This window comes from Misgurnus anguillicaudatus, chromosome 23 (assembly GCF_027580225.2).
Source record: "Misgurnus anguillicaudatus chromosome 23, ASM2758022v2, whole genome shotgun sequence".
NCBI lineage: Eukaryota > Metazoa > Chordata > Actinopteri > Cypriniformes > Cobitidae > Misgurnus > Misgurnus anguillicaudatus.
Genome location: NC_073359.2, coordinates 31,230,203 through 31,298,242, shown reverse-complemented (window position 1 = coordinate 31,298,242; position 68,040 = coordinate 31,230,203). Strand labels below are relative to the sequence as shown.

Sequence of the window (68,040 nt, the reverse complement as noted above, 5' to 3'; positions counted from 1 at the left end):
TGTACACATATTGAACACATTTGCGTTTCTGTCAGTCTCTCATCTATCTTGTTACTCCTCGTATTCATTTGAAACTTCAGAGAAACATTAAACAACATATTTACTTATTGTGTATGATAGTGAATACACGTTGTTCACTCACTCTGTCTCGTGCAGTGCATTAATCCTCGTGTTCATTCATATAAACTTCAGAGAAACATATTAAACAATATACTTGTATTGATGAAAGTGAACTCCCATTGCTCTCTCTCTCTTTCGTTCGCTCACTCGCTCGCTCTCACTCTCTCTCTCTCACTCTCACTCTCTTGCACTAAGGCAGTGCTTCTCAATTATTTTCTGTCACACCCCCCCTAGGAAGAAGTAAACATTTCGCGCCCACCAACTCTCCGCCGCGACTGTAAATAGTATAATTTGTCTATAAAATGACATATCTGCAAAACATTGTATCCTTATTAACATTAAAGAAAACACAAAAATAAAAATATTGATCAACTTACAACAAAGAATAACTTTATTAACATTGTTTTTTAGTCTGTAACAAAAAAGATTTAAAATGTATCAATTTGCCTGAAAAAAAAAACAATCCTTATTTAAAGTATAATATTTTTGGACCATTTGATACTGAAAAATTTAATTAAATATAATCAATAAATAATAATAAAAACTCAAGCGGCTTGATTGGGGTGTAATGTCTATAAGTGACAGTGCAAAAAAAATCACTTCCTGAAAAAGTATTTTCCCCGGGGTCTCGCGCACCCCCCCTGGTGTCGCTTCGAGCTCCCCCTGGGGGTCCCGCCCCACTATTTGAGAAGCACTGCACTAAGGTAATGTTCTTAAACCTTTAGAAATACCATTAAAACTGCAAGTTATAAGATTGAAGGCTAGTGTTTGTGTTTGAGGGAATACAAACGCGTTGTGCTGTCAGTCATTCTTTCTCTCTGTCTATCGCACACGTGAGGCCGTTCATGGTTGGATAGCGCAGTTGAAGGGGCGGTATCATTATAATAAGATCCCCTTAATTCGTCATGGGGGAGCGAAATCCGAATGACCTCTTTATTCACATGCTTGCAGAGAGAGCCTTACCAAAACAAAGTTACAGGGTTACTATTTTTCATGTCTTCTGGGTTGGTAGAAGCACTGGGGACCTGATTATAGCACTTAAACATGAAAAAAGTCTGATTTTCATGGAATGTCCCCTTTAAACACAGTGTGAAAATCTCCAGTGTAAGTTAATAGTCATAAATCCCTCTTACATCTACAGTATACTGTCAACAGAGTACAGATGATCATAAAATCATTATTACACTGAAACATTTCAGTTACTCACCATAGAGAGACACAATGATACTCTTGAAAAAGGTTTCTCCATCTCTGATGATCTTCAGTCTATAAACTCCATCATGTTTCTCTCTGAAGTCATTGATGGTAAGATCTCCTGTCTGAAGATTCAGAGTCAGTTTATCTTTGAATAGATCATCATCACCATCATATGTACTGAAGATATTGTTGGCAGGATTGATTTCAGCTATGAGAGTTTCTCCAAATCTCCACTCTATCACATCAACTTTCTGTATGTCTCTATCAGTTCCCAGATTAATAGAGCCTCCCTCATCCACTACCAGCATTAAAACTGTAACAGCAGCGAATAGAAAGACAGAAATGAAATCAATTCAGTTAATTTTCATCTATTAAGGTGTCTTATAGTGATTATAAACATCAGCTCATATTCTCATAAATGAATTTCTGTTTATTAACTCAATCTTTCAGATTCTCTATCACTATATAAATAAAAACACAACTATAACATCTAGATCAGGGATGTCAAACTCATTTTAGGCTGAGGGCTGGATGATAAATAACGCCACGACGTGAGGGTCGGATAATTTTTTTAAACCTGAGTGTGCTGATAATTGTGTTAATACTAACTAAATAAACTACAAATTAATTAGCAAGAAAACTAGAGAAACACACAGCTCTGTGAAAACTACATTTCATAAGTTCCCGCGGGTGTTGCCAGATTGGGTGTTGCCGCTACACATTAAGGCCTGTTTACGGTGTGTTTTAGTTGGGTTTTCGCCTGGAAGACTCTATAGAAATCTGGCACCCTATTGAAAGACGTTAAACTGAAAGAGCGTGTCGTTCACAAGCCCCAGAATGAACGAGATCACAGTACGTTCATCAGGCAGTAATACAGTACGTTCAGTTCACGTTCGCCCAAAATATGAACGAGTTCATGAACTTTCGTTCAATTAACTCGTTCAGGCACAACACTGTCAGTAGTGGCACTTCCGGCATCTGGCTCATTTTGAGGCATCTAGTAGTGGCACTTCCGGCATCTGACTTATCTTGTTTGTGGCACCTCCGGCATCTTAAGGCAGTTAATCGTGGCACTTCCGGCATTGGACTCATCTTAGTCTCAGCCTCAGACGTCACGCCCACAAACTGTTGGCTGAACGTCTGATGTTCGTACACTTTTCTGGAAACCCTGTGAGAATGTTAAAGTCGTCTTTGATTGGTTGAAATAAACCGGATTTCCACGAGACGCGAGTGTCGCGATTAGTTTCGGTCCCTGGAAAACAAAGCTATGACGTTCCCTTGAGGAGTCGTGTTCACGTGGATAATAATGACCAGTTAACATGACCAGCTAAACATTGTATTCTCAAAAATATGCAAAGTTCGCTGCATCGACTCTCTAAAAGACGTCCAAGAGTTTTGCTTGAGGCAGTTAGTGGAGTCAAAAAGTTTGGTTCTCCTGAATTGCTTGTATGTTTTAAAAAGTGGAGGTATATGCTTCAAACAGATGTGTAACGGGAGTGTCTCATTGGTGTGGCTGTTGATGAAGTGCACAACGTTGTTCTATGGTGAGTAATGTTGTTTATTTAGATGCTATTCGGTTGCGGCTGGTTATTTCAATAACTGACTTGTTGCCAGCCGGCTCGTGATTGTGGGGAGTCCGAAACGTGAAGCTAGATGAAACAAACTGTGATTGGTTGTTTGACATGTCGGTCAAACAGCTCATGGGCGGCCTTTGCTTTGTCCAGAAAAAGCAGCGAAAAACACCAGACCTTCAGTATTGAAGGTCTGGCTACGCGAGACTAGACTCATCTTGAGGCAGCTACTAGCTAGTGGTGGCACAGTGACTTTTTGAGGCAGCTGACAGTTTTTGTGTCATTTAGGGATGGCACTTCAGCATCATATATTTGTACCAGCTGCTTTACATGGTTTTTGTGCTGTCATAATGTTTGCGTGCTGGCTATCAGTCGGGCATTTCGAGATGACTTGGGAACTAGGTAGGTGCCACCACTCTTGGCACTATGAGGCATTTGCGGCCGTTCATTTAATTCACGCGGGGTGTGTGGGAATGAATGTGCGCACACGCTGGGTGACAGTCCTTTGTATGTGCGGGCATTTTGAGATGCCACGGTAACTCTTGAGATGCCACCACTCTGCCCCCCAGAATAGAAATAACAGAATGAATCACAGAATGAAAGGTGAATCATGGTTATTAGGGTTGCTAGTTATTCTCTGCTGTTTGCTTCTCAGTAGAACTGTACAATACTGGAGTGCAGTTACCGCGACAACCCTAAATCATATGGTTAAAGCCAGTTGTAGCCATTTGTGATTGACAGCTCGTCTCCCCGCACGGGATCGATCACACATCCAGATACAGAAGCCACTTTGATGTTGATAAATGTAAATGTAATAGGGTCCTGATATACTGATGATACGATCTGCCAGATGTGAAAAATGTGTTCGTATGTTAATGCAAATAAACCCTTTGCCTGAACTTCACCGACTTCCCGTTTCGGTGTCACATGACCAATGGAGCGTAATTGATTGGCTGGATGTTGAATGATTTGATACAGGGATCGATTGCTGCTCCTTGCTTCCCCGGATGTTGACTCTGAATATTTTTTGCACTGAATTTTTTGAGACGTTGAATTATTTTGCACTGAATTTTTTGAGACATTGAATTGTTTACACCAAATCTTTTGAAACATTGAATGTTTTTACACTGAATCTTTTAAAACACATTGAATTTTTTTTCATTGAATTTTTTTAGACATTGAATTTTTTTTTACACTGAATTTTTTTTAAAACATTGAAAAAATGTCATAGGCAAAAAAATAGTGCTAGAAATTCGATGGCTTTTAAAATTCAAAGTCTGATTTAGATGCAAAATAAAATTCAGTGTTAAAAATTTTATGTAAAAAAATTCAGTGCTAAGAATTAGAATTCAAAATCCAGTGGCACTGTTTTACTTCGATAGAAGTACCCTAAATGACACAAAAGCTGTAAGCTGCCTCAAAAAGTCACGGTGCCACTACTAGCTGCCTCAAGATGAGTACGATGCCGGAACTGCCACGATTAGCTGCCTTAAGATGCCGGAGGTGCCACAAACAAGATAAGTCAGATGCCTCAAGTGCCACTACTTGCTGCCTCAAAATGAGCCAGATGCCGGAAGTGCCACTACTAGCTGCCACTGCCGCGATTTGAGCTTGCTGTCTCTCAACGGTTGGAGTTAAAAATCTACATTTGTGTTCTACTGAAGAAACAAAGTCACCTACCTCTCGGATGGCCTGAGGGTAAGCTGATAAACATAAAAGTTTTATTTTAAGATGAACTATCGCCATCCATCTTCATGTGTGCGGAAATGTGTTTATGTTGCTGGGACAATGCGATTTTTAACTGTTTCGGGCTCGGGTCGGGCTCGGACATAAATATCTTAATGCCTGTCGGGATACGGTCAGGTTCGGTTACTGCCCTTTCGGACGCGGCCGGGCTCAGACAGAAAAATGCGGCCCGATCCCCACTCTAGTACAGATGTGTTGTGTGTAAAAAGTTGGTTTATCTGCAGTTAAATCAGGTTTAAACAGAAGATAAGTCAGAGTTAAACACAACGTGAAAACCTCCACTGTAAGTTAATAGTCATAAATCACTCTTACATCTACAATATACTGTCAACAGAGTACAGATGATCATAAAATCATTAATATACTGAAACATTTCAGTTACTTACCTCTGAGACAAACATAAAATCCCTTGAATGAAGTTTTTCCTCCTCTGATGATCTTCAGTGTATAATCTCCATCATGTTTCAGTGTGGTGCCATTGATGGTGAGATCTCCAGTCTGACGATTTACCGTCAGTTTATCTTTGAATAGATCATTATCACCATCATATGTATTGAAGATATTGTTGGCAGGATTGATTTCAGCTATGAGAGTTTCTTTAAATCTCCACACTATCAGATCAACTCTCTTTATGTCATTAACGTCAGTCTTCAGATTGACCGATTCTCCCTCAAACACAAACCGTGTAATCACTGTAACAGCAGAAGACAGAAACAGAAATGAAATCAATTCAGGTGATTTTCATATATTAAGTGTCTTATTTACTGATTATAAATATCAGCTCATATTCTCATTAGGGTTGCCACTAATGACTTTTATATCGACTAATCTATCGATTAATTGATTATTGTAATGACTAATTTACCACTGAAAATGGACAAATATGCAATCAAACGTTTCTAAATCCTGATGTTCTTTTAACGTGGCATACTCTTTTTATATTGTATATAAGTAATATTTATTAACAGTAGTATATGTATGTGTGTGTATTTATAATCAGGGCCACTGCTGGCCAAATGGGTGTCCTAACTGTACGTTCACAGCGCCACTGGCGAGAGCGTCAAAGAAAGCTCTGGCTGCCCTGCCAATGACGCTTATAGAAAAATAGTATTGGACGCTCTGATGCTCAAATGCATTCTCTAGAATCCTTTTCCGCCTTCTGATTGGTTATTGCCGAACGTTTCCGCCTTCTGATTGGCAGTGTTGGGCAAGTTACTTCCAAAGTGTAATACATTATATATTTAAGCAATATCGCTCGAGTAGGAGTGTGATATAGCTCTATATCATCACGGCTGTGATTAGGCCAGAGGCACGAGGCCGCAGTAGAACATTTGTGTTCTACTGAAGAAACAAAGTCACCTACCTCTCGGATGGCCTGAGGGTAAGCTGATAAACATAAAAGTTTTATTTTAAGATGAACTATCGCCATCCATCTTCATGTGTGCGGAAATGTGTTTATGTTGCTGGGACAATGCGATTTTTAACTGTTTCGGGCTCGGGTCGGGCTCGGACATAAATATCTTAATGCCTGTCGGGATACGGTCAGGTTCGGTTACTGCCCTTTCGGACGCGGCCGGGCTCAGACAGAAAAATGCGGCCCGATCCCGACAGAAGATAAGTCAGAGTTAAACACAACGTGAAAACCTCCACTGTAAGTTAATAGTCATAAATCACTCTTACATCTACAATATACTGTCAACAGAGTACAGATGATCATAAAATCATTAATATTCAATTCAATTCAATTCAATTTTATTTATATAGCGCTTTTCACAATACTCAATTGTTTCAAAGCAGCTTTACATTAATAGAAGCAGTATAAGCACAGAAAAACGACAGATAGCATAACATAATACACAATAGCATAAGCAGTCAAATTTGCTGCGGCTATGACTCGACATTATGAGCGAGCATATTACTAATGTAACGTCGAGATGAAGAAGCTAAGTTAAGCCCAAGCAGGCTACCTCCCCGGGGTAAAAAACCCCCTAGGAGAAAAAAAACAAAAACCCCGGGTTGTTTAGCCGAGGAAATAAAAATAAAAGTCCTAGGAGGGAAAAACCCTTGGGAGATATACATGTATATACACACATATTAACGGATAAGGAGCTTAAGCGGAGATTAAGCAGAGATTAAGCGGATATTAAGCGGGTCCTGCCGGTGGTCGTTGGTCAGGCATCAGCTGGGCATCACATTGAAGGACGAGTAGATCAGAGGTGTGCCGACTTTCACATCTACCGGAACTGGGTCTGTTTGTCCCATTGTCCTCAGGGTCAATGGGACCCAGGGACGAGACAGGGAGAGAAAAACAAAATCATATTAGCGTAAGGGCCGTTCACATGTAATGCAAGTGTCACACAGTGATGTGGTTTAATCAGCTTAGTTTCAGACAGACTAACTATTGAGGCATAGTTACATCATTCACAGTTGAGGATTTTGCAAATTGGGGGCCCACTGCGACGGTATATATGGTAACTAAGGGTCACCTTCCGATTTTTAAGAGAAAATTAAACCTGTCGACCCGTCTGACTAAGGCCTGTAACCCCACTGTCGTCGTTAATGCAGGTTCAGTGGCAAACGGGTCTATATTGCATGCTATTTACAAGATCACGAAAAAACGCCAACATCGCAACCTGACCATACGTGTCAACCCGTTTGACTAAGGCCGGAAGCCCCACTGTCGTCGTTAATGCAGGTTCAGTGGCAAACGGGTCTGTATGGCATACTATTCACAAGACACAAGAAAGCGCCAAAATCGCAACCCGACCATACGTGCCAACCCGTTTGACTAAGGCCGGAAGCCCCACTGTCGTCGTTAATGCAGGTTCAGTGGCAAACGGGTCTGTATGGCATACTATTCGCAATAGAAAGAAAGCGCCAAAATCACAACCCAACCATACGTGCCAACCCGTTTGACTAAGGCCAAAAGCCCCACTGTCGTTGTTAATGCAGGTTCAGTGGCAAACGGGTCTGTATGGCATACTATTTGCAATACAAAGAAAGCGCCAAAATCACAACCCAACCATACGTGCCAACCCGTTTGACTAAGGCTGGAGGCCCCACTGTCGTCGTTAATGCAGGTTCAGTGGCAAACGGGTTTGTATGGCATACTATTCACAAGAACACGAAAGTTCCAAAATCGCAATATACTGAAACATTTCAGTTACTTACCTCTGAGACAAACATAAAATCCCTTGAATGAAGTTTTTCCATCTCTGATGATCTTCAGATAATAACCTCCATCATGTTTCAGTGTGGTCCCATTGATGTTGAGATCTCCAGTCTGATCATTCAGATTCAGTTTACCTCTGAATAGATCATAATCACCATCATATGTACTGAAGATATTGTTGGCAGGATTTATTTTAGCTATAAGAGTTTCTCCAAATCTCCACTCTATCACATCATCTCTCTGTATGTCAGTAACTTCAGTCTTCAGATCAACAGATTCTCCCTCAAACACAAACCGTGTAATCACTGTAACAGCAGAAGACAGAAACAGAAATGAAATCAATTCAGGTGATTTTCATATATTAAGTGAGTAGTTATAGTGGACCACCTTTCGTCAAACTTTTATGGCCCCCTCCCCCACCCTTTGACAGGTCGTGTTTTATGACCCCCTTTGACAGGTGGAGGGACTATCAATCAAAAGCTGTACAATCTGTCTAGGTTTGAGAATCGTATATCACGGGCTTTAGACAGCGAGTATCCGGACCGTGCGTGTTTTACGATGTGTCAATCAGCTCATTGTTTTTCCTGTGTGTGTGTGTGTGTTTTGTCAAGCGAATGTTTTATTGCTGTCAAAAATAAGTTTATAGTTTTAGACTGTCCAGGTTCTGTCACTTTTTATGACCGCGGTCTCTCTTTTCCCATCCGTACTCACCAGCCCTCAGCCCCCACTGCGTATCTCACAGAGGGGTCCGGTGTTCAGCGGACCTGTGTGCTGATTTAGACGAAAATCTGTATATTTTAAACTAAATAAAATTTTAGCCGCTTCATGAGATCCGTGAGTCTTTTCACGACCCCTGCTCACTATGTTCAGGCGTATTAAAGCTCGATCACCGGTGGTGATAGAGAACGAGCCGAGTGCGCGTTCATATCTGTCGTTTTAAAATAAACGTAATAAATGTAATTCTGTCCGCTGTTGCAAAATAAAGATTTATTTTAGATTTAGGGGTTTCTTGAACCAAGTCTCTGATTAAAACATGTGAATGCGCGCACCGACGGTGACAGAGAACTTACGCTGATGCGCACTTATATCTGACCTTAATAAACTTTTAAATATTTTAATACGTTTTCATCCCATCTTCAGGGTTTGTTTTTATTAATGTCTACTTAAAACCATGTGTGAATATGTGTATATTATACAACGAATCTTATCATGTATGCTCTGACAAAATAAAGCATTATTTTAGATTTTAGGTGGTGCGGACACATATTTATGGCAAATACTGTTGAATATAAACGTTCGTTTTGTCAAAAGTTTCTTTAAAGTCAATAAGGAATCAAACATTTTAGATGTATCTGGTTAAACTTAAATCTGATATTTTCTATTGGTCTATTTCTTTAGTATCTGATCAGACACAATGTTTCAGAAGCTGATTTATGAGGGTCTGTGTGCGTGTGAGATAATTCACAGCAGGGGCGGATTGTAGTTAGAGACTTTTAAAACCGTGATGGTAAAATGTAATACGGTCCACTCTGAAGAAAAGTAAAGTTTTATTTTAGATTTAGGGAATTCTTGAACCAAGTCTCTGATTAAAACTTTTGAGTGTAACATCACAAATATTTAATATATTCCGTATACGTGTATAGTTTAACCATTCCCTTATGCCATAACCTTATAGGCGCCGTCAATACTTCTTTCTTTAGACTAAAGGAAATTTATTTTAACCTAAATAAAAGTTTATTCGCATCAAGAAGTCCGTGAGTCTTTTCTAAAGGTCGATCACCGGCGGTGACAGAGAACGCGTCGGATGTACGTTCATATATTTCGTTAAGAAACTTTTAAACGATTAAAGACATATTCATAGCATCTTCAGGGTTTGTTTTTATTATTGGCTTCTTAAAACCATGTGTGAATATGTGTATATTATAACGAATCTTATATTGTCTGCTCTGACAAAAATAAAGTATTATTTTAGACTTTAAGTGAAGTGGCAGCGCGTATTTTATAGCCTACTGTTTAATATAAACGTTTGTTTTGTCAAAAGTTTCTTTAAAGTCACGCAAAAATCAAATATTTTACATGTATCTGGTTAAACTTAAATCTGCTATTATCTATTTAACTATTTTTCTGATCAGTCAGCTTACAGAAGCTGCTCTTATGATCGTGTGTGTGTGTGTGTGTGTGTGTGTGTGTGTGTGTGTGTGTGTGTGTGTGTGTGTGTGTCAGCGAGGCAATTCACAGCAGGAGAGGGTTGTAAACTAGTGAGTTAGACACTTTTAAAACGTGTTGGTAAAATGTAATATAGACCGCTCTGACAAAAACTAAAGGTTTATTATAGATTTAGCAATTTCTTAAACAAAGTCTCTGATTAAAACATATGCGCGCACCGACAGTGACGGAGAACTTACACTGATGCGCTCTTATATCTGCCGTTAACAACCTTTTAAACGTTTTAAGACATTTAAGTCCCTCTTATGGTTTGAATTCATTAATGTCACCTAACATCCAAGTGTGTACATGTGTATTTACGATAAATGTAACACGGTACGCATTGTCAAAATAAAAGGTTTCTTGAACATGGTATTCCAGTGCGTGTTTTTTGTCTTGCGAGTGCTCGTCATATTTATTGATGTGAAAAAAGTTTGATGTCTAAGGCGTTCAGTTTCTGGACGGTTGGTTTTTACCAGTGGTCTCTCATTCTCACCACCCGCCACCACCCACCCAGCAGCCCCCAATGTGTCTGAACAGCGGTGGTGCCCAGCGGCCCGCACCGTTCCCAAAACTCCGCGTTGGCAAAACAAGTGCAATACAGCCCATCGACAAAAAGCAAAAGGTTTTTTTAGATTTAAGGTGGTCCACCAGCGCCTTTATGGCAAGCACTCAGGTTCTAAAAGTTTGTAACACCAAGAATTTGTTTAATGAAATATACAGTACATGTATAAGCAATGCACCCGAGTCCATAATCTCCGGACGGGTCGCCAATACTATTTTCTTTAGACTAAAGGGTATTTATTTTAACCTAAACAAAAGTTCATCTGCATCACGAACGCAGCGAAACTGCCCATGCACCGCAATCCACCGCCCACGCGCACCAAAGGTCGACCACCGGCGATGACCAGAGAACGAACCGGGTGTGCGTTCATATAAACTTAATAAATGTAATTCTGTCCGCTCTGGCAAAATAAAAGTTTATTTTAGATTTAGCCATTTCTTTAACCAAGTCTCTGATTAAAACAAGTTACTTTTGCTTGGGGCAATAGGCACATGCACACACATATCTGTGGTATTAAAAATAAGATTTTTAAAGTTTAAGAAATTTAAACATTTGAAAAAAATCAAACATTTTAGAGGTGTCTGAGTAAACTTATATCTAATGTCATATGAGCCGTACCGTGTCGCGTTCGTGTCTGTGTGCGTGTCCGTGTCAGTTTATGTATGTGTGTGTTATGCGATCGTAGAGTAGGGCGGAGGATGTGAGAGACTGTGAGGGTGTGTGTGTGTGTGTGTGTGTGTGTGTGGTTATCACGTGGTGGGGGTCCCAAATGATCAATGGCAGGATTTTTATGTGACGGACAGGCCCCTAGGTCAGCCTGTGGGGTTAGATACAACTTAGGTTAACATCTATCAACGCATAATAAGCAAACATGAAATTATATTATACCTATGCATTGTTACTCATGTACACACTTGCATATTTTTCTTAAACAAACTTTTGCTTTTCAAACTTAGTCAGTCTTCAGACTTTTGTCTCTTCACACATTTGTTCAAAGTTTTTCTTCGCTAGTGTCAACCCAGTGTCTGAGATTTTGTAAACTCATGTACATACATGTGTATTTTTCTTAAACTTTTGCTTTTCAAACTTAGACAGTCTTCAGACTTTTGTCTCTTCATACATTTGTTCAAAGTTTTTTTTCGCTAGTGTCAACCCGGGTCTGAGATTTTGTAAACTCATCAGATGTACACACTTGCGTATTTTTCTTAAACAAACTTTTGCTTTTCAAACTTAGTCAGACTTCAGACTTTTGTCTTTTCATACATTTGTTCAAAGTTTTTCTTCACTAGCGTCAAATCCTGTTTGAGATTTTTTGTAAACTCATGTACACACTTGTGTATTTTTCTAAAACTTTTGCTTTTCAAACTTAGTCAGTCTTCAGACTTTTGTCTCTTCACACATGTGTTCAAAGTTTTTTTCTTCGCTAGTGTCAACCCGTGTCTGAGATTTTTTTGTAAACTCATGTACACACTTGCGTATTTTTCTTAAACTTTTGCTTTTCAAACTTAGTCAGTCTTCAGACTCTTGTCACTTCATACATTTGTTCAAAGTTTTTTCTTCGCTAGTGTCAAATCCTGTTTGAGATTTTTTTTTGTAAACTCATGTACATACGTGTGTATTTTTCTTAAACTTTTGCTTTTCAAACATAGTCAGTCTTCAGACTCTTGTCACTTCATACATTTGTTCAAAGTTTTTTTCTTCGCTAGGGCCAAATCCTGTTTGAGATTTTTTTTTGTAAACTCATGTACACACTTGTGTATTTTTCTTAAACTTTTGCTTTTCAAACTTAGTCAGTCTTCAGACTTATGCATACATTTGTTCAAAGTTTTTTCTTTGCTAGGGCCAAATCCTGTTTGAGATTTTTTTTTTTTGTAAACTCATGTACACACTTGCGTATTTTTCTTAAACTTTTGCTTTTCAAACTTAGTCAGTCTTCATACTTTTGCATACATTTGTTCAAAGTTTTTCTTCGCTAGTGTCAACCCGTGTCTGAGATTTTGTAAACTCATCAGATGTACACACTTGCGTATTTTTCTTAAACTTTTGCTTTTCAAACTTAGTCAGTCTTCAGACTTTTGCATACATTTGTTCAAAGTTTTTCTTCGCTAGTGTCAACCCGTGTCTGAGATTTTGTAAACTCATCAGATGTACACACTTGCGTATTTTTCTTAAACTTTTGCTTTACAAACTTAGTCAGTCTTCAGACTTTTGCATACATTTGTTCAAAGTTTTTCTTCGCTAGTGTCAACCCGTGTCTGAGATTTTGTAAACTCATCAGATGTACACACTTGCGTATTTTTCTTAAACTTTTGCTTTACAAACTTAGTCAGTCTTCAGACTTTTGCATACATTTGTTCAAAGTTTTTCTTCGCTAGTGTCAACCCGTGTCTGAGATTTTGTAAACTCATCAGATGTACACACTTGTGTATTTTTCTTAAACTTTTGCTTTTCAAACTTGGGCAGTCTTGTTCTTAGTTCTATCTGCTCAGACAATATTTTGCATTCATCAATCGTCTTGTTTTCTTTGTAAGCGACATCATATATCTGTGATTGTTTTTGTGAATACAGATTGTTTCATTTCTATAGTTTATGCAACATTTTGGCGAACTCTTTAAATTAGTGCTAGATGATTAAAACAACAACGCAAAGTATGTTTTAGATTTACTTACTAAATCTTTCACGACGAAACAGCGATGATAGCATTATGTCTGAATCTGTAAACTTGTAAAACACCAATAGCTCGATGTACATAACGAAGACTGCAAAATATTGTCTGAGCAGATAGAACTAAGAACAAGTCTGAAGACTGCCCAAGTTTGAAAAGCATAAGTTTAAGAAAAATACACAAGTATGTGCATCTGATGAGTTTACAAAAAAAAAATCTCAAACACAATTTGACACTAGCAAAGAAAACTTTGAACAAATGTATGAAGAGACAAAAGTCTGATGAAGACTGACTAAGTTTGAAAAGCAAAAGTTTGTTTAAGAAAAATACGCAAGTGTGTACATGAGTTTACAAAAAAATCTCAAACAGGATTTGGCCCTAGCGAAGAAAAACTTTGAACAAATGTATGCAAAAGTCTGAAGACTGACTAAGTTTGAAAAGCAAAAGTTTAAGAAAAATACACAAGTGTGTACATGAGTTTACAAAAAATCTCAAACAGGATTTGACACTAGCGAAGAAAAACTTTGAACAAATGTGTGCAAAAGTATGAAGACTGACTAAGTTTGAAAAGCAAAAGTTTAAGAAAAATACGCAAGTGTGTACATCTGATGAGTTTACAAAATCTAAGACACGGGTTGACACTAGCGAAGAAAAACTTTGAACAAATGTATGCAAAAGTCTGAAGACTGACTAAGTTTGAAAAGCAAAAGTTTAAGAAAAATACACACGTATGTACATGAGTTTACAAAAAATCTCAAACAGGATTTGGCCCTAGCGAAGAAAAAAACTTTGAACAGATGTGTGAAGAGACAAAAGTATGAAGACTGACTAAGTTTGCAAAGCAATAGTTTAAGAAAAATACGCAAGTGTGTACATGAGTTTACAAAAAAAAAAATCTCAAACAGGATTTGGCCCTAGCAAAGAAAAAACTTTGAACAAATGTATGCATAAGTCTGAAGGCTGACTAAGTTTGAAAAGCAAAAGTTTAAGAAAAATACACAAGTGTGTACATGAGTTTACAAAAAAAAAATCTCAAACAGGATTTGGCCCTAGCGAAGAAAAAAACTTTGAACAAATGTATGAAGTGACAAGAGTCTGAAGACTGACTATGTTTGAAAAGCAAAAGTTTAAGAAAAATACACACGTATGTACATGAGTTTACAAAAAAAAATCTCAAACAGGATTTGACACTAGCGAAGAAAAAACTTTGAACAAATGTATGAAGTGACAAGAGTCTGAAGACTGACTAAGTTTGAAAAGCAAAAGTTTAAGAAAAATACACACGTATGTACATGAGTTTACAAAAAAAAATCTCAAACAGGATTTGACACTAGCGAAGAAAAACTTTGAACAAATGTATGAAGTGACAAAAGTCTGAAGACTGACTAAGTTTGAAAAGCAATAGTTTAAGAAAAATACGCAAGTGTGTACATGAGTTTACAAAAAAAATCTCAGACACGGGTTGACACTAGCGAAGAAAAAAACTTTGAACACATGTGTGAAGAGACAAAAGTCTGAAGACTGACTAAGTTTGAAAAGCAAAAGTTTTAGAAAAATACACAAGTGTGTACATGAGTTTACAAAAAATCTAAAACAGGCTTTGACGCTAGTGAAGAAAAACTTTGAACAAATGTATGAAAAGACAAAAGTCTGAAGTCTGACTAAGTTTGAAAAGCAAAAGTTTGTTTAAGAAAAATACGCAAGTGTGTACATCTGATGAGTTTACAAAATCTCAGACCCGGGTTGACACTAGCGAAGAAAAACTTTGAACAAATGTGTGAAGAGACAAAAGTCTGAAGACTGTCTAAGTTTGAAAAGCAAAAGTTTAAGAAAAATACACATGTATGTACATGAGTTTACAAAATCTCAGACACTGGGTTGACACTAGCGAAGAAAAACTTTGAACAAATGTGTGAAGAGACAAAAGTCTGAAGACTGACTAAGTTTGAAAAGCAAAAGTTTGTTTAAGAAAAATATGCAAGTGTGTACATGAGTAACAATGCATAGGTATAATATAATTTCATGTTTGCTTATTATGCGTTGATAGATGTTAACCTAAGTTGTATCTAACCCCACAGGCTGACCTAGGGGCCTGTCCGTCACATAAAAATCCTGCCATTGATCATTTGGGACCCCCACCACGTGATAACCACACACACACACACACACACACACACACCCTCACAGTCTCTCACATCCTCCGCCCTACTCTACGATCGCATAACACACACATACATAAACTGACACGGACACGCACACAGACACGAACGCGACACGGTACGGCTCATATGACATTAGATATAAGTTTACTCAGACACCTCTAAAATGTTTGATTTTTTTCAAATGTTTAAATTTCTTAAACTTTAAAAATCTTATTTTTAATACCACAGATATGTGTGTGCATGTGCCTATTGCCCCAAGCAAAAGTAACTTGTTTTAATCAGAGACTTGGTTAAAGAAATGGCTAAATCTAAAATAAACTTTTATTTTGCCAGAGCGGACAGAATTACATTTATTAAGTTTATATGAACACACACCCGGTTCGTTCTCTGGTCATCACCGGTGATCGACCTTTAATGCTCGTGAACAATAGATTGCGGTGCATGAACAGTTTCACGGCGTTCGTGATGCAGATAAACTTTTATTTAGGTTAAAATAAATACCCTTTAGTCTAAAGAAAATAGTATTGGCGACCCGTCCGGAGATTATGGACTCGGGTGCATTGCTTATACATGTACTGTATATTTCATTAAACAAATTCTTGGTGTTACAAACTTTTAGAACCTGAGTGCTTGCCATAAAGGCGCTGGTGGACCACCTTAAATCTAAAAAAACCTTTTACTTTTTGTCAATGGGCTGTATTACACTTATTTTACCAACACGGAGTTTTAGGAACAATACGGGCCGCTGAACACCACCGCTGTTCAGACACATTGGGGGCTACTGGGTGGGTGATAACGGGTGGTGAGAATGAGAGACCGCTGGTAAAAACCAACCGTCCAGAAACTGAACGCCTTAGACATCAAACTTTTTTCACATCAATAAATATGACGAGCACTCGCAAGACAAAAAACACGCACTGGAATACCATGTTCAAGAAACCTTTTATTTTGACAATGCGTACCGTGTTACATTTATCGTAAATACACATGTACACACTTGGATGTTAGGTGACATTAATGAATTCAAACCATAAGAGGGACTTAAATGTCTTAAAACGTTTAAAAGGTTGTTAACGGCAGATATAAGAGCGCATCAGTGTAAGTTCTCCGTCACTGTCGGTGCGCGCATATGTTTTAATCAGAGACTTTGTTTAAGAAATTGCTAAATCTATAATAAACCTTTAGTTTTTGTCAGAGCGGTCTATATTACATTTTACCAACACGTTTTAAAAGTGTCTAACTCACTAGTTTACAACCCTCTCCTGCTGTGAATTGCCTCGCTGACACACACACACACACACACACACACACACACACACACACACACACACACACACACACACGATCATAAGAGCAGCTTCTGTAAGCTGACTGATCAGAAAAATAGTTAAATAGATAATAGCAGATTTAAGTTTAACCAGATACATGTAAAATATTTGATTTTTGCGTGACTTTAAAGAAACTTTTGACAAAACAAACGTTTATATTAAACAGTAGGCTATAAAATACGCGCTGCCACTTCACTTAAAGTCTAAAATAATACTTTATTTTTGTCAGAGCAGACAATATAAGATTCGTTATAATATACACATATTCACACATGGTTTTAAGAAGCCAATAATAAAAACAAACCCTGAAGATGCTATGAATATGTCTTTAATCGTTTAAAAGTTTCTTAACGACATATATGAACGTACATCCGACGCGTTCTCTGTCACCGCCGGTGATCGACCTTTAGAAAAGACTCACGGACTTCTTGATGCGAATAAACTTTTATTTAGGTTAAAATAAATTTCCTTTAGTCTAAAGAAAGAAGTATTGACGGCGCCTATAAGGTTATGGCATAAGGGAATGGTTAAACTATACACGTATACGGAATATATTAAATATTTGTGATGTTACACTCAAAAGTTTTAATCAGAGACTTGGTTCAAGAATTCCCTAAATCTAAAATAAAACTTTACTTTTCTTCAGAGTGGACCGTATTACATTTTACCATCACGGTTTTAAAAGTCTCTAACTACAATCCGCCCCTGCTGTGAATTATCTCACACGCACACAGACCCTCATAAATCAGCTTCTGAAACATTGTGTCTGATCAGATACTAAAGAAATAGACCAATAGAAAATATCAGATTTAAGTTTAACCAGATACATCTAAAATGTTTGATTCCTTATTGACTTTAAAGAAACTTTTGACAAAACGAACGTTTATATTCAACAGTATTTGCCATAAATATGTGTCCGCACCACCTAAAATCTAAAATAATGCTTTATTTTGTCAGAGCATACATGATAAGATTCGTTTTATAATATACACATATTCACACATGGTTTTAAGTAGACATTAATAAAAACAAACCCTGAAGATGGGATGAAAACGTATTAAAATATTTAAAAGTTTATTAAGGTCAGATATAAGTGCGCATCAGCGTAAGTTCTCTGTCACCGTCGGTGCGCGCATTCACATGTTTTAATCAGAGACTTGGTTCAAGAAACCCCTAAATCTAAAATAAATCTTTATTTTGCAACAGCGGACAGAATTACATTTATTACGTTTATTTTAAAACGACAGATATGAACGCGCGCTCGGCTCGTTCTCTGTCACCACCGGTGATCGAGCTTTGGTGCGCCTGGACATGGTGAGCAGGGGTCGTGGGGGGACTCGCGGATCTCATGAAGCGGCTAAATTTTTGTTTAGTTTGGAGTATGCAGATTTTCGTCTGGATCAGCACCCGGGTCCGCTGGGCACCGGACCCCTCTGTGGGATGCGCGGTGGGGGCTGGGGGCTGGTGAGTGCGGATGGGAGGGGAGAGACCGCGGTCATAAAAAGTGACAGAACCTGGACAGTCTAAAACTATAAACTTATTTTTGACAGCAATAAAACATTCGCTTGACAAAACACACACACACACACACAGGAAAAACAATGAGCTGATTGACACATCGTAAAACACGCACGGTCCGGATACTCGCTGTCTAAAGCCCGTGATATACGATTCTCAAACCTAGACAGATTGTACAGCTTTTGATTGATAGTCCCTCCACCTGTCAAAGGGGGTCATAAAACACGACCTGTCAAAGGGTGGGGGAGGGGGCCATAAAAGTTTGACGAAAGGTGGTCCACTATAACTACTTAAGTGTCTTATTTACTGATTATAAATATCAGCTCATATTCTCATTAGGGTTGCCACTAATGACTTTTATATCGACTAATCTATCGATTAATTGATTATTGTAATGACTAATTTACCACTGAAAATGGACAAATATGCAATCAAACGTTTCTAAATCCTGATGTTCTTTTAACGTGGCATACTCTTTTTATATTGTATATAAGTAATATTTATTAACAGTAGTATATGTATGTGTGTGTATTTATAATCAGGGCCACTGCTGGCCAAATGGGTGTCCTAACTGTACGTTCACAGCGCCACTGGCGAGAGCGTCAAAGAAAGCTCTGGCTGCCCTGCCAATGACGCTTATAGAAAAATAGTATTGGACGCTCTGATGCTCAAATGCATTCTCTAGAATCCTTTTCCGCCTTCTGATTGGTTATTGCCGAACGTTTCCGCCTTCTGATTGGCAGTGTTGGGCAAGTTACTTCCAAAGTGTAATACATTATATATTTAAGCAATATCGCTCGAGTAGGAGTGTGATATAGCTCTATATCATCACGGCTCTGATTAGGCCAGAGGCACGAGGCCGCAGGCCGAGTGCCGGAGGCAATCACAGCCGTGATGATATAGAGCTATATCACACGACTCCGAGAGCGATATTGCTTTTATACAACAGTTCGACGGCACACGTTTGAAAAACGAAATCTAGAAAACAACAACGGAGTTATTTTAAAAGCCTCTTTGTTTGAGAACTACTTCTTCCGCCACGGATTTGAGGGCGGCCAGAATGACAGGTAAAACTTTCGGCTGCTTTGAAGCTCATAACAACTCAATGGACGGAAAAGCCGTTTCTTTATATTACCGTTTCTTGGTCACAAAGTGTAATTTTAAGATTAGTTCAGTCGAGAATGTATCTGTATTATATTTAAATCTGCAGTCGATTAGTAAAGATAGCGCCTGTTTGAACGTTTGCTTAGTGAGATTCGGTACAAATGAGAACCAAAGCATGAGCGGACATCAGTGTTCACTCGCCCCGCTGACCACCGCCCTCTCTGGGCTACATTTCTGAAAGGAATACCCTGGCTCTTCTGTTGGCCTTGTTTGTTTATGATCGTCAAAATGAGATCAAATCAGCAGTATTTGGTGTCATGATCAAACTATTACTTGTTTTTTAATTCATATTTAGTGTCTTTTGTGTTGTTATTGTTTTGGCGCGAGGTAAAAGTTAATAAAACTACATGTATAACGTTACTATTGCTTTCTCATTTATTCTTAACGTGATACGAGCACTCGATTATTATTATTAAACTTTGTTCTTGTCAGTACTATACAAAACGGTTTTTTATAAGTGTCAGAGAGATGTTTTTGCATGCTGCTTATAAATATACCAGTGGCGATATCTCATAACATGTTTTAATAGTCACGTCACGATAAAGTAAATGATCAATGTCCACATTTAAAAGCTGCGGGGCTTACCTGCAGTTCCACGGTGTTTTCGCGTTCTGATAAGAGATATAGCTCCAGAAAAAGTGTGTTTATATTCCTCTTTCCAAGTGTTAATCGTCCAAACGATGTGACAAGACATTTCTCCCATTAACTTTACCGTAACATTAAAGAGCGCTGATCTTTGACGGAATAATACTTCTGATTGGGGATTCACAGACTGATTTATGAGCTAGTAAACTAATGAGACAAACGGAGAGTGATTCAAAACAGGGCGTCTGTGTTTTTCCATTCAGAGATGAGCCTGCTTAGGACCTCCATTCACTAGGTGGCGGAATAATACGAAAGGTGAAGCGGTTACAGTGCCGATATCAGTACAATATCGTATAGCTCTTAGCCAATCAGATTCGAGAACCAGAAAGAACTGTTGTATAATACAAATTACTGTCATTTGAAAGTAATTAGTTACATTACAATATTACAGACTCTGAACTGTAATGAGTTACACTACTTTTGCGTTACCTTTGAGTTACTTTCATCAAAATAACAGAAGTATGACTAGGCATTATAAAATGTTAAAATGTAGTTTATCGATGCTTATAAATCTAGAAGTTATGCGTTGGCCCTCGAGCTTTGAATAGGCACTGAGAATACTTATGGCAAAATACAATAACAATCACTGTCAGAATCATAAACATAGACACATGATCTGGTAAAAGTCTGGTAAATTATGGTACACATACCAAACACAATAGATCTAGAGCCCACTATAATGCAACCTATAGCCTAATAACATGGCAAGACACGCAACCTCTTTTCGTTTCTATTCTTCACTTTTAATTCAGATTCACAGCACAAACCTGGCATGCACTGGGTTGACACATCTTATCAAAAAGTGTTATTGGAGGATCAGGCATGGAATACAGCTCATTTCAGTACAAAATAAGGATTACATGTAGACTAACATATAAAAGTAACAGACAAACAGAGGAACACTGCTTTTTGCCAAACAATAAATATAGGTTCCCATACAAAGACTGGTAAAAACTTTAAACAGTGATGTTTAAATGTACTATTTAGATAACCATGTTTAAGTCTACACTAATGTTACGTTGTAGTTTTGGTTGCTGTTTGTAATAAAACTGTAGATAGCATAGTAATAGCCTAGCAATCTATTATGTATATGGACTGTAACCATAGCAACGTTAACTTACCTTGTCATTGCTGGTGTGATATGGATTTTACTGGCAAGATTTCTAAAAGTCTCTTTACTTCTGAGGTTCAAGCAGCTCAGGAGACCGATAGAAACTTTCTGTTGCTTTTACTTAGTGCTCTCATTCGCAGTATTATGCGTGTGTGACGCTACCGGACCTGATTGCGACCACTTTAGTCAATGCTTATACAGCCGCGGACTTCCCAGATTCGGCTCTTTAAGAAACGGGTCTATATTTAACGCGCACCGCATCAAAATCGCATTTTAAATACAAAATTAAAGTAAAAATGAACATGCTGCATACAGCACCTGGAAACGGCCATACGCTGCGTCCCAAACCGCCTACTTCCATTCTATATAGTAGGCAAAGAGTACGAGAAGTAGTGCTTTTCGCCTACTATATAGTATGGAAGTACACTGAAAAAAACAACTAGTAAAATTTACTTAAAAAAATCCTCGTAACAATTTGCACGAACTTTTTTTAAGTAAAATTTATTGCTTTTTTATAAGTAAAACTTACCTACTAAAATCAAATAAAATTTACTTAAAATTGCATGATAAAACATATGTTAAATAATTAATTAAATGTTACTTAATTATTTTATTTAGAAGTTAGATTTATTTTAATCGTTTAGGTAAAGTCTATTAGGTTTTTTTTTAAATTGAAGCATTGCTGTCCTAATAATATTAAATAAATCGTATTTTCTGTTTGTTATTTTCTTTAACATATTAATATGGACATAGTTCTTTTAAGTGTTATAAATGGCATTATAACACACAATTCATGACTGACAACAAGTCAGTCATTGAATAAACTTGATTCGGAACAGAAACGCACACAAACTGTGTTTCTGACATGCATTATCAGCACTGTGGAAAGAATTACAATACACTGTTCTGAACAGGGTTCATGTAAAGAAACACTGATCACCTGAACGGTGACTTCACAAAATTATTATTTACAACAAAACAACATCAATAATATAAGAGCTTAAACCTTTATGACATTTTGCTAACAAATATTTAAGTAGTTAAAGTTCTTATCAGTTCTTATTCTGTGATAAAGCTTAAAGGCGGAGTCCACGATGTTTGAAAAACGCGTTGGAAAAGGAGACGGGCCGACTACCAAAACACACTTATAGCCAATCAAATCAAATCAAATGCCGGTTTGCGTATGTGTGGGGCGGGTCTATCAACTGAAGGTCCAGATTCTATTGGGGTAGGGGCGTGTTTGTTTAGGTGATTTCAAATATCAACATTGGCTTTCAAACATCATGGACTCCGCCTTTAAAAAATAAAAATATTCAGGCGCAAAGAATTGTGGGTATTCCTTACAACATGTGCAAATAAATGTAAGTAAATTTTACTTAAATAATACAAGAAAATATCTAATAAGACTTACTATTCCCACACAGTTCATTTTTTACATGAATTAATTGTGTATTTATCATCATTTTACTTAGGAAAATCTAGTTCTCAATAAATGTTAATATTATTATGTAGAAATTATGAGAGTTAATCTAATAAATATTACTACACCAAAAGTTCGTTTTTTCAGTGTATGCGGTTTGGGACGCAACCTATTTTACCCGCAGATTTTTCTTGTGTGGATGCTGGTCCCGCGCATTGGTCAAAAAAAATTACAAAAATAACAACGTCTATTTTTGAAATGCATTGTTGTAACGTGCGCGTTACTAAGACTGTAACGAGTAAAATATTACCAAAATTGTATTAGTAATGCGTTATATTACTGCGTTAACACAAAAACTAATATATTACTGTAATATATTATATTTTGTAATGCGTTACTCCCAACACTGCTGATTGGTTGCCGCTGAACCACGTCATAGCTCATTACCATAAAGTTAACCTGATTTCAACTCTCCTCGACACTCACACTGTCCAAGATGCGCCGCTGCCTTTCATTGAAAATGAATGACTTCCGGCCACTTTGACGCTCTCGCCGGTGGTGGTGTGAACACAAAGCAAGCTGACTTTAAAGCGTAACTAAACCCCTGGTCAGAGCCCGACTCCACCCACTGGCAATATTTGAAAAATGCAAGAAAAGTGGGCAGATCCCAACCGAGATAGAGGGGACGAACTAAGTGTGTGGTGAGCTTGAACCTGCTTACGTCACAAGTTATTTTTTGGACACAACATCCAATAGAAAAATTCAACTGCAGTAGCCGCCGTTCAACCTGAAGAGGGCAGCACTCAGACGTTTTTACACCATATATTGTAGTATTGAAACACTTTATATCCAAATGTCAAAAAACTTACTAAAATCAATGAACAGCAATAATAAACCATCATTCTTACAGATCATTAACTAAAAAAAGTTGGTTTAGGGTTAAGTTACTCTTTAACGGTGGCTCCCCCTTAGGTAAAAACAACAACAAAATCACACACAACTATAGTATGTGTGAAAATAAAACTTTAAAAATTAAAATGCTTTTGTTAACACTTTTTTTAGAATTGTATTTTGACAGCAACACAAACTAAAATTAAACAAATATGCAATTATATATTATAGCCTATATTTCTGAATCTGTACCTGTCTAGTTAATGTACTTAATCTAATGTGACAAAGCTAATCTTACATGTCAGTATAAATCCAAGCAATTTTGGAGAATTACTAAATGTCTTTCTTGTAAGTAAATTAAAAGTCAGCTTTAAGAAAACAGCTGATGTCTATTAATAAAAGCAAAAGTTGGTATGTATGGTTATGTTGTCAATAATACAGGATTTAGCCGACTTTGGCTTAACCTGGCACCCCCTTCTATACGTTACATATTACTATGCTCGCTTGTTCAATTTAATCTCAGCCGCTGTACTTTGTGCTGCTACTTATGTTGTCTATTGATTTTTCTGTGTTTTCCCTGCTTCTATAAATGTAAAGCTGCTTTGAAACAATTAATAATTGTGAAAAGCGCTATATAAATAAAATTGAATTGAAAGGTGTTTGATTTAACACTCAATCATTCAGTTAAGCAGGTTTTGTTCATTCAAATAATAAAAAAGTGTAGTTATTAGCATATACAAAGCAACAGATGTCTTTAGCATAGATATCTTTACCATGCTTCAAAACACAACACAGCACAATGTCATTTAAACAATTGAAGTTACATGATGCAAATTGGTAGCCTGACGTTGTCATACTCAATTCTAGTCTGAATTTGAGTCTGATACCGCTCCATTGAGCTATAATTATGAGGCGTGTCTCAACCGAAAAATGCCTCTGCACTCAATTGGATAGACCTACGACCAATCAGAGCAACGGAGTGTGTGACGTATGTTGAAATTACGTCTTTGCAGCCTGACCAAACTGCTAGTTATTTCGCTACAATGACACTAACATTGTGATTATACTGAGTTAGCGAACGTACATCAACACCTACTATGTTTACAACATTTTGTTTATATCACAACATGAAGTATTTACTAAGTCATGGAGTATGACTATCTCTTACCATTTGTACGGTAGGTGAACTTCATCCACGGCGATAGCCATTACGTTTGCTTGAAAATATTGGAGCCTAGCATGTCCCTCCACTTATTCAGCAACCACGATTCCGGGCTTCCGAAAAGAAGCTGGCAACGACCGCTAATTATATCCATCTCGTCGTGCACGCTGAGTTGCATCGCCGTGATAACGTTACCCATTTCAGTTGCGACCAACTTTTGCCGAATAGGAAGGACGGCAAAAACATCAACAAATGCCCTGCTCGCGTTTCTCTGTTGCTCTTTTAAAATCAATGCTCTGTCGATATCTTTTAGAACAGACTCAATGTCAGAATCCACACAGCTGAACTCTACAGCGGCAGCCATTAAACACACGCGCTCTTTGGTGACGTGGTTCATTACGTTACTGTTGATTATCTGTCCATCATCGGAAAAAGCCCGCCCTGACAATTTGATTGGTTCGACCAGCATTTGTCCAAGCATAGTAGCTCCTCAACGCAGAAACCCCAGACCGCTATTCCCGTTTTCAAAATCTTGTGGGCGGGGGTAAGGTCGGCTGGCACCCAGGCTAACAAATTGGTACATTGTTATACTATTTAAATCACGCAGATGAGTTGGTGGTGTCAGCAGCCAAAGCTATACATTTTAACAGGCTTGTGAACTGACCTGAAAGTGATGCACAGGTTTTATTTTGGACTTTTCTTTTCCATTTGAAGACAGTCCATCAATTGTGACGTGTGTTACTGTGCAAACAGATGGCGTATGATATCAAAGTATCGCGAGAGCTGACTGCTCTGCATGCTTTCTAATAGCTCTCACTGTACTTTTATGTTTTTTTGCGGATCGATCTGCGCAGCGCCATCGAACACACATGATCATCTGCAGTCAGGTGGCCGGGGCGCGGCAAATACCTGAACATTATAAAACGCAGGAACAGATCAATCAAAACGATCAATCAATTCCAGTGTTCGCAACCCTTTAAAGAGCATCTATTTCATTGCTAAAAACAACAGCAGCCCCAAACTGAAAGCACAAATCTTCGACCAAAAATGCATGGAGGTCCATTATCCTATTAACGGTGACCAATGTGAGGAGAGTCAAAGTTTTCATTGTTAGAAACTTGACATTTACAGACTGCAGTGGCTCAAAGGGAATGTCCTGTAAGGCCTTTAACAGCATAGACAGGTCCCGCGGAGGAATAGAGGGAGGGCGCTAAGGATTTAGTCTCTGTGCACCTCTTGAAAACCTTATAACCAGGTCGTGCTGACCCACTATTGTCTATTGGAGCATGGTATGCAGAAATAGCAGCGATGTCTATTTTAATGGTGGAGGCGAACAGCCTCCTCTACAACCAATGTTGGAGATATAAAAGCATGACGTTGACAGGGATTTTTCTGGGGTTTTCTCATTGAGAAGAACACCAGTCGACAAACAGGTTCCATTTCAGTGTATAGGCGTGTCTTGTGTATGGCGCTCACTAGGGCTGGGTAAAAATATCGATTCATCAATGCATTGCAATTATTTGTTCTTCAATTCAATAATGATTTATCAAATCCTATGAATCGATTCAGCCTACCGACCAGTGGCGGCGCTGTGGGTAGGCAACACTCTAGGCCCTTTATGTAGTCTGTGAAAAAGACATCTCTAGAATAAATAAATGTAATTGGACAACGGGCACCACAGTTACGAGTTAATGAGCTTGCATCTGTTACAGCATGAGATGCAGAGCGCGAGTCACGTGACTGGCGCGAGCAGCTGTGTCACGTGTTTATATTCGCGCTTTGGTCCAACGCGAGCCGCTCACGCCCGCATATCAAGACACGATGACTGACAGTGGTGAGACCACGGACTCTATGGCTGTTTTAACTTCTTGTATTTCCATCTTACAAAACCGCCTTTTCCGACAGTTGTTGTTTGATATGTCGGCTCAATGATGACTTGCTTATCCACAATGACATTAGATGTCTTAATAAAGGACAAGCATTGAAACGATTAGTAACAGTTAATAACCCATCGCACCCAACACCTGCACCACTGAACGCGTATCTGCTGACAAACATACACCTGATTTTACTGCTCTAGCGAAATCTAAAAGTATAATTTCTCTTATCTTGTCTTCTCATGTCAACAATCTTTGTTCCAATTTACAGAAGAGGTTATACTTTCTACGTAGGTTAAAAGCGTTTGGAGTTAACCAAAAGATCATGCACTTGTTTTACCAGTCTGTTTTTGAGAGCTTGATAAGAGATGGTATCACTGCATGGTATGGTAATTTGACTGTCCAGCTACAATCCAGGTTAGGATGTCTGGTGCACAATGCTTTTAAAATTATAGGAGGCGAGGAGAAACCAGTACAAGAGTTGTTTGATGCCGCCATTTTAAACCATGCCAAGAAAATGGTTGGGGACGAGACTCATATCCTGAAAGATAATTTTAAACTACTACCGTCAGGAAAGAGATACAGGGTCTTGATGAGCAGGTCAAATCGATTTAAATATTTATTTGTTCCCACTGCAATCAAAGCTTTAAACAGAGAAAAAATACTGTGAATCACCACTGTGTTTTTATGTATTTATATTTATTTTATTTTTTATGTGTTTTTAATGCATGCTGTATTATTATTATAACGTATGTACTGACTTGCACGTTGTCCAAGACAAATTTCCCAGCGATGGGACTAATAAAGTATAAAGTAAAGTAAAGTAAAGTATTAGAAGCTAGACTAATGTTTGCCAATTATTAAGATGGCTGTTGTAGTTTAAATAGGGGTAGTGAAATAATTTGCTTTGACAAAAACAGCATAAAACAATGTTATGTTACATATTGTAAACTTTTTTGTTATGTGTACTAAAGTGAGTAAATAAGTTAAATTCTAAAAGAGTGTAAAGGGGATCGCACACCGGCCGCGCAGCTCAGCGCCGCGCATCGCCGTTCTAAAAAAATGTAACACATTGTTTTCTATGAGTGTACGCACACCGGCGCCGACAGGTGGCGCCTGTCCGCGCCGCCCAGCTGTGACTCAGGAAGTTGTTCAAATCCCTGTCGCGCCACAGAGCGCCACTCATATAGTTTACCATTAAATAACAGCATATGTGTCCCACATCATTAACAAGTAACATTGGCTGCTAACGTATATTTTGCATTTTGAAGTAGATGCTATCTGACGAAGCTCGCGCTATTTAATGTGCACTTCCGGTTTACAATACCTCCGAGTTCTCCTAGGCGCGGCGCTGCGCGGTCGGTGTGCCATCCCCTTAATATGGCTCTTATTTACCCCTTTAAATGTAAATTAAAGCTTTCTCTTTCTACAACATATGAACATGTCTGGATGTAGAAAAAGCCTACTTGGACATCTTACAATGCACTAATTTTGTTGTATGCGGTTTGAAAATACATGTTTGTAGAAAAACCTATTGTACAATGCACTGATTTTGTTGTTATGCAGTTTAAATATAGGAAAATTAAGTCATAATCACTGATATATCTTCGGCCCCTTATTTGAGATGCTTTTCATGAACTGGCCCCCATGACAAACTAACTGAATAGCCCTGCTCTAGTGAGAGCGTTCAGCGTTGTACAAGACACGCTATACTGTAGCGAATTCAGCGGGAGGAGGGGAATAACGTTATTTGAAACACTATGAACCTCCGACCGAAACACTACGGGGATTCCCAAGGGAATCTTATATTTTAGCGCAAAAGGGAATATTATGTATAATTAACTGTAATTAACTATACAAGTTTATCAGGTTTTACCTGGCGTAGCAGAATTAATAATAACAATTAATTAATATGTTCGTCCACCGAAGACATATATCCATAATCGTATATTAACGTCTAAGAAATGTTAATTTCATGGCCTTTAAAATTAACCTTCTCACTGATATACAGTGCTACTCGCAGCGTGTAGCTGGATCAAAAGGCAGAAATAGTGACTTTAATTTCATGAGCATTGAACACAGAAACAATTCAATTGTGAAATGCAAAACCGGTTTATTAAACTACGTTACACTACAAAAAACACACGATACTAACTACACATATAAACAAACAAACGAGAAACATATATGAAAGAGAAAGAATGGAAAATTAAGAGAGAGAGAGAGATTAAAAGAAGGGCAATATCACTATAGACTTAACTTCTGCACAAACCATCAGAACTCTGAGAAACACCTTAATTAATAAGGGGCAATAACTTTTTACAGCGAATGAACAAGCAATACTTGCGTTGACTTTTGTGATGCGCATGTGCACATCCAGCTGTGGGTGCGTGGAAGAGAGTTCCTGAGTTTGAGGTCACGTGACGGAGTCCTGAGGTGTCCGTAGGAGTTGTTCCGTTTTGGGTAAATCCGTCGGTCTGGTTAATCTGTGGCGATTAATTTGTCCAGTTTGTCGAAGTTTGTCCAAGTGTCAGGGTGCCCGTGAAGACTATCTGAGAGAGGGACAGGTCTCACAGCACGACTGAACTGTAAGCTGAGAGCTGTGAGCTTACAGTTCAGTCGCGCACAGCACGCAACACGGCTGTTCAACAGCGAGGCCGCGGCCCCCAGCCGGGCTCGCTGTGAGACCTGTCCCTCTCTCGGATAGTCTTCACGGGCACCCTGACACTTGGACAAACTTCGACAAACTGGACAAATGATCGCCACAGATTAACCAGACCGACAGATTTACCCAAAAAGGAACAACTCCTAAGGACACCTCAGGACTCCGTCACGTGACCTCAAACTCAGGAACTCTCTTCCAAGCACCCACAGCTGGATGTGCACATGCGCATCACAAAAGCCAACGCAAGTATCGCTTGTTCATTCGCTGTAAAAAGTTATTGCCCCTTATTAATTAAGGTGTTTCTCAGAGTTCTGATGGTTTGTGCAAATGTTAAGTCTATAGTGATATTCCCCTTCTTTTACTCTCTCTCTCTCTCTTAATTTTCCATTCTTTCTCTTTCATATATGTTTCTCGTTTGTTTGTTTATATGTGTAGTTAGTATCGTGTGTTTTTTGTAGTGTAACGTAGTTTAATAAACCGGTTTTGCATTTCACAATTGAATTGTTTCTGTGTTCAATGCTCATGAAATTAAAGTCACTATTTCTGCCTTTTGATCCAGCTACACGCTGTGAGTAGCACTGTATATCAGTGAGAAGGTTCATTTTAAAGGCCATGATATTGTCGACAAAATCTCTGCTGTTGCATGCCAGACCAGGATGGACATGGAGCAGAAAGAAACAATCTTCAAATGGGTCCATCATAACAAAACCAACATCCCAAACATTGAGGCATAACAGAAAAGGGGGACTAGTTCCAACTAGACCAAACCACCTCTTACTGCCTCACCACCAAACAAGCAGCTGCATCTTGCATCAAACCTGCGCAGGTGCAGCCACACTAAAGACATTCACCATCTCTGCCCAAGCATTCCTTTTTAAGGACAACACTGATGACATCTGTGGGCTACAGCCCACGAAGATCGACTCCCAGTGTTCCACTTCGGTTAAACCACTAGCCGATGCCACTAACACTCGTAGGTGACTGATGGCTGTTCAACACCCCAGCCTATACAAACGCTTTAACCTACACCACCCACGTCAGCCTGCACAACCAGACAAAGTGGACCACCACTTCATCGTTAACCCTGAACTAGAAATGAGGATTGCGTAAAGGGGGGACCCAAACTAATTCTTCAGGGACCACCACTTCATCGTTAACCCTGAACTAGAAATGAGGATTGCGTAAAGGGGGGACCCAAACTAATTCTTCAGGGACCACCACTTCATCGTTAACCCTGAATTAGAAATGAGGATTGCGTAAAGGGGGGACCCAAACTAATTTATGTCACAGCCTTAGACACTGTCCTCCAGAGACTCGCTCGGATGCCCACTACAGACAGCCTTTGTGTTGTTTGATCTTGGACCTCCACTGACACGGCACTGTGCCTCCCTGCAGGAATAGGATACGTCCTTACTCTCAGCCTTGCCTTCATCTCATAACGAAGAGTCAACGGGATGCAAGAGTTCGGTGGACCGGTGCACAGCTGCCCTCCTGTCGGACATTCAAACGGAATCGTGGAAGGCAGGACACCCAAGCAGAGCCAGAGCTCAACTTCATTCAAATTACCCTTTGCCTGTTTGACAAGAACGCTGCAGACAATTAAAATTCACCTACCATCCAGACTTCATGACCTGCCTGATCATCGCCCGCCAAAGTCTCCCTGGACTTTAACGTCCGTGAAGGGGGGATATGTAACATCTGGCTGGACATCAACCGGAGGTCTCTTCAGTCTGGGTCGTTAACGGTTTCATGCTGTGACCCTAGATTGACTTTTGTTACAGGTCTGTTCGGACGCTTTCATCAGAAGATCCTAATCTCCTGATGACACACATTTCCAGACCTAACGACTCTCTCTGGCTGTCTTTATTGCGCCAATCTAAGCAAATTAACAACTCAAAGCAAACTTCAAACTGTGGCAAGAGACGAAGCAGCCATGACACAAAAATGTGTCTGTCTAAGATCACAGCTAAGACCAAAATAAATTGGTTTAAATTGTATATATTATATATCCTTGTATTGCATGTTTGTATCTGTAATGTACCACTTTCCTGATCAATGATGTGTATCATCGTACCATAACTTATATATCAAACTTGTTCAATATTAATCCATATTATTATTTAACAAAATCTTTAGCATAGTCCATCTATGCAAATGAGTCTGGTAAAACAAAGACAAAGTTTTCCTACTCTATCAACACCCTTTTGGATTGGTCATCTGAACTTCAAGGGGTTGGTCTAAGCTCAGGTTAAGAGGCCTGCACCCCAATTCATCGATGCTCTTTGCTCACAGCTCACGGTCGCGCCCAGCACGCCCCACGGTTGCTCAACAGCGAGGCCGCGGTGCCCAGCCGGGCCCGCTATGAGACCTATCCCTCTAGTTTCGGGTACCCTGCCACTTTGATTTAAACTTCAACTCCTACGGACACCTCCAAGGACTCCGTCATGTGACCACAAACTCAGGAACTCTCTTCCTCGCATATGCGCCCATACAGCTGGACGTACACACGTGCCTCACAAAAGCCAACGCAAGTATCGCTTGTTCATTCGCTGTAAAAAGTTATTGCCCCTTTTAATTAAGGTGATTCTTAGAGTTCTGATGATTTGTGCAGAAGTTAAGTCTATAGTGATATGGTCCTTCTTTTACTCTCTCTCTCTCTCTCTCTCTCTCTCTTTCTCTATCTCTCTTAATTTTCCATTCTTTCTCTTTCATATATGTTTCTTGTTTGTTGTTTGTACGAATAGTTAGTCTTGTGTGTTTTTGTAGTGTAACGTAGTTTAATAAACCGGTTTTGCATTTCACAATTGAATTGTTTCTGTATTCAATGCTCACGAAATTAAAGTCACTATTTCTGATCCAGCTACAAGCTGCGAGTAGCACTGTATATCAGTGAGAAGGTTAATTTTAAAGGCCATGAAATTAAAATTTCTTAGACATTAATATACGATTATGGATATATGTCTTCGGTGGACGAACATATTAATTAATTGTTATTATTAATTCTGCTACGCCAGGTAAAACCTGATAAATTTGTATAGTTAATTACAGTTAATTATACATAATATTCCCTTTGAGCTAAAATCTAAGATTCCCTTGGGAATCCCCGTAGTGTGTCGGTCGGAGGTTCATAGTGTTTGAAATAACGTTATTCCCCTCCTCCCGCATAAATTCGCTACATACCAAAACACGCTTTACCAAAACAGCAAGACGGCAAACAGCAGCTGCACTCCGTTTAAGCCTGCACCAAAAGCTTAAATTAAAATATAGGCTACTCAGGTACTTAATTACTTGTGTATCTACTTATTATTGAATCGATATTGAAGTAAACAAATCAATATTGAATTTAATCGAATCCTCAAGAATCGGAATCGAATCGAATTGTGAAATTCCTAACAATACCCAGCCCTAGCGCTCGCGCTGCAGCAATAGTGCTAGATACCTCTTGCGGTAAATCACTTAGAACCTTCCCGCCCCATTCAGAGACCATACATGGAGATTCCACAGGCCGTGACGTGGGTGCCATAATGTGCCCCCTGCCTGAAAAAGAAGGTCCTTTCTCAGGGGGATCCACCAGGGGGGCTGTCACAAAGAGTGCGAGTTCTGGAAACCAATTTTTGGTGGACCATTAAGGGGCAACCAGTAAAATGCTTTCTTCGTCCTCCCTGAGAAGGCTCACTGTGGGAAACACATACTTGCGCAGACCCCGTGGCCAGCTGTGAGCCAGTGCATCCACACAGAGTGTTACCTTGGTTAATTAATAAAACAGGTGACAACGTGCTCTCTGGAGAAGCAAACAGATTTATCAGCACCCTGCCGAATGTTTCCAAGTCAGCTAAACCGACTAGGGGTGGAGTCGCCATTTGCGCGTCTACCGCTGTATTGAGCAACCCCGGGATGAAGAGACCTCAGATTCTTCTGACTTCAAATGAGGAGATGTTGGGCGAGAAGGAAAGGTGACGAGAGTGCAAACCGCATTGGTGCTTGATATACGCAACAAGGGCAGAGTTGTCGGTTCGAAGTGATACATCTTTGCCTCGGAGCTAATAGCTGAAACAGACAAGCGCAAGATATACAGCCCACAACTTGAGCCAATGTATATGCCAGTGCAGCTGGAGTGTCGTCTAAACCCCCAAAAGCCGCAAGCCTGTTGTACGTGCCCCCCCCACCACGTGGAGCAGGCATCTGTGCATACTACTGCATGCCTGGAGACCCGTCTCAGAGGCACACTGGAGAAACAATCGGTCTGTCCACGGACCGAAAGTTAGATGGCACACTGGTGTAATGTTACACGGTGCACACCAATGTGCCATGCTCTCCTCGGGACCCGGTCGTAAAGCCAACGCAGAAACGGTCTCATGGTCCACTGAACTTAAAGGCGGAGTGCACAATGTTTGAAAAACGCTTTGGAAAAGGAGACGGGCCGACTACCAAAACACACTTATAGCCAATCAGCAGTAAGGAGCGTTTCTGTCTACTAACCGACATCCTTGCCGGGTTGCGTATGTGTGAGCCGGGTCTTTTAAAAGAAGGTCCAGATTTTATTGGGGTAGGGGCGTGTTTGTTTAGGTGATTTCAAATATCAACATTGGCTTTCAAACATTGTGCACTCCGCCTTTAATGGCGAGACGTATGTATGAGGAGAATTTCCAGCGCATCGAGAGACATATCAAGACAGCATATCACGTCATCAAGAATGAACAGGCATTGTGTCATTCGAACAGTGTATTGACTTGCTTAAAAAAATAATAACAAAGTTTATGTGCACTGTAAAAAATGTCTGTAAATTAAACAGTAAAATACCGTATAAGTGATACAGAATAAAACCGTATTTCACAAAACATGTGATAACCGTAGGATTCACTGTGAAAAACTTTAATTAGTTTTACAGACTAAGACCTTACATTTAACAGTAAAAAACATATAAAAATATGGTTTATTGCAGTAAAATTAACAAGATACTGTATTACCATAAAAATGAAAAAAAAAAAATTCTTGATCAATATCAGCGTAATAGATATGGCATTATGCGTTATTGGTGTAACATTAAACCTTTTAGAGAATATTTGTTATCAATATTCTGAACCATCTGTTTATATTTTACTAAATCCCTGTTGATAGAGTTTAAAAATTAGAATAATATCAGTCTGCACTATAGTGGTCATCATGCAGGCATTTGTCATCAAGTTCCTAATTTTATCACACTAAAATTACTTTTAAACATAAAATTACAATTATTTTCTAAACATTGACGATAAGTTTACAACTGCTGTCAAAACAAGATACAAGTCCTCAACTATTCCAGCATCCACACACGTGATTTAGTAGACAAATATTCTTTCTGACGTGATGTAATCACAAGTCAAATGGATATTTTCCACCAAATTTATCCCATTAAATCTCCAGTTTGTGGTTGTTTAAGATTCATTTGAAGTCACCATTATTGTAATTAGTGTTTCCTTTAGTTAGGCATTTGTCCTTGTGACCTTCATTGACCTAACTCTCCTCTTTTAGCAATTGCAACAGTGCTTTATTAAGACCACTTGTTTATTGCTAGAGGGAGTAGGAAAAACTATCATGTGATCTATTGATTGCTTGTATGTCATGCATATAATTTTGTATGCATAACATTTTATAAATATTTTATGAACATGAAATGATAAAAGAACAATAAAGATATAAAGCACAAAAAAGTGATGCTCTATGCAAATGACACTGTTTTGAACAAGACTGCTGTAATGCTTTAGTTAGTTTCTTTTTTTAGTTTCTTTAGACATCAACACTTTGGATACAAATCTCAACGATGGTGACAGTAAATGGTAAGAAAGTTGCACAATTTTGTCATGTCACAATGCATGATGGGAGTTATGAATGAGTTTTCTACAATCCTGGTACCCAGCATGCATTGCAGCATGAAGCTTTGTTGATGAATGTCACCATTGTTGCGTTTCATAGGCGCATTAAAGTGTCTGTAAAGACTACGGAGAATTTACTGTAAATCTACAGCATTTTAAAGGAATTAAAGGAAATGTCTATAAACATAATGGAACTAGTACTGGTAATCTATTTTACTGATTTTTTTACAGTGTAGCATTTAAATTAGACAGTTCTGAGCTGTAAAATAGATGGTACTGAACCGTCATTTGTACAACATAAACCTTTACAATAAATAGTTTTGAGCTGTAAAAAATGGTAATGAACCATAAGTATTACAATGTTAACCCTTGAATTTGACAGATATAAACTGTTTTAGCAACATAAACATGTTAAATAGACAGTTATAAACTGTAAAAAAAACATTTAAAATTTGTAAAATATACAGTACAATGGGTGCAATCCCGTAAAACCAATAACATTGCTACCGTATTTTTGACGGTAAAGATCTGGCAACCACAGCTGCCGGTTTTCTACCGTAAAATGTACGGTTTATTTTTAACAGTGTGGGATCTCAGTACCACACAGATATTGCATGTTGGAGGTAAGAAATATTTGGTTTAACGTGTTTACTAATAGTAAACTCTTTTCCCACCAATGATGAGATTAAGGCAATCTATATTTCAGCTATTACCCACTAGGTGGCCCGCTTACCCAACTTATAAAACACTGGAGCATTCACTGATATTATCTGATCTCTAACAAACATCCTTAAAACACACCCATATTTGAGAGGTAATGAATAAAAATGAAGATCGGATGAAACTGTATTTTGTTTGAAAAGAGGGATCAGCATTAAACTTTTGTGAAAATCATTAAAAATGCGTGTGCTGGCTGGCAACTTAAAAAAAAATCCGCTGGCGTTAAAGAAATAAGTCCGTTAAATGCTCCACTATTTGTTAAAATGGATAGAACTGCATGGAAATATATGCCGTATATATTTTCCATACTTCTGTTTGTTTCCATCACACAATGATTTTGACCTATTATAACATTTTCTAAAATATTTATAATATAGACTCACAGACACTATCTTTAAGGTTCTTTGGAAAGAGATGCTAACAGAGATTAAGGCAATCCATTTTATTAGCGTGCTGGCAGAAACAAAAACTGCATAAAATGTAATAACACTGTTTTAGTATTATGGGTTAGTTAACGTTCTTGCAACAAGATTTCATTTATGAATTATCTTTTGTGCAGTTTTTATGCTAAAATATCTGAGACCATAGCCCTGACAGGCTAATGATGAATAAAATGTGTACAATTATCTTTGACTTTTGAATTATTTTTAATATGTGACAAAAAATATTTTTTGGAGGGGCCAGGGAAAATTTTGGCAGGGCAAGTGAAAACCTGAACCACTGGCCCGACTGAGCCAGTAGAATTTTTTTTTTTGCGTTGAGCCCTGATTTTTAGTGCTGCATCTGTGCTTTTACTCCACTATCTCTCAACCTGCCATCACTACATTTTCTGCTAATTTTTCCTGTCAGTGATGATTGGCTAAAGATAATCATCAGTCCAGTGATTTCTGTCCAATCAAATCGCGCATAGAAAACTTGCACCAGACAAACTTTAAAACACCAAGGTGGCGCCAATTTAGTTTTATCATGGAGGAGAAAGAGGAAGGAAGTGTGGTGGAGGCTTCAACATGCTCAAATCATGGGCGTCGGAACCATTATATGTGGGACCCACCCCCACCCACTTTTTAAGACCAATGATACACTTTTTAAGACCAATGATAATGGACCCACCCACTTTTTCTCTAGCGCATTTGTCTGTTCACTTATCAAAGCGCTGTTAATCAAAATCCATTCCACTAGAGCAGGGATCCCCAACCTTTGCTTTTTTACACCGTGGACCCGTTCAGCTTTTTTTTAAAATTTGCGGAGGGGGGTGTCACTGAGTTGCTGTTCGAACAAAGTGCTGAAAAACATTTTAAACGGAAGTAAAGTCCAAACGACCATTCATAAGGAAAATTAATAACTGCTTTATCTATAGTATATTTTCTATAGACGTGTAAAACCATATTATGGCGGATTGTTTTACTTTCACTGTTTCACGAGTTTGCCTGCCCATTTCGTCTTAATAATTAATGGTAAACAAACTTAGTTTGCTGTTCTTAAAGGCAGCTCGAACCTTGAAGGTCGGACTCGAGCCCCAAGTTCAAGAAACAGAAAAAAAAGGAGGAGATGAGGAGGAGAGATGCCAGAAGAATTGCGGCTGTGCGCCAAGGCAGGGAGACTCCCGTTTACCATATGCTTTAATGATAATTGACATGATACCGAGCGAGAGGGATTGACAGCAAGACCGGTGTACCCGCACCAAGCAGAGTGGAGGTGATCACCGATGTGTGCTTTTTGGCGACACCTGAAAAAGACTGCAGAGTCATGAGCTCCCTCGTACAGGTCTCTCAGAGCCTTAGCCTGATGAACCTGCAGCAATGGCATTGCGTGTAGGGCAGAAGCCGCCTCCCCACAAGCCCGGTACGCAGACCCTGTCAGAGCCAACGAGAGTCTGCAGGCTCATGAAGGAAGGGTCGGCTGGTCCCTCGGGATACCAGTGAAAGTAGCAGCTCCACTGTTGAGAGAGGTGAGATGGCTGATGCGGTCAGTACCGGGAGGAAAACAGGGTTTTCTGTGACATTTCAGGGGAGGGGGGGGTTGAGTCCACACAAAACCGAGCATCGCCACTGCCCGAGCAAGCATGGCTGCCATCTCTGGGTCAATCACGGGCTCCGCAACCCTACCCAAAGGAGGGAGCGGATCGGAGTCAGCGTCCGAAATAGACGCACCCCTCCGATGCTGTGAAAGACGCAGATACCTTGTGAGGACTAGGGCTGTCAACGAATATTCTAAATTCGAATATATATTGGAATAGTTTTAAAAAAATGAATTTCGAAGATTAAAATTACTATTCCAATAAAAAAAAATTTGGGAAAAAACGCCTGCAGTAGAAGAGGCGTGGCTGTCTGCTTTGTGAGTGGGCGCGCTATTGCGCCTGGTTCAGGGACAGGTCAGCCGCACTCTCTGGCACAGCGTCACTGCTAAAAGGTGACGCGTCTTGCATGGAAGAAAGTGCAGAGGCCCACTCGACCGCAGAAGAGAAGGTGATTTTAACCCCCCAAAATCTAAAAGGCCATGTCTGGGAGTGCTTTAGATTTTGGTCGGTAGAAGGTAAAATTGTTGAGCCACTAGATAAAGTTGTTACGTTACAGTTAGCATACGACCACTAGCAATGAGGTCACATCTCGAAAATGTGCACGGCATTCCCTTACACACTGTATTGCATATTAATTCTGTTGTCACTTCACCTTTTAATGCTTAATCCTGTTCTGTACACACACAATTCAGTAATTTACCGGACTGACAACTCCATTCTACAACCAAATTAACTCCTGCAAAATGCAGATAGTGACAACCGCATTTACAGAAACTCTGCATAGTGTGTACATAACCCAACTGAACAACTATTATTTAATAAAGAGTTTAAATGTGCATCCTGTACATGACAGGTCTCTCTTTAAAAAAAAAATTCCTAGAAGGGGAAAAAGTCTTCTGTATGCGGGGAAAGTGCAGAAAATGACAGAGGCATGAGTGTTTGCTGCCCATTGTTGCCAGATCTTGCACTAAAAAAACTGCAAACAAGAAAAATCCAATAATAAACCAAAATAAATCCAAATGCTTTACCTCAAAGATCAAAATATTGGCAACCGCACCTTCACACTTTAATAACACCAAAAACTTGATCGCTTCATGAACCAAAAGCCATAAAAGGTTAAGCGCCAAAACTGTATTTACATCCAAAAAAAACGAGAACCTGGCAACACTACAAGACAGCTTGCTGTTGAGCAGCCTCACAAAAGCGTACAATACACAACACAGAGATGGAGGTTTATTGCAAAACATAATGCTGTTAAATTATTTTGGTCAAAGCTGTGAGCGATAAGCATGCGAGACGGCAGAACGTTGCTATGGTTATCTCCATGTCAATCATCACATTTTCAGGAGTGAGTCTTGTTCCGTACAGACATGTAACAAACATTTAGGGGATTCACTCCCGCATTTAAATGCGATTGTCACTCCCAAAAGATTGCAGTGTGTACGAGACCACAATGTGTGGAACTCCAGGTAAACAGTCACGTCTTGACACTTACTTTGCATCCCCCCCCACAAGATGGCCATAATGGAGAAATTAGTTGTGTTAATTTGTAAGGACATGAGACCGATCTGTGTCGTGGATGGGGCAGGCTTCAATAAGTTCTGTCAAGCATAACCGAGGTACATATCCCTTTATTGATGTCCCTTCATTTACTTGTATTTGTTTAGGTCAGGGGTGTCCAATACGTAGATCGCGATCGACCAGTTGATCGCAAAGGCAATGCCGGTAGATCGCACATAAGTTAACTGTATATGATGTTCCATGAGCTTCGGAAAACAGAGCGCGAAATTGGCATTATAAGAGTAATTGTGAAACACGCAAGTCTTTTTGAGTTGCTGCGCCTTTCTTCTCAAATTTGTTTTTATAAATCTTATGCCTGCCCGCTGTAGCTCAGTCGTCTAACTTCCGAAATTTACATGGATGCGCATTCTTGCCTTCATTCAGGAACAGATCCACACGCACGGTGTGTATGCGTGCGCGCAAGCGAGTAAACAAACGAACGAGAGAGAGAGATACGCTTCTGATACTGTTATCATTTTCTAGTTTGTTTTAATAAACCGCATCTCCGCTATTTTAAAGAGTACTCGACATGTACTCAAGGATTTTTTTAACTCCTCAAAGGGAATGGAGTAGCCTGGTGACAGCCCTAAATTCAATGTAGAGATATGCAGTATAGTCCTAACACGCATTTAAAGTGTTATAAAAAAAAATAAACTGTGTTTTTAGCAGGTAGATCTTGTCGGCTTTATCATTTTAAAAGTAGAACACCATACAAAAAAGTCTGGACACCCCTGGTTTAGGTAATAGGCTACATTGTCAAATATGTTTAAACTTAAGTAGACTACCTATACAAGTAGTTATGTCACTCTGTATTAATTTGTCCTGTTATTGACGTAATGCACGTCATTGACTAAATGCGCAACCATATGTTCGAATATTCATCGAACGTCATTTTTGAGCAATTTTGACAGCCCTATTGAGGACCGAAAAAGGATGAGGGCATCGTAGAACACACGCCACCCGTCTCCAATGGCACCTCTGGCTGTGGATTAGAGATTGACCGATATATCTGTTTCACAATATTTCCCTGATATTTAAGCAGTTTCCCATTATTGGATATCGGTTTTGAAATATTGTATTGGCCGATAAACACCGCCATCTTCTTGCAATTTTGAGAATTGTGCGCTGGACGCATCTGAAAAGAGGAGCTAACAACAGCAGCAGCGTGCACAGCAAATATGACGGCGGAGTGACGCAACTTCATTAAAAGGACTTTGAGTATACAGTATTGTTCAAAATAATAGCAGTACAATGTGACTAACCAGAATAATCAAGGTTTTTAGTATATTTTTTATTGCTACGTGGCAAACAAGTTACCAGTAGGTTCAGTAGATTCTCAGAAAACAAACAAGACCCAGCATTCATGATATGCACGCTCTTAAGGCTGTGCAATTGGGCAATTAGTTGAAAGGGGTGTGTTCAAAAAAATAGCAGTGTCTACCTTTGACTGTACAAACTCAAAACTATTTTGTACAAACATTTTTTTTTCTGGGATTTAGCAATCCTGTGAATCACTAAACTAATATTTAGTTGTATGACCACAGTTTTTTAAAACTGCTTGACATCTGTGTGGCATGGAGTCAACCAACTTGTGGCACCTCTCAGCTGTTATTCCACTCCATGATTCTTTAACAACATTCCACAATTCATTCACATTTCTTGATTTTGCTTCAGAAACAGCATTTTTGATATCACCCCACAAGTTCTCAATTGGATTAAGGTCTGGAGATTGGGCTGGCCACTCCATAACATTCATTTTGTTGGTTTGGAACCAAGACTTTGCCCGTTTACTAGTGTGTTTTGGGTCATTGTCTTGTTGAAACAACCATTTCAAGGGCATGTCCTCTTCAGCATAGGGCAACATGACCTCTTCAAGTATTTTAACATATGCAAACTGATCCATGATCCCTGGTATGCGATAAATAGACCCAACACCATAGAAGGAGAAACATGCCCATGTCATGATGCTTGCACCTCCATGCTTCACTGTGTACTGTGGCTTGAATTCAGAGTTTGGGGGTCGTCTCACAAACTGCCTGTGGCCCTTGGACCCAAAAAGAACAATTTTAGGGCGTTTTCACATCTGTAATCCGGTTCATTTGGTCCGGACCAAAAGCAAAAAATGCTACATTGTAACTTTTTTAGCAGATTTGGTTCCATTTCACCCCACACTGATTGCTCTGATCCGCACCAATTGAAACGTACCAAAATTCTGCCATGTGATAAGATCAACATCACTCATTGGCCACATGTATTTGAACGTATTTCCTAAACGGCTCCACGATTGGTCAGAATCAACGTGTGGGGAACCCCCGGAAGTAAACAAAAGAAGGATAATACAGCAGACACCATGGATAGACGGCTGCGCGCTGTAATTATGTCTCCGTGGTTGCTATACATAGTTTGTATACAGCACTCTAGACAAACTGTTCATTTTCAGAATGAATCGCGGATGCGGCTTGAAAACAACGGTTTAATGCACTACAAACGGCGAAGAAAATTCCGAGGCTCCGCCCGCACCTCCTCGCAACTCCAGGTATGTCCGCGATTTGTCATTGTGATAATATTGCTATTAGAAACGGTCAACAAACACTTCCTCATCCGATAATGCACTGCGGAGCTGACTACGGCAGCTGGTTTAGTCCAAAATGCGCAGTACTTTTGCAGTTAGGTCGGTTCGATCTCGGATCGTGTTCTCACCACAAACGAACCGCTCTAGAGTTCGATTGAAAGCGTACCGAGACCACCTCTGCAAGCTGGTCTCGGTCCGCTTGTTTGGTCCGCTTTTGGTGCGCACCAGAGTTCGATTGCTGCATTCTCACCTGCCCAAACGAACTGCACCAACTAAGCAATCGAACTCTGGTACGATTCAATCGAACTAAACAAGGCAGGTGTGAAAACCCCCTTACTCTCATCAGTCCACAAAATGTTCCTCCATTTCTCTTTAGGCCAGTTGATGTGTTCTTTGGCAAATTGTAACCTCTTCTGCACATGCCTTTTTTTTAACAGAGGGACTTTGCGGGGGATTCTTGAAAATAGATTAGCTTCACACAGACGTCTTCTAACTGTCAGAGTACTTACAGGTAACTCCAGACTGTCTTTGATCATCCTGGAGGTAATCATTGGCTGAGCCTTTGCCATTCTGGTTATTCTTCTATCCATTTTGATGGTTGTCTTCCGTTTTCTTCCACGTCTCTCTGGTTTTGCTCTCCATTTTAAGGCATTGGAGATCATTTTAGCTGAACAGCCTATCATTTTTTGCACCTCTTTATAGGTTTTCCCCTCTCCAATCAACTTTTTAATCAAAGTACGCTGTTCTTCTGAACAATGTCTTGAACGACCCATTTTCCTCAGCTTTCAAATGCATGTTCAACAAGTGTTGGCTTCATCCTTAAATAGAGGCCACCTGATTCACACCTGTTTCTTCACAAAATTGATGACCTCAGTGATTGAATGCCACACTGCTATTTTTTTGAACACACCCCTTTCAACTAATTCAACTAATTGCCCAATTGCACAGCCTTAAGAGCGTGCATATCATGAATGCTGGGTCTCATTTGTTTTATGAGAATCTACTGAACCTACTGGTAACTTGTTTGCCACGTAGCAATAAAAAATATACTAAAAACCTTGATTATTCTGGTTAGTCACATTGTACTGCTATTATTTTGAACAAGACTGTACTAAAGGTGGATATTGTTTATATATCTGCCTATAATAGATAGATATCCACACATTCATCCATCCATGATCCTTCATCTAATCATCCTTGAATTATGCATCAATGCATATAAATATATATTTTTTAAAAGGGCTGCACAATTAAGACAAAAAAAATCATAATTGTGAGTTATTCATTATCATTATAAACCTGAGGCTGTGTGACAACTAAGCCCACTGTGTAAAAATGTTTTCAATCCCAGCTATCAGTTACTAGGAGTTGCTGACATGTTTCAAAATGCTGTTATGTTTTAGGAAACAAGACAGTGATTAAAATAATATAAAGTTGGATTTGGTGACTTACACAGACAACTCAAAAAATCATAAAAAAACAAAAGATGAAGAAATTTACTTTCATGCTTCCAAAACACTCTTTGTTCAATATCTTAACCAAAACACATCAAAACTTTTCACAAATACACAGGAGATCTCTGACAGTAAGAGAAAAAGACCAAAAGCACAGATTGCTCAACCTGTAGAAATATGTAAAGTAGCATGTTACAATTAACCCCGCGTTACTTTCTGCCCCGCTTACCCCTACTTATACAAAAATTTACTCAAGTCTCATCTAATTATTTACTTGAGTAAGAGTAAAACAGTATTAGGCTGTCCACACGAAGCCAATGCAATCCCTATCCGATCATTTTTTCTTCGTTCTAAAAAAATAATCCGTAAACACGGCGTTGTCTCAAGAAATATCTGCGCACACACGAAACCACTGAAACCGACTGAAAGTGGTGTAGTATATATGCCAGACCAGTATGGGGCGCTGTAATTCTGCCACAGATATACACTATACATGGAGAAGAAGACTTTGAGCATGCACATAACCTTGCGTGCTGTACACGAACCAAAAAGAAGTGGTGATGGTGAACGCAACAACTTCAAGAGCAAGAGAGGAGTCTTTCTCCTGGTTGTCTTCAGCAGTGGATCTAAGGGTGTTTTCACATATAGTTCATTTTAAAAGAACCAAACCCAGTTCACTTAAAGTGAATTAGCCGAATATGACCTCAGTCCTTTTGGTGTTCACAATATAGTGGACTCAAAAGAGGACCTAGTTCATTTTTTGGTCCTCTTCAGAACTGAAGTGATGTCAGACCCTTTCTTGTTCACATCACAACTTTATAAGAACTTAGATCCCAGCTTTCTGTGCAGCAGCTGATTTTGATACAATGTCAAAACGACATGTAAAGCGGACCGGGACCTCATTGATTTCACATATCAAAAAGAAATTGAACCACAAAAGAACCCAAAAGCGAACCGAACTCAGACCACATCTGTAGGTGGTCTGAGTTCGGTTCGCTTTTGGGTCATTTTAGGGGGGTCTGAGATCACTTGGTTTGTTCACATATACACCCTGAACTGCTCTGAGAGTGTTTGGAGGGCTCAAACGAACTAGGTGTGAAAACACCCTTAGAGCATGTGGCGTATGGTGTTGTCCATTATCGCTTGTTGCTCACCACAAATAGTTAAAACCATCTAAAATATTTAACTGCTGCACAGACAGCACAAAAACCTGAGTCTTACATTATGATCGTGGACTTGATGGTCGTTTTCGAAGCACTGCTTCATGAGTCTTCGAAACATTTACGTATCTTTTGTTTCGAATCAGTGGTTCGGAGCGTGTTTCAAACTGGCCCAAGTCACGTGATTTTAGCAAACGAGGCTTCATTATGTCATAACCGTTTCGAAACGTTTCGAAAATCTGATGGTTCACCACTAGGGGGAGTTGATCACAAATGATCAGTGTCTAATATGTTTAGGTGAACTCGGGTCAGTTTTATTATGAAAGTTCATAAAACATTTATCCTTCTAATAACACAAACATTTTGTCTACTTTTTGTTTATAGACAGATTTAATGACAAAAATGTGCATAATTAAAAGGGTAGTAATGATTTGTTTCCCCTAAATAAAACTAAAAACACATAATACACTTTTAATTATGTCTTAAATAAAGTTTAATAATTTTTTAAACATATTTTAATAAAAATCTTGCTATTATTTTGTAAAATGTTTGGACATATCTGCTTTTACATTATTTTGACCAGCAGGGGTCGCCAGAGTGTGGTGTTTCGAACTGCTTCGAAAAACTGAATCAATTTTCGAAGCAATTGGTTCAATTGATTCGAAGTTTCGAAAAGCTTAGTTTCTCCCATCACTACTTATTATTGGTCTGACTGGGCCAGACCTGCCAACCTTGGAAAAATATTTTGAGTAGCAACTTACCGCAGCAGCGCGGCGCGAGGTCAGGCACGTTTGCTGATCAGTAGTGATTGAGTTCACATGCTCACTTATTACTACAACTTATTACTAAGTATATAGTTCCCACCAGGGCTGGACTGGGACAAAAAATTGGCCCTGGCATTTTGGCCCAGACCGGCCCACTACATAGGATCACAAATCTTTGTGCAACCTTGACTATAACTCCATGTAATGATTAAGTAGAAAAGTATAAGTGCTGACACGTGACATTACAAAAATGTAAGTGCTGTAAAAGGCTTTGCAGGTTTTAAAAATAATAGTATTAGCCAGTGAGTGCACAATGTTGTGCACCTTATGATAACACTGAGACAAGATAAATGTTACAATGACAAGCCACAAGCCCCATTACAGTGTGTGCAGAAAACTTTGATCACTTTTTTTCTGAACACCTTTTACCAATTCCAAACCAAAGTAATTTTAATAACCAACATTAATTTTGTATATATATTTTCCTTTCATCCTATTTTATGTCCTTGCTGCCCGAATCAGGATTTCTTGTATAATGGTCATATCTCAATTTTGCATGCATGGCATCTTTCTTATGGACATCAAATAATGAATGTCCAGTGTGTGTTAAACATTTTTGGCCCATTTTAAATGTAAAAGAAAATGTGCCTAATAATTCTGCACACTTGAATATAAGGTGCTTTTTTCACCAGTCAGCCATCATTAACAATAATGTATTACTTATAAATGCTTTATTTACAAAATTAATGGTAGTTATTAAAATTTATTTGGTTTGGAATTAGTAAAATATGTTGATAAAAACTGTGATCAAAAGTTTGATGTAATAATTCTGCCCACACTGTATTTTATAGCAGTGTAATCACTGTCATGTTGCAAACAGCCATTGATCTATCACTTGTGTTTTTGACTGTGTTTTATTAAGAGGATATCTAACAACAATGCTGCATGCTTCATAAAATGCCCTAAAAGTTGTTATTGGGCTAGCCAAATGTCAAATCAAAAAGAACCAATGGGCTGCTGATTAGGTCTCTTGGGCCGGTCTGTCTGGAAAAAAAAACATCTAACGCTAACTTTTTTGGAAAATGCAGTACATTGCCACCGCGCCTTTTAGCGCCATTAATGAATTACATTAAAACAAAGAAAGAAAGCAACGGGCTGCGTTGAGCGATGAACGAGTGTTATGGGCTGGTCAGAATAGTGCAAGATGTATGATACGTCTGTATGATAAACGCGCTCTGTTTCTTGTGTGTGTCAGATCATCGCTCTCTGTTTCCATCTGACACAAGAAACAGAAGGGGAGGGGTGGAGCTTGTTAAGAGATGATTGGGCCAGCCCAGTGTCAGTATGGAAAATGAACCAATGGGCCGCTATCCATGCTTTATGAGGCCGGTCGTTGGCCAATTAAAAAAAAAATATATATCATATTATATTCACCGGCCCCCAAGGACGTCGGCCCACCGGGCATTTGCCCGGTATGCCAGATTACCAGTCCAGCCCTGGTTCCCACTCACCACCATATCTAGTCTTTCAACATACAAGTAGGCTACGAAGAACTCTTTTAATGAAAAGGCAACCTCCAAAAATATGCCTATTAAACAAAAACGCCTATGGCATATGTTTTAAATACATGGGACATTATAAATAACAAAGAATCAACAAATAGCATATAGCTATATCCTTGCTTTATATTCCAGCAGGCACGTTGACATGAACCTCTAATGGGGCACAGCAGGCCTACCACTACTTTTTCTTTAACATACCTAACATGAACAGTATTAATATGTTTTAATGCATAAATGGCATGTAAGCAGATTTGCATTCTACAGTACTGATGATAATGAGTCTTTTACACAAATTTACAATAACATTACTTAGCTACTACTACAATAAAAACATATGTGGATGATCATTTTGTGTATATTATCTGCACAGTGTTTAAACCTGCTGAAAAAAACAGCATAAACCAGCATAATTATCATGGTGGTCACCAGCATACAGCACCAAAACACAACATATGCTGGTCTTGGTGGTGCTGGTATGCTGATGACCAGCAGCTAAACCAGCACCAAACCAGCATGAGAATTAAGCTGGTCTATGCTGATGGTCACCAGCAAACCAGCAACAAAACACAAAATATGCTGGTCTTGCTGGTATACTGTTTTTTTTTTCAGCAGTGATGCCAACTGTTTATGTAGTGTCATAAAGTAGAACTAGTGAACTAAACAGTTATGTCATATCTGACAATACAGAACAGTACACAAACATTGATTTTCTCAGCAATAATGCAAACCTCTATACTTGGTTTTGACTGGCTGAGCATATAGTTCGTTTTACCTCCCTCATCATCTATACTTTCTGTTTAAAAAAAATCTGATGTACATCGACAGGAGCCAGTAACAATCGAGTAAGAATAAGATTGATTTAAATGTAGAAACTTACTTTTGTCATGTTTTCTCGCGTGCCATCACATGCTCTTCTGAATGAGCGGCGGCTGAGTGCTACAAAAAGTAAACATAGACGCTTCGCTCGCGGACATCGATTTCTGCGTCCTCGCGCCAGTTTGTCTTGTGGGACTGCAACGCGTTTACAAGCGTGAATTACGGTTCATATAGCTCAGTTTTTTTGCCGCGATTAACAATGTAAATGAATATACTTGCAAATAAACTGGGTACAACAGATTTACACTGGGGCACGTGCAACAGTAAACGGGGTCTAGACGCCCCTGGTTGGCAGGCTTGTTATCGCAATGGATCCAATTCACAATTCCCATACCCTGCCCATTTACCTTTAAAAACAGTGTTTAGAACCATCCTCCCTTGTAAAACAAGTCACAGTATGAAGATGGACCGAGATGAAAAACAATTTCGTTATTTTCGTTATTCGTTTCGACGGCTCCCCGCTCTCCGCTTTGAAGAGTTTAAAACTAGCACTATGATTGGGCGACGTCGTCTTTTCCCAACAGGTTGCTGCCCAATGCGGTAACACTCAGAGACAAGTTGACTAGTGCGTAAATGCACAGACAGTTGAACTCAAAGCCATCAAGGGCTTTTCGCGTATTTTGAAGTGACAAATCGTAGCAGCGTAGTTTGGTGTCTAAATGCGTATCTGTTACGCAAAATGCGTAAAGGTTGGCAGGTCTGCTGGGCTGATGCGGAGCGGACTGAGCCCGTGCGAGTGAGGGTTGTGTAAACAGGCCAGCCAGGGCAAATAAAAGCCACTGACTGTGAGCTTCGAGGACCATAACCAAACGGCATACACTGATATGTAGTATTATTTCAAATAAAAGTACACACGCATTGAATCACATCTACTTCATTGGTGGGGAAACAGTTAGCAGTTCATTAATCAACAAATTAACAGGGTTCTTGCAGGTTTCAGCAAGTTAAATTTAAGACCTTTTTAAGTCCTTTTAAGACCATTTATAAGTAAAATTTAAGACCAACACGACTTTTTACTACAATTACTAGAGGCATTCCAATGATTTGGCGCCGACAATTTCTACCCATAGCCCTTTAGAAAGAGACTTCTGACAATGAAAGTCCAAAAAGCTCGGCCTTCACGTGATTCATGGAGACTTCAGTTAGTTCCTGGAAGCTACACAGTAAAATTCCCAGTGTTAAATTAACACTGCTCGGTGTTTATATAATCCACACCAAGATTGGCGCCAAAAAACACTAAATCAGTATCAAAGCCAATAAGACAATGAAGCGATCGAGTCATCAATAGTGAACACCTGCTGGTCAGTCCGTGTCAAATCAACTCAACTTTGGAATTGTTCCCGTCCTAAAATTTCCACCTTGTTGACTCCTCCTCTGGAGAAAGTAATACCAAAATGAGGAAGAAAGCCAAATTATTAAATGCAATAGATGAAATCACCATAGTTAAATGAACACTATCATCATCTCTGTTTGAAAACCAAAATTACAACTTGCTTCCAGAGTTACATGGATGATAGGTTGAACTTCTAAAGAACTGCTGAAAATCTGGTTAATAAAGTTAGTCACCATTGCTCCGATTAGTGTTTCCTTTAGTTGGGTACTTGGGTCTTGAAGTGTAGTGTTAGTTTTCTTCTGCTCATTGTGGCAGTGTGTTTATAAAACCCATCTGTTAAAGCAGAGGAAGATGAGATAAATGAAGTCTATAACTCATACTATGCTAATTAGTATGAAAGTATAAGTCTTGGGATTCAATGATATCATAAAAAAGTAATCACTAAATATAAGTGTTTAATTTATGTTCTGCCAACCCTGTGAGGCTCTCATGAAATCCAACAGTGCTGTAAAAGTCCACATACCCTGAAGAGTTAAATATTTTTTACCCAAATCTAATCTGTGGTGTCAGTCAGACACACTGAGACATCAACAATCAGCCTATAAAACACAATCATGGTGACAATCAACAACAAAGCTTCATGCCGCAATGCATGCTGGGTACCAGGATTGTAGAAAACTCATTCATAAATCCCATCATGCATTGCAACATGACAAAAAATTAGCAACTTTCTTACCATTAACTGTCACCATTATTGAGATTTGTATCAGAAATCATGAAGTCTCTCTTAAGCAAAAAACAACAACAACAAAAAAAAAACACTAAAGCATTACGGCAGTCTCATTCAATACAATGTCATTTGCATAGAGCTTTTTTATATGCCTGTTTCTTTATAATTAATTTGTGATCAAATGTTTCAATGATCTGTAGAGTAGAATATAATAAAATTAAACAATCTGAGAATGTCTGGAAGGGCTTCCCTCTACATGAAGCAATGAACAAGTGGTTTTACTAAACATTGTTGCTATTGCTAAAAGAGGAGAGTTTGATCAGTAAAGGTCAAGGGACAAATGCTAACTAAAGGAAACACTAATCACAGTAATGGTGACTTTAAATGAACTCATTACAAACACAAACTTAAGATTTAATGTGACACATTTTGTGATAAATGTCTATTTGACTTGTGAGACATCACGTCAGAAAGAAGATTTGTCTACTAAATCACGCGTGTGGATGCTTGAATAGTTGAGCACTTGTATTTTGTTCTGACAGTTGTTTAGAAGTTAAACTTATCCAATTAGAAAATAACTCAGCAAGTTGTCTTTTTATTTTCAAACAGAGATGCTGATAGAGAGGCAAACGTGAAAGCTTTTGGAGGCATACACCCAACAGTATTCATTTATTGCATTTAATAATTTGTCTTTTTTTATTATTTTGGTATTTTCTCCAGAAAACGAGTCATCAAAATAAAAATTTAGAGACAGGAAAATGTCCAAAATGTAATTAATTTGAATGACCAGCAGGTGTTCACCATTAATGTCTTAATCATCACTTCATTATCTCATTAACTTTAACACTGATTCAGAGTTATATTTTTAACACCAGTCTTTTTTAACACCGATCTTGGTGTGGATTATATAAACACCAAATAGTGTTGATTTAACACTGATAGAGTTAATTTAACACTGGGGATTTTCCTGTGTAATGGTGAGCCATTGAAATACACTGAGTTAAAGGGCAAAGAGCTTTGATTTGTCTTAATTGTCAAGAAATGCATTGATTTACAATATTTATATATCACACTAATATGTGATGTCGTAATTTATAAAATTCTAACAATTTTTTTTGACAAATAAAATCCACTAATATGAGATCAGTTAGTATGGTCAGCTGCTGGTTAGTGCCCAGTTTTACACAGCCTCCAACAAGTTTAAAGCTTTAAGTGCATCACACTGTGTAGTTTGTAAGCTTATAGGGGCGGTTTCCCAGACAGGGATTAGACTAGTTCTAAGAGCTGTCCAAACTGAAAACAACTTGCACTGGCAGATATATCTTAAAATACATCAAAATGCACACAAGTAATGTTTTTAGTAAGGGATATTTGTTATAACTAGTTATATTTCATAATTGAACTAAGGCTTAGTCCTAGCTAATCCCTGTCCGGGAAACCACCACATAATGTTTATGCATGTTTATAATGTACATCTCACTGTGTGTTGTGTATATATCTTGTGCCTGTTTGATTTATTAATATACAAAGAACAAAAGATCACTTTCAATTATTATTAATCCCTAAAAGCATTAATATATGCATTTTATTAATATAATATTAATTTTATATTAATTTTATTTAGTTAATAAATTAATTTATTGCATTTTTTTAATTGAATAAACCGGCAGAATCACAGAGCCAAAAACACTCCACTCATAGCCAACACTTTATGCATAAATATACACTATATACCGCCATTATGTTTAATAGCCTCTCTAATTACACGATAGCGGATGAATCTGCATTAAAAAAAATTACTATTAAAAGGCTATGCGTGGTTTGTTATGTGTTGCTAACGTTATCCATTAAGATCGGGAGGTCTTATTTTAGAATATTAACTTTGAAATTAACTTCAAAATATAGATTTTTTTTTCTTAGTTAATCGTAAATTGTTGTAATATGCTTATGACTTGCAAATGTAATGCTCAGGTAACTTAAATAAACCAGGCTTGATGACGTATGCAGCAGCCTGCCTAGGCGACCTCAGGAAACTACAGCCTTCGGATTGAGAAAAGGCCTAAAGGCAGGGCTTTAGACTAACTTTTTGCACTGGTTGCACTGGTGCGCCTAACATTTTTTCTAAGGTGCACCAGCACAAAAGTTAGGTGCACCCTAATTTTTGACCGCATCGGATTTATAGTTCACCTCAAAATGAAAATTCTGTCATAATTTACTCACTCTCATGTTATTACAAACCTGTATAAATGTCTTTGTTCTGGTGAACATGAATGGAAATATTTTGAGGAATGTTTGTAACCAAACTATTCATGAGCCCCATTCACTTCAAAAGTATTATTTTTTCCTACTATAGAAGTGAATGGGGCTCATGCTTGGTTTGGTTATTAACATTCCTCAAAATATATTGCTTCGTGTTCATCAGAACAAAGAAATTTATGCAGGTTTGTAACAAAATGAGGGAGAGTTATTGATGACAGAATTTTCATTTTTGAGTGAACTGTCCGTTTAACACCGCAAGTTTAGCGCCCATGCTGGTTTAATACAGAATATAAACATGTAGGCTATTTTATAATTTTCATGTTGTCATTCCATTTTCCTTATACGAGTCATGCACAGTCCTGTTTGATAACCCGCATCCGCGCGATTAATATAACACTTGACCCGACATCAACATCAATTTATTTCAGACCCGCCCGTTTTACATAAAGACTGCGACCGGCCGCACCGCAAATCGTGATGTAAGTAGAAACCTTTAAAGATCTTCATGCAGAACATTGACAGAAATAAGCACAGGACCATGACTGGACAAATATATTAACATTTAATGTGAAACTTTGTGAGGGTCGGCAGATTGACAGCTGAGCGGACAGCAGTGTTTGAACACTCATAAGCGCTGCGCTTATATTTATAATTACCTTTTAAATTGATGATATGATTGCAGTGATTCCACAAAAACTCAAGTAGAATGTTAAATGTTTAAAGTTTAATGTCTCTTTCTCGCTGCCCTGGGCAAACCCGCGCCGGTGATGGCATGATACACGTGATGAGCTTGCATCTTGCATTACCTTAAATTACCTTAAATTATGGTCATACAAATAAAAGTAAAACAACATTCAAAACTGTAATGGTGTAAATTTATTTATGTAAAGTTACACTCACAATAATAACAAAACATTGTGCTTTTTTAAATAGGTAAAAAAAGTTTTTTGTGCTGCATTGGATTTGAAGCGCGTCACACAAAAAATAAACTCATATAGGCTATAGGCTACTTTTGAATTTGTTTTGTTAATTTGCTAATATTTAAGTTAAACACATTTCATGTAGGCTTATTTATTTTATTATTTTTTCACCAAAGAAAGACGTAATCATCATGTTCTATTCATTTTAATGCTTTTGCACATAAACTAAACCCTTGGGGGGAATTATTTATAAATGAATCAACAACGCAAATCAAGGAATTAACTTGTTTCTCTATTTAAGACAGTTTGGCGGGGATGGTAATAGCGATACAGCAAACACCGAAAAGTTTATAGGATTAGATTTGGAAGTAAGATTATGACGAAAACAGCGGTCCTGACTCCTGGCTTTTTTCTATAAATTGGGCGCACGCGACATTGCTTTTCGGAGTTAAGTTCAAATTATTTTCTTCAAAAGAATTATGCTCTGACTCGATTGTAAGAGGCTCATTACCTAATTCCGTCTTCGGGTTCGGACCAGGGCTGATGTGACGGGAGGTTGATTTCAGAACATTGGTTATGATCTGCGGACGGATCAGGCATTAATTTAACATTCTTTAAGGGCCATTTCACCGATAGGAACATTAATCTTTATGGAAAGTGAGTCATATTTGTAGTCAAAATGTAACAAATGTAGAATTTTGTGCCTATTTGACAGAGAAAAGACAAAATGTGACTTTAGAGCACATTTGTATGAAAAACTACAACTGCCACTATGCACCACAATGCACAGCTCTGTAAGCCACTCCCATTAATCGGAACACGGCTCAAACATGCTATTGTTTACATAAATGCCACGTTAGTAAAACAAAGAAAATAGCCACCACCACCGTGTCTGACAGACACCAATCATGATTTACTTTTAAACGTGATGTTACATTGTGGTACCCACAATAACACTCTGGCCTGGTGTGTAGCAAAGTCTTATTCAAACAGTAACGTGCGGTTTCAGATCCGCAGTACAAATGTCTTTCCAAGTACTTAAAAAAAGGGTATGCATTTTAAATGTTTATTTAGTTTTACCAATTTTCTTTTTGTCTCTTGTTTACTGTAATTACATTTGTGTTATTATTGGCCTCACTGCTCTCACAATATAGACATATAAAACACCGCTCAGATATGCTATTGTGTACATAAATGCCACGTTAGTATAACAAAGAAAATAGAAACACTCACTTTAGTCAGACGTCCGTTTATCCCTGCATCCTCCACACAAACGCGTCCCCTGCATAATATCTCCACAGACGCGCTGCCTCAGCTCTTGGAGCTTGTGCTCATAAACCGAAACACGTCTTTGAAATAAGCACGTGACCAGAAACATTTACAAAACAAACGTTCATATCCTTATCTGATCCAGAAATGTTTAACCGAAAGCAAACAGCGCGAGTCCGTCCAAGCTCATATACTCCGCAGCGCGTCTGCTCGTAAACCGAAACACGTCCGTGAAATAAACATGTCCAAACGCGCACAAAGTTCCTCTCTTGCCTAGAAACCTTCACCAAACAAACATCCATATCCTTATCTGATGCAGAAATGTAATAAAGCAAGCACACAGCGAGAATACAGGCGGTAGTCTGTCCAAGCTTCTCTACGCAGCAGAGGCCGATGGTTGCTGCGTCTTCCACGGGCTCCTCTACTCAGCCGAAGCCCAGGCTCCGGGCTACTCCTTGGGCTTCTGTTCCTCCATCTGCCTCAGCTCTTTGCAGTATTGTGGCTCATAAAGGTGCAATGAACAGCGGATTAGAGCATCACGCTTGTAAAATCACCTTCTTCCATGTAATATTGATTAACTTCCACTGTTATTGTAACATGAATTCTGTCTCGCTCCACAACTTCTATTTAGCTTAGCTTAGCATAAAGATGGCGGCTGATCGTTTTTTTCCGTCTGTGTTCGTATATTTTCGTAAGTCCCACACACTGATCTGTAATTGGTCTGAAGCGTGAGTGGGTCCCACCCATAGCCCCACCTTGGAAAAATGAGGAATGAGTGTCTGTAGTCTTTCACACTCAATAGAAATACAGGATTTCCTTCTTTCAATGACGCAAAATTACGATTTTTGCATCATTGAAAGAAGGAAGTGCCTCACTGAAATCAGTATTTCTCCCCTCTCAGGGGAAACTGAGGGAATGATGCACGACCATTCAAAAACATGACTGGGGTTCTAATGGTACAAAGCTTAATGCAAATGGGTGAAGTTTCCCTTTAACGAAAAAGTTATCAATCGTTCTTTTCCTCTTCTCTTATCATCCACGGCTACATCCACACTGTTTATCTGACGGACCAAGGCTACTCACGTCTCTCTCTCTCTCTCTCTCTCTCTCTCTCTCTCTCTCAATGTACGCACACGTCTGGACCATGGCTTTTTCCCTCGAACTCCTGGTCGCACCAGTGCGACCTGATATTTTTTTAAGTCGCACCATTGAGAATTGGTCGCACTCTCGAGCCCTGCCTAAAGGGCTCTGATTCTACCGCTATTCATTTAACTGTAACTCCTGAAGCATTTGCGCTATCTAAAAAAAGTTTAAATTGTTCCTAAAAGACGACAATTGCGCTTTTTGGAAATATATGGTTGTGACTTTATTTCGATCGATTTCAATTTAAAATCAAAATCGTGACACCCTTACAAAGAACACACTGGAAATCGCGAGTAAGACCAAGGAATTACAGTCAGTGAATGCAGTGAATGAAGCAAAACTTTTTCATAGAAGAGAAAAAAAAAAGTTTAAGGGAAGAGATGATTCAGACAAAGGAAAATACCAAAAGAAAGAGCAAAGAAAATAAGAAAGTTATAAATGTTACAGATGTGCTGGAAAGCATTCAGCTCGAGACTGCAGGTTTAAGAATGAAAAATGTCACGTGTGTAACAAAATAGGACACATTGCAAGAGCCTGTAGAAATAAGAGATCAGCTGGACAGACACAATATGTGGAAGCAGAAAGTGGTAATCAAGGATGATGAATTGGAGTTATATGGAGTATATACAGCCTACACAACCTTTATTGGACAGAAGGGAATTGTGGTGAATGTGAAATTGGATGGAAAGGGCATGGATATGCAGCTGGACAGAGGAGCAGCAGTGTTGCTGATATCAGAACTGGCATACAAAGAATCCCTGTCGTACATACCCATAAACAAAACAAGCATACAGCTAACTACATATTCAGGTGAGAAAATTCCATTACTGGGATCCATAAAGGTACCAGTGCAATATGGAAGCCAAAACGAGACTCTGCCATTGGTTATTGTCAAGGGAGAAAGACCAGCCCTGCTGGGCCAAAATTGGCTGGAGAAGATTCAGTTAGATTGGCAAAGCATTTTCATGGTGGAGAAAACTGAAGCGATCTCTGATCCAGAAGTAAAAGCAGTGCTGAGACGACACTCAGAGGTGTTTTCTGATAAGCCAAGTGCAATTAAGGATTTTAAAGCTACCCATTCGAGTCCGTCCTGATGCAACTCCAATTTTTTGGAAAGCCAGACCGGTCCCTTATGCGTAACGAGAAGCAGTGGAAGAGGAACTTAAAAGACTGGAAAAAGCCGGTATAATATCCAAGAAAGAAGTGAGTGGGGAGCGCCTATTGTGGTCGTGCCTAAGAGTGATAAGTCCATCCGCATCTGTGGTGACTATAAAGCCACAATAAACCAGAACGTAGAAGAGGAAACATATCCACTACCGAACACAGAGGATTTGTTCACTAAGCTGGCAGGTGGAACGTTGTTTAGTAAACTGGACTTAGCGCATGCATACCAGCAATTGAAATTAGACCCACACTCAGAAAAATACCTGACCATTAATACACATTGAGGCCTGTACAGATATCATCGTCTCAGTTACGTAGTAGCCAGTGCTTCTTCAATCTTTTAGGCTGTCATGGACCAAATTCTACAAAGGCTAGATCAGGTCAACTGTTTCCTTGATGACATTATCACTGCCAGCACAAAAGACAAGCATATAAAAAGATTGGACGAAGTTCTTTCTAGACTGGAGAGATATGGAAACTTTCAAAGTGTCGGTTCATGCAAAGCAGCGTTGAATATTTGGGGCACCGCATTGACAAAGAGGGTCTGCATCTAACTGAGGAAAAAGTGGCAGCAATTATTAATGCCCCAAAACCAAATAATATGATGGAGCTTCGTTCTTTTTTGGGCTTATTAAATTACTATGGTCGATTTTTGCAAAATCTATCCAGTCGACTACAACCTTTGCACAGTCTGTTGAAGCAAAATCAACCTTGGAAATGGACAGCTGCTTGTGAGAAGTCTTTTGAGGAAGCTAAACAGCTTTTGCTCAGTAGTACAGTACTGGTGCATTATGATGGCAGCCAACCTTTGAAGCTAGCATGTGATGCATCACCTTACGGGGTCGGTGCTGTAATTTCCCACATTATGGAAAATGGAGAAGAGTGCCCAATAGCTTTTGCATCCCGGACATTGACAGAGACAAAAAAATATGCTCAGATAGAACGGGAAACCCTGTCGATCATATATGGAGTAAAGAAGTTTCATAAGTATATCTATGGGCGTAAGTTCACTCTCATAACTGACCACAAGCCTCTACTGGCAATACTGGGTCCAAAGGCAGCAAAACCAACTCTGGCAGCCCTTCAAATGCAGCGTTGGGCTTTGGTGCTAATGGCTTATAATTATGACATTGAGTACCGCAAGTCGGCTAACCATATGAATGCAGATGCAATGTCCAGACAACCAACCGAAGGCAAAGACTGTATAGGAAAGGAAGGAAATGTTTTCTACTTTTCCCAGTTAGATGAGCTCCCCGTGTCTGCACATGAGACAGCACAAGCAACTGGAAAAGATCCAACATTGTGTAAAGTGTGGAACTATACAGTAAATGGACGGCCCAACTATGTGTCAGAGGAGTGTTTGAAACCATACTTCATATGCAGGCATGAACTGTCAGAAGAACAGTGCTGTGTCCTGTGGGGAATGCGTGTCGTAATTCCACCCAAATACAGATTATTGGACGAACTTCATAATGAGCACCCTGGAATCTGTCGTATGAAAGCCCTGGCTCGTAGCTTCCTGTGATGGCCAGGTTTAGATAGCTGTATTGAAGAGAAGGTGCTGAGCTGTGGTTGCTGTCTGGCAGTTCAGAAATCACCTGCTGTGGCTCCTCTTTATCCATCGCGATGGCCGGAACGCCCATGGCAAAGGATCTATATTGATTTAGCAGAGAAAGATAAGCAGTTTTTCTTATTTGTGATTGACAGCCATTCTAAATGGTTAGAGGTGGTTTCAATGTCATCAATCACCTCTTCACTTACCATTGATGCACTCCGAGGGTTCTTCCTGCTTACGGGTCACCTGAGGAGGTGGTGTCCGATAATGGACCACAGCTCATTTCTTTGGAGTTCACTGAGTTCCTACAGAGAAATGGTATAAAGCATACCAGAGTGCCTGCCTATTATCCAGCCTCAAACGGTGCTGTGGAAAGGTCTGTTCAAATTAGGGATGCACCGATACCACTTTTTCCATCTCCGATCTGATTCCGACACCCAAATTCCGAGTATCGGCCGATTCCAATACCTGCCGATCAGATACTACTGTATTTTTCTTGAGCAATTTAAATTACACACAGACACACACTATATAAATGTGTATAGTGCTTTCTGCTAAATCACGTTTGATCAAATAAGTATGCTAAATATATTTTCCTTAATTGGGCAAAAAGTCACAGTAAAAAAGCTTTAGTGTGCAGATGGTTATTTAGGGAATTATGCACTTAACCGGACCATATTGAGTGCGCAATACTGTGCTACCTGGGTGCAGCATTGATGCTCTAGAAGCATCCTCACATGGGAATCCTCGCTCCGCAATGGAAAGTTACGTTCATAACTATTAAAACACAAAGAGATTAGATGCATCGTGTGCTCAGCACATACTGAATTGCATCCATCCAACAGCTTACTGAGACTTTATAAAATAAGATCTTTAATAAAGCCTACAGTTATTGAGTGTTCGTGTGTTGAATGACGCGTTTCATCCGTCCGCTTCACCTGTGAATTAACTCAGCACAGTGAATTGCATCCATCCAACAGCTTACTGAGACTTTATAAAATCAGATCTTTAATAAAGTGTTGAATGACGCGTTTTCATCCGTCTGCTTCTCATCAGTGGATTAACTCAGTTTGCAAGTAAGTTACAGTGTTTCTGTGAACATTAATATCTTTAAATGTGCGTTTGTTCCTTCACATGAAGCTATTGAGTGTAAGATGACTTTGATTATAGTGCATAAAAACGTTTATGGTGCTTTTATAATACTTTGTCGTTTTAATCGCTTGTCAGTGACAACCATGGGTAACGTGCAGTATCGGAATTGGATCGGTCCTGTTAGTCCGATATCCGATCCAGCAAAAAAGTGTGTGTGGAAATCAGAGTAAACAGGTACTTTCACTAAAGCACAAATTGGCACATTTCTTGATAATGTACTGAAGTACACCTCACACAGTCACAGGAAAAACACCAGTGGAGCTGTTCCTTAAGCGCCACATCCGAACACGGTTTTCACTGTTGAAGCCTGATCTTGCTAAGCATGTTCAAGAAAAACAGTGGGAACAAAAGAGACAGCATGACCGAGGAAAATAGGTTTTAAGATCTTTTGTGGAGGAAGAACCGGTACGAGTCCGAAATTTCAGAGGAGGACAGGAAAAATGGAACAGTGCAACAGTGATTTAGCAGAAGGGCCCTGTGGGTTATTGTGTTCAGGAGGGTCAGAGAAGGCGTACTGTGCATGTGGACCATATGTTGCCAAGAAACTTTGCAGAAGGATTTCCTATGCATGAGTGAAATGTGAATAAAATGTGAATAGAATCTTTATTGTCCCATAGGGATATTCTTTTTCACACATCATCACATTCCAAGAAGACATACAGCAGCATCTGATGTCAACATCTCTTGCTTTGCCTTATACATATAACAAATAATAAGAAGTCAGAGAACCCAAATCCAATGATGACAGTAGGGGAGTTTTGAACTTTCCTATAGTCAGAGACAGTTCTATGCAAATCAATGAGCCTGAGATATCTGAAAACCCAGAGCCTTTGATTACACACGAACCAGTGAGTGAAACACCCTCTGCTAAGGCAGTTCGTAGATATCCACAGAGGGTTCTGTTGTGTAAGATGCAAATTATCCAACCTTTATAAGCCAAATAATACACCTAATTTTATATGTATTTCTTCTGAGCAATATAAACCTGTGGTTTGTTATTTTATACTCCTTTTACTATGTTAAACTCTTTATGTTACTTAATACGCCTAGGGTTGCTTTGATGTAAAGTATAATAATCATTGAGACAGGAGTATATGCATGACAGCTCTTAAATTGCATGTTTAACAAACTGACACATATATGGTTTTGTATTTCTTGTTCGTCCATCAAAGTTGATGATGACCATGGCACATTTGTCATGTTAGGTTTTGATGAGTGCGCAGATGGCTGAAGAGGCCAATTCGGGCCTGGAATTCCCTCTGGCACACTGGACAGGTCAGGGAGGATGTTGAGCTTTGTGGTGCAGCCATACATACTTTCTTGGTAGATTTGCGCTGCTGCCTCTTCAAGATAGCACAGGAGCTTCTCCTACTCTCACAGAGAACTGCACCGTCCTGGACTTTTCTTCTCCAGGCAGGTCGATCCTGTGCTAGGGATTCCCAGCTTTTCAGGTCTAGTCCAAAGCTCTTCATGGAAGCTTTAAGGGTGTCCTTGTAGCGCTTTTTAGGTCCACCTTGTGCTCGCTTGCCATTTTTCAACTCGCCAAAGAAGACTTGTTTTGGAAGTCTCACGTAGGGCATTCTGGTGACGTGGCCAGTCCATCTAAGTTGTTCCTTCGCAAGCATGGTGTAAATGCTGGGGATATTTGCCTTGCTGAGGACTTCCGTGTCAGGGATATTATCCTGCCACTTGATCCTCAGCAGTTTCCTCAGACAGCTCAAGTGGAATTGGCTCAGTTTTTTGGCATGACGCTGGTAGACTGTCCAAGTTTCACACCCATACAGGAGAGTTGGTAAGACAACAGCCCGATAGACCTTGAGTTTTGTCTCCTGCTTGATGCCAGTCCTTTCCCATACCGAGTCACGTAGACGTCCAAAGGCAGCGCTGGCCTTGACAGTCCTGATGCTAACTTCATCATCTATGTGCACAGCACGAGACAGTGTACTACCAAGGTATATAAACTTGTCTGACAGCCTGATATCTTGTGTGCTCTAGACTTAATACTTTTTAGACTTTGTATTTTTTGTCTTATTACTTTTAGTTAACTTGGTATTTTTATTTCTTTTCTTTATCTTTTTAATTCGGCAAAACTTGTAATCGCAACTAGCTAAATTGTATTAATAAATTTTTTAAAAGACAAGAAGAAGCGTGCTTGCGTGAACTTAGCTCAAATAATCAACCACGGGGAAGTCTTCTGACAATTATGTGAGTATAATCTAATCTGTCGAATTCTACCTTATTCAAGGTAATGTGGGATAGGTATACTTAGGGAAGCAATTGTTAGATTTGACTGTCCTTGCCTACCCTAAATAGAAAGAATAGGCAAAAGGTACAGATTTCCGTACCGTAAAACAGTTCATACGACTCCAAAGAAGCTAGACTTATAAGTTATGGTAATATATGTGTTCGAATGCCAGTGTTTTATGCCTAAGGAAAACAAACCAAAAAGTTAAGTAAATGTTACCTAAACAAGGCTAATTGTAACAGTGGTGGTATTGTTTTGCACTGTTGTGAGGTGTGTTAAATTGTTTATTTCTAAAAAGAAGATGTTTAAGTCTAAACGGGAAGGAGTTTAATAGATGTGCTGAGTGATTGGCACGTTTAGCCACTCCCATTTGTTTAGCCACTCCCAGAAGTTATCAATAAAGAACTAAGTAATATTGCAACAAGCGTGTCTGTCTACTTTCTTCTTTAAAATATCACAGTATATTACAAAACAGATGGCTGAATTCAACACCTATATCAATATTTAAAAACGATTTAAGTCAAATTTAGATCATAATTTATGTGAATTTTCAAAAAAAAAAATCTTTTTCAGACAAGATTTTAGTGCAAGCCAATTTGGTGGTAAACAGATACAAAAGTACTTCAAATCACTCAAAACACAGCTTTATTGTATAGATGAGAAGTAAACACAAAAATTATATATTATTTGTATTATTGAAAATGTATATTTTTCTTCAATTTTGGGGTCATTTACACCCCAAGGGCCAGAAGTGTAAACAGAAAATGAGGAGTGTTTTAGGGTTAACCAAGAGAGAGCGAGAGCGTTCATGCATTATGAATGCGAGTAAGTTCACATAATTTTTTTACCTTCAATTATAAGTTTGACCATAAAATTACGGGGGCACGTTGTGTCATCTGGGGGGCACGGCCAAGTTAGTCAGCACTAACGCGTTAATGCGCATGTGCAGTCACAAACGTGCCTCCAGTTTCTATGGTGATAATAAACTGGCTTCATATTTTAAAAGTCAAGACCATGCACTGCACTTTCTTTCTCAAGCATTAGTTTAGTTTGAAGTTTGTAGCACATATTACTTGTCTGGAGTCTTAAATATGTTGTTACATTTTAAATACGTTGTTACATTTTAAATACATTTCTCAGTAGCTTATTTAAACTAATCCTGTCCAAATAGTGCTTTAAGTTTAAAACCTGAACATGAACAACATTTTACCCCTTTATGTTGAATGTCTATTATAGCAGAATAAATATAAAAATAAATGACATTCCTATTGTTGTATTAGCTGTAGATGATTCTTACCAAATAGTTTTGTTTGACGATAGTAAATCACAGCAGCAACAGCAGCAGCAGCAGCAGCAACAAGCAGGCTGATAACAGATATTCCTGCTGCAGCACCTGAAGACTGATCTCCTGTAATAATAAAACACACAATCTTTTTTTAATTGCAATGTTTCATCTAAAATGAGATTAAGCATTATTAAAATGATCTTTATTATATAAATGTGATCTACTCACCTTTGACATTGACATTGAATGATCTGTGTATAGTATGTGTGTGACTGCCGACAGTGATATCTACTTCATAAGATCCAGCATCATCAGGTCTGATGTTTGTGATGATGAGATCTCCAGTCTGATCCACCTGCAGTCTGTCTCTGAATCTCTCATCATGAATTTTATAATCTGCCTCCTTTCCATTTCTGATTATTTCAGCAACAGGAGAGTTGTTGTGTTGAATCCTCCACACAATCTTCTCATCTCCTGGTTTCTTGATAACATTATTGTGCATAACGACAGAATCTCCCATCATCACTGTCTTCACTTTATCACCAGACACACCTGAAGAACAGAAAGAGTCAAACTGAAATCAGAGCAGATGAACAAAGACATCACATTCCATATTAAAATTAAACAGAAAGGGCTGAATGCAGCTATAAACACTCAAACTATATTCAAAAGTAGGGCTGGGTATTGTTAGCAATTTCACAATTCGATTCGATTTCGATTCTTGAGGCTTCGATTCAATTCGGTTCGATTCAATTCAATATTGATTTACTTCCTTCGATATCGATTCAATAATAAGTAAATACACAAGCAATTAAGTACCTGAGTATATTTTTAAATAATGTGTGTAGTATTACTAATGTTCAGAGGTGGAAAAAGTACTAAACTATTTTACTTAAGTAAAAGTAAAGTTACTGGTCTAAAAATCTACTCAAGTAAAAAGTAAATCATTTTAACTTTACTCAGAGTAAAAGTTACTTTTTTTTACAGCGGGGAGAGGTGGAGGATTTTAGTATAGTTCAAAAACGACAAGGGAATATAAATCTCAAACTAGTTATTTTTAATTGTAGGAACATCTTTACAATTAAAGTGCAATAACAAAAAGTTAATAAAATAAAAAGCTTTTTTTAAACTAAGAAACATTTATGGAATTATTTAATGATTTTACATGTGAGTTATGCACTTTTGAAGGTGGTCAGCAGTAGAGCCCGACCGATTTATCGTTTTGCCGATTTTATCGGCCGATATGAGCATGTCGCAGATATATCTGTATCGGCGTATAAGCCGCAGATATGCGCCGATATGAATGTTTGTTACAGAACACATTAAATGCATTTGAAAGATGTAAGGTCTTGTTTGTCCAGCAGAGTGCGCCATACTGGTTGCTAATGGCGACCCAGATCACTCCCCAGCTAGAAATAAAAAGTTCTAAGAACGTTCCCTGAAAGTTCCCGAATGTTCCCAAAAACATTATGTCAACGTTAAAAGCGGCTAGTTTTTTTTAAGTTCTAGGAACGTTTCTGTTGTCTGAACTTTAGAGTAATGTTACATTTTACCATTTTAAACGTTATGACAATGTCATGTTTTAATGTTCAAACAATGTTTAAATCAACAGCTGTTTATTATATTGACTTGTTTAATTGTTATGTAAATGATAGAGAAACATTGCATTTTATTATTTTATAAAATATTATTTCTGTATGCAGTAAATATATTGCTGTAGAAAACTCAATTCACTTACTAGGTTTAGATGTTGATGTTCGTTTCATTTTAAGTCACCCTTATTGTGATTAGTGTTTGTTTTAGTTGGTCTCTTGACACTTGACTTTTTGTTTGCTAGTTTTTTCCTGGTTGTGTTAACTTTGTGTTAATGCACCACATTTGTTATGAACATGCCAAGGTAATAGTGTTATTCTGTGGCTGTTGGCACACAATGGCAAAGATCATCACCCAATCCATCCACCAATCAAAACTCCATTCTCTGTCAAAAATGTAAATGAGATCCAGCACCTTCACAGCAGTTTGTCATTAAGGAGTTTTAGAAACTTTGGATAAAAATATCCGCTGTATAATTGGGATGCACAAACATCAAGAATCAGACTATGAATCTCAATCATGGTGACAATAAATGAAAAACTTCATGCTGCAATGCATGCTGGGTATTAACACATTACAAACCTCATTCAGGACTCCCAGCATGCACTGCGGCATGGATAAATAAGGATTTTTTTAACAATTTTAATTGTCACCATGGTTGAGATTCATAGTCTGATTCTTGATGTTTGGGCATCCCAACTATACAGCGGATATTTTTTGTCCAAAGTTTCTAAAACTCCTTAATGACAAACCGCTGCGAAAGAGCTGGATCCAATACACACCATCGGCAGAAAATAAACTCTTGACAAGCAAATGAATTAGGTGATGATCTTTACCATTATGTACCAACAACCGCAGAACAACACTATTAACTTTTCATAACAAATGTGGTGCATTACCAGAAAGTTAACACAACCAGGAAAAAACTAGTAGGCAATAAGTCAAGTGTCAAGAGACCAACTAAAACAAACATGAATCACAATAAGGGTGACTTAAAATGAAACATCAACATCTAAACCTAGTAAGTGAATTGAGTTTTCTACAGCAATATATTTACTGAACATTCAGAAACAATGTTTTCCAAAATAACAAAATGCAATCATTCTCTATCATCTACACAACAATTAAACAAGTCAATACAACAAACAGTTGTTGTTTTAAACATTGTGTGAATATTAAAACATGACATTGTCATAACGTTTTAAAAATGGTAAAATGTAACATTACTCTAACGTTCAGACAACAGAAACGTTCCTAGAACTTAAAAAAAACTGGCCGCGTTTAACGTTGGCATAATGTTTTTGGGAACATTGGGAACTTTCAGGGAACGTTCTTAGAACTTTTTATTTCTAGCTGGGTCACTGTAGTGACACCAGCCAATCCCCCACCCCCTTCACTTCAGTCAGTCTCTCAGTTCAGGTGACATGGAAGTAGTCACGCAGTGTCTTCTTCACAACATTGTTACACCTGGTATTAAGACGCGCTTTGGTCGATTGGATTATAAATGGACAAGAGAGACGCACTCCCGTTTACATTTGGTGTTTTTAATCCGTCTCTTTGTCGACTTGCGAGTTAAAACGCAAGCGGGAGAAATGACGCGAGACGGAGAAATGACACGTTTAAACTACGCGCAGCCGTGCACTTATATATCACTATATGAGATTACTGCTGCTTGTGTTGTTAGGTAACATGCTCATTTCAGAGCAATTGATTCAATAAGCTCGCGCAGCTCTACACCCTTGCTAAATAAAAGAGGCGGAGCGAAGACGCTTTAGTTTTATAAAAGTCTAAAGTTGGCACGGAACCCTGTATTTGTGTTATAAAAACGTTGTGCACAACATTAAACATAGCGTACATTAGTATGTGCTCCGTCAAGCATTGTCTTCGTAACGGTGAGTGGCTAACTAATTTGTGAAGTACACAACTTACTGTAAAGCTAATATTAATCAATGACTTCATAAGTTTCTCGTTATAACGTTATTCTCGTCAAAACTGCAAATGATGCAAGTATTATGTATTTTGTTCTCTTTGTGTTTTAAAGTTATTTATAATAAGTCAAGTTTACTGTTTAGTGCACTGATATCCAACTAATTTTGGATAATAAAGTTTATTGTTAACTTCTTGCCTATAGTACATATCTTTGTCACATCAATATAAGTGTTGGATCACCACATTTGTGAGTGATCACCACATTTGTGAGTGATCATTGCATTGCATTGTATTTATTCATATACAGTATATTATGTTAAAGTATATAGTGTATTTTATGTACAGTACTTTAGTATAATATACTGTAGTATATACTGAACTATAATAGACACAAAGAATATCGGCCGATATATCGTTATCGGTTTTTTTTTACTCCCTAATATCTGTATCGGCATCGGCCCGAAAAAACGCATATCGGTCGGGCTCTAGTCAGCAGCTTGTAAATAGAATCACTATAGTAAGGTTGTAATTGATGTATTGCTGGTAACATACATTATTTTATTAAACTATATATCTAGTTTAAATGAGCATATAATGAGATGAGTGCCATGTCATACTTTTGTCTCTCTCTCTCTCTCTCTCTCTCTCTCTCTCTCTCTCTCTCTCTCTCTCTCTCTCTCTCTCTCTCTCTCTCTCTCTCTCTCTCTCTCTCTCTCGAGTGCATGCTGGGAGTGTGAGACGGAGCTGAGCGCGCCGCTTTGCGGAGAGCATTGTTTTTTCTTTGCCCCTTTGTTTGTTTTTTCCCTCACTTTACCCATTTAATTATTTCATCTTTTCCCTTGTTAATAACTTTTTGGACAGGGAAGAGTGTTCTTGGCACGTACGCGCGTCTTGTCGTCGCCAGTATGGCGAGCACTAACGTGCTAACGCCTGGCCTGTCACTCCGTAATGGGTGCAGGTGTATACCGGACCCCGCTGTATCCGTGGAAGATATGCTCTTGGCGTTTGGGGAAAAAATCGGTTTTGAGAACATCGTTTCGGCCTCAAGGATGAACAAAGCCGTGGTCGTGTTTTTAAAATCAGAAGCACTGGTGAACGAGTTGACTGTGAGCAGTGTGTGGGTCAAAGAAACATATGGAGAGAGATTAATCCTTCTACAAAGCAGTACACTTGGGTCCAAATGAGCAATGATAGAATCTTTGGGGCACGTTTGGATAGGTTTTATACATCACAAAACATGAGAAATAGAGTGGTCAATGCAACCATTTTTCCTGCATCTTTTTCCGATCATAAATTTATCACGTTTGATTGTGTATTGGTGAACAGATCCCATAAAAGCTATTACTGGCATTTTAATAATAAGCTGTTGGAAGACAAACACTTTTGTGAAAATTGTGAAAAAGTCTTTTTGGGAAACTTGGAAAAGTGAAAAGTGCCTTTACAAAAATATTATTCAATGGTGGGAAATAGGTAAAGTGCACATAAAGACTTATTGCCAACAGTATAAAGCTTATTCCTCACTGGTTTTAAAGAAAACAGTAGAGCTGTTGGAAAAGGAAATTCTTGATATTGAAAAAAGTATGTTTGTAAATGATGCGGGACAGTTGCATGAACTTTGGACTGAAAAGAAGAACCAGCTCAGCTCCATCTTGAATGAAAAAGTTAAAGGAGCTCTTGTAAGGAGCCGCTTCTTAAACATTAAAGACATGGATGGCCCAACTTCTTTCTTTTTTAATTTGGAG

General features: G+C 38.7%; 1 protein-coding gene across 1 annotated transcript; it reads right to left on the bottom strand.

The window, feature by feature from the left end:
* Positions 1 to 7,315: 7,315 nt before the first annotated feature.
* On the bottom strand, positions 7,316 to 63,321 carry LOC141359486 (uncharacterized). The gene is made up of 3 exons (XM_073862033.1): positions 63,005 to 63,321; positions 62,789 to 62,899; positions 7,316 to 8,111 (listed from the first exon to the last, which is right to left on the bottom strand). The coding sequence occupies exons 1-3, from the start codon at positions 63,297 to 63,299 to the stop codon at positions 7,798 to 7,800; spliced, it is 720 nt and encodes a 239-aa protein (XP_073718134.1). The 5' UTR covers positions 63,300 to 63,321; the 3' UTR covers positions 7,316 to 7,797.
* Between the last annotated feature and the right edge of the window lie 4,719 nt (positions 63,322 to 68,040).

Excerpts from the sequence above, each read along its gene's own strand:
- LOC141359486 (XM_073862033.1), bottom strand. The coding sequence starts at position 63,299 with ATGATGGGAGATTCTGTCGTTATGCACAATAATGTTATCAAGAAACCA. Across the intron at positions 62,900-63,004 it reads ATTCAATGTCAATGTCAAAG|GAGATCAGTCTTCAGGTGCT; the intron begins GTGAGTAGATCA and ends TTATTATTACAG. Across the intron at positions 8,112-62,788 it reads TCGTCAAACAAAACTATTTG|TGATTACACGGTTTGTGTTT; the intron begins GTAAGAATCATC and ends CTGCTGTTACAG.